This window comes from Triticum aestivum, chromosome 4A (assembly GCF_018294505.1).
Source record: "Triticum aestivum cultivar Chinese Spring chromosome 4A, IWGSC CS RefSeq v2.1, whole genome shotgun sequence".
Classification (NCBI taxonomy): domain Eukaryota; kingdom Viridiplantae; phylum Streptophyta; class Magnoliopsida; order Poales; family Poaceae; genus Triticum; species Triticum aestivum.
Genome location: NC_057803.1, coordinates 563610554 through 563682642, shown reverse-complemented (window position 1 = coordinate 563682642; position 72089 = coordinate 563610554). Strand labels below are relative to the sequence as shown.

Here is a 72089-nt window from a genome sequence, read left to right as displayed (position 1 = left end):
TTTGCATCTGCATCATCCATCATTAGCCATCATGGTAGTATGTTGTGTTGCCAGGATCCTTGACACGGATATTGGTAAAACCTTGATGATTGTGGAAATGCTCAAGTTCTTGAGAGCACGCACAAGCGCTACGTCTTATCATCGGCACTAACCGGGATTCCTCTCAGTTTCCTCGGCAATGCTATGATCTTTTAAACAGTGAATTCACTCTCTATTGTTGGGTTCTTCCCCAGTTACCAGAATCATTCCCAGCATTTGCATTTTGTTCCCAGCTTGCACCGCCAATGTGCCATTCTACCACGGGTCTCTTCCATTTCCGGTGATAAGCAAAAATCATCCATTACGTTGTCTTCAACAAGGTAATCCACATCATCCAAGTCCGAGTATGCCATTCTACCGACCCCCTCCAAACGATCGCTCGAGAATTGCCTTAGGCTGGTTTAAAGGGTTTCAATGATCTCTGAATCAAAGGTAATTCTTTTTGCCACTTAAGGGGATATTTCTACGAGTCACCTTCCCTAAGGTGCATCGTTATGGTATCATGGCAATTCAACTCCTCGCTACGTTGACAACCGGTCACCACATTCTTAAGTCTGAAATTGTTGTCTACCTAGTGAACCTTTGTCATCTGCTTCACTCCATTCCTATGGATGTGTGCTTCATCTCTCAGCTCGAGAGATGTTGCTATGTCTCATTCCGAGAGTTAATCCTGAGTTGTTCGACCTTCGGGAAGAACAATTCTTTTAGGGTCTTCCCTTTCCTCTCGCTGACATGATAGTTGGAGTTCTCAGAGGAAGACTTCGAGACAAAGATGGTGTTTGAATCAACGTTCATTTGAAGTGCAACCTGGATCGTGAAGATTGTGCTAGTTGCGTTCCCCCTTCACCTTACCCTACGCTTAAATCTCGGGACGAGATTTTTGTTTAGTGGGGGTGAGTTGTCACATCCCTGGTCCTGCTATGCTCTAGGCTAGACCTCATGTGAGCATCATGTTTTAATTCAAATGAAATTTGAATTGAGGAATTTTCAAAGCCTCAGAAACCTTCTAAAAATGATCAACATTTAAATCTTCTCAAATGAGTCCAAGAAAATGTTCCTGTTATTCCATAGAAATGTTGGTAAGAGGTAAAATGCAAACCAATATTTTTGGAGTGACTGAAACATTTATTTTGGGCCTTTGGATTAATTCAATAACTATTTGCATTGGATATATATTTGATATATAAATAATATATGTCCAATAATACTGGAACATTTTTATGTGGTTTGGTATATTTTAGTTCTAGCCACATAACTATTTTCAGGATTTTATAAAATGGTTTAGTATTTTACTAAACTAAAACAACACAGAACAAAATAGATAAATAAAAACAGAAATAGAAAGAGCAGAAGGACTACCTGGCGCTCACCTCAGCCCACTTACCTGGCCCAGCTCCTCCAGCGCGTCCCAGCCCACCCTTTTCCTGTCGTCTTCCTCCCCTCGCACCGAAGCAGCTCGGTGGCGAGCGCTGGCGATGCCCCGGCCACCTCCTGCTTGCCGCCTTCCCCTCGTCACCCTGGACTCCGTCCGCGACGCCACGCAGCCCCTGGCCCTTCTCACTCCCTCTGTACTCCTCCCCCCCTTCTCTGCTCTCTCCCGCAGCACCACCGACACACCACCATCACCGCCGACGCCGATTGCCGCAGCCACCGGCCACCCCTCGCCCTCCCGCTGAGCTCAGGAGCTCCGCCACTCCGTCCTCGACCCACCTCACCGAGCCACGCCCCTCCAGAAGCCCCCGAACAACCTCACCGGGCTCGTCTTCTACCTCGGACCCGCCGGCCATCACCGTCAAATTCGTCGGCTCCGGACCCTCCCCGACCTCGCCGAGCGTTCCGTCGTCATCGCGGTGAGCCCTGTCGTGTTTCCCCTCTCTCCATTCGCTCGCCCCTATGCTGCACCCGCCGTCTCACCGTAACCGAAGCTCGCTGCCGCCGGCCATGTTGCCGTCGCGGCCATGGCTTGTTTCGGTCGCGTCCGAGCATGGCTTTGAGCTCGTGGGGCTCACAGGAAGCCCATGCGCAGCTCAGCTTGTCCAAAACCCCACCAGGGCCTCGCGCCCGTTACCACCCGAACTCCGGCGCCGCCGCGAGCTCCGTTCCGACGAGCCCCGGCGTCCCGCAGCCTCCCACCTACCCCATCAGATGCGGGAGAGCCCGGGCTACGCCCCGGTGCCCTCAGCGCGCGAATCCGATGCCCCTAGCGCAAGTCCGGCGTGCCCCCGCCGTGCTCTGTGGTCACCGCCGGCCAAACTCTGGCGGGTCGATGTGGCCACTTAGTTAGGGGCTAATCACCCTATGAGCCACTGCCATGTGGGCCCCTGCGCCTAATTAGGATTAGTATATTTTTCTGTTTAGTTTAGTCTAATTGCAGTGGCCCCACGCGTCAGTTTTGACCGTGCTGACGTGGCCGTTGACTGGGCCCACCTGTCATTGGCACTAACCAGCCCCAGTCACTGACCAGTGGACCCCACTGGTCAGGTTTGACCAGCAGCAGCGTCTGTTGACCTGCTGACGTCATAGTGACGCAATGCTGACGCAATAAGTATTTTCTGGATTTATTATTATTCAGGAAATTTCAGAAAATAGCTAAAACTTCAATAAATCATAGAAAATTAACTGTAACTCCAAATGAAATAATTTATATCTGAAAAATGATCAGAAAAATCCAATCTATCCATCTGTACCATTTTCATGCATGTTAGAACAACTTATAGCTGCTGTTTAGCACAAATCAATTAAAATGGCATTCGAATAATCACATATGGAGTTTGAATTTGAATCTTGTATTCAAACCAACTTCATTTAATCTGTTGCTAGTTGTATTAGCTCAAAACACATTCATATTGCCATGTCATGAGCATGCATCATATTGTGCATTGCATTAATTGTGTTCTTTCTTGTTTGCCGGTATTTGTCCCCTCTCGATAGACGTGATACCGGCGATGCGATCGATGACACCGATGAAGAGCTATACTATCTTCAGAAGTGCCAGGCAAGCAAAACCCCCTTGTTCATTCCGATAAAATCCCACTCTCTCGCTCCTGCTCTCTTTTACTGCATTAGGACAACACCGATTCATCTGTTACTTGCTGCGGTAGCTGAACCCCTTTATCCTTTGCATGACCTGTCATTGCCACAGTAAATAGATGAAACCCACTAGCATGAGTAGGTGTTGTTTGAGCCCTGTTGTGCCTACTCATTCATGCTTGTTTGTCATGCCTGCTACTGCTTAGAGTTGTGTCAGGTCTGATTCATCGGGGATGAATCAGAGGTGTGTGAACATGTCCTACTGTTTGTGAGCTAAGTGTGTGAATACGATTTGGTAAAGGTAGCGGTGAGAGACCATGTAGGAGTACATGGTGGGTTGTCTCATTGCAGCCGTCCTCAGGAACTGAGTTCTGTGTTTGTGATCCATGATTCAGCTACTACCACGCATTGGGCCCGAAACCAATGGACCCTCTCGGCTTATTAATCACCCTTGTCCTCTGTCCAGGAGTTGCAAGTAGTTTCTGGTGTTTGTAGTATGCTGGAGGCCGTGGACAGCGCTGACCGTAGGGGTGGGCTGTGATGCAGTAGGCACGTGGCACGGTGTACCGGGCGCCCGTTTGGTGTCTCGGGAACCCTGTTCACATCGTTTGGGGCTGTGAGCGAAACTCCGGCCGGATCTCCTCATGGATGGAACCCGAATAGGCGATAAACCTGGACTAGAGACTCGAGTGTTTAGGCAGGCCGTGGCCGACACCCACGTTGGGCTTCCGCTTGAAGGTTGCCGAGTACATGTCGTGTAAACGGCGGTAAGTGGTGAGAGCGTGTGTGAAGAAGTACACCCCTGCAGGGTTAACATCATCTATTCGAATAGCCGTGTCCGCAGAAAAGGACTTCTGGGTTGCTTATATCAGTTCATAGACAAGTGAAAGTGGATACTCTAAAATACGCAAGATAAGCGTGAGTGCTATGGATGGCGTTCTCGTAGGGAGACGGGAGCAGATCCATAGTGGTGTATTGATATGGTGAATATGTGGACTCGTGTGCGCCACCTCAAAAGAGTTACTTGCAGTCGTAGTTTAGGTTAGCCACCGAGTCAAAGCTGGCTTGCTGCAGTTAAACCCCACCATCCCCTTGTTGATAATGGTGCATATGTAGTTAGTTCTGATGTAAGTCTTGCTGGGTACATTTGTACTCACATTTGCCTATTTTATGTTTTTGCAGAGAGACTTCAGTCTCACTAGTAGTTCTGCTTGGGCTTCGACGTTTAGCTTGTTACCTCAGCTACGATCTTGTGCCCTCGGCAGGATCTGGTAGATAGTCAGGCTTCTCAGCCTTTTCCAGTTATAGATGTCTGTACTCAGACATGATACCTTCCGCTTGTGCTTTGATTTGTATGCTCTGATTATTGGGTCATGAGACCCATGTTTCTAATATCTCGCTCCTCGGAGCCTATTGAATAAATTACTTGAGTTGTAGAGTCATGTTGTGATGCCATGTTGTATTTGCACATATCGAGCATATTGTGTGTATGTTATTGAAATGCTTGGTATGTGTGGGATCTGACTATCTAGTTGTTTATCTTTAGTAGCCTCTCTTACCGGGAAATGTCTCCTAGTGTTTCCACTGAGCCATGGTAGCTTGCTACTGCTCCGAAACACTTAGGCTGGCCAGCATGTGTCCTTCTTCGTTCCAGTGTCTGTCCCTTCGGGGAAATGTCACGCATTGAGTACCGGAGTCCTGTTAGCCCGCTACAGCCGGGTTTACCGGAGTCCTGCTAGCCCAGTGCTACAGCCCGGACCCACTTGCTGATGACCGACACGTTCGATGCTGGGTCATGGATGCCTGTCCCTGTAAGTCTGTGCCACTTTGGGTTCACGACTAGCCATGTCAGCCCGGGTTCTTTGTCATATGGATGCTAGCGACACTATCATATACGTGAGCCAAAAGGCTCAAACGGTCCCGGCCAGGTAAGGTGGCACCGTGGGAATACCGTGCGTAAAGCCGCAAAGTGATATGATGTGTTACATGCTAGATCGGTGTGACCTAGGATCGGGGTCCTGACACAACCGGGCCAGACCCACAGCAAGATCCCCTCCGTGTAGACCCGACGCGTTCGTTTCCCCCCTCCAGGTGCCGGCGGCGGCGCCGTCCGTGAGGGGGGGCACACCCCGGACACGCGTGCCGGGCGTTTGCAACCGCCACAACACTTCCAGACTTGTGAGAGGCCGCCTACGCAAGATTTGGCGGCATGCTAGCCCCCAGAGGCCGCCGGTCACAGCCGTACACGAGCGAAGGGCAATCCACGTAGAGGGAATTTTTTGGATACTTCTCCATCACCAAAAATTATGAAAAAATACCAGCGTTCCTATAGCACATGTGCCCACGTCGTGCAAAAAAACTCATGATTTTATCGCGCTTCGAGTATTTAATAATATTCACGCCGCATCGTTACCATAGAACATCTACTACCGTGTCATCGTCGTCCGTGAGGGGGGGGCACGCCCCGGAGACGCGTGCCGGCTCTTCGGACATGCCACCACACCACCCCGCATGTATGAGGGCCCGGTGCGACGCTCTGGTGGCATTTCTACCCCCTCCCCCCCACGGCCCCCGTCCCGCCTAACCCTGTAGCGTTTGACCACAAGATCTAGCCCTTTGACTTTGCACGGACGGGTTTTGACCAGCGGACCTCCCCACCCGGTTGAGTTAGGCCAGCCCATAGGAACACTTTGGAGCAACAACCGGGCCAGACCCACAGCAAGATCCCCTCCGTGTAGACCCGACGCGTCCGTTTCCCCCCTCCAGGTGCCGGCGGCGGCGCCGTCTGTGAGGGGGGCACACCCCGGACACGCGTGCCGGGCATTTGCAACCGCCACAACACTTCCAGACTTGTGAGAGGCCGCCTACGCAAGATTTGACGGCATGCTAGCCCCCGGAGGCCGCCGACCACAACCGTAGACGCGCGAAGGGCAACCGTGTAGAGGGAATTTTTCGGATACTTCTCCATCACCAAAAATTATGAAAAAATACCATCGTTCCTATAGCACATGTGCCCACGTCGTGCAAAAAAACTCATGATTTTATCGCGCTCCGAGTATTTAATAATATTCACACTGCATCATTACCGCAGAACGTCTACTACCGTGTCATCGCCGTCCGTGAGGGGGGGCACGCCCCGGAGACGCGTGTCGCCTCTTCGGACATGCCACCACACCACCCCGCATGTATGAGGGCCCGGTGCGACGCTCCGATGGCATTGCTACCCCCCCCCCCAGGGCCCCCGTCCCGCCTAACCCTGTAGCGTTTAACCACAGGATCTAGCCCTTTGACTTTGCACGGACGGGCTTTGACCAGCGGACCTCCCCACCCGGTTGTGTTAGATCAGCCCATAGGAACACTTTGGAGCAACAACCGGGCGAGACCCACAGCAAGATCCCCTCCGTGTAGACCCGACGCGTCCGTTTCCCCCCTCCAGGTGCCGGCGGCGGTGCCGTCCGTGAGGGGGGCACAACCCGGACACGCGTGCCGGGTGTTTGCAACCGCCACAACACTTCCAGACTTGTGAGAGGCCGCATACGCAAGATTTGGCGGCATGCTAGCCCCCGGAGGGCGCCGGCCAAAGTCGTAGACGCGCGAAGGGCAATCCGCGTAGAGGGAATTTTTCGGATACTTCTCCATCACCAAAAATTATGAAAAAATACCATCGTTCCTATAGCACATGTGCCCACGTCGTGCAAAAAAACTCATGATTTTATCGCGCTCCGAGTATTTAATAATATTCACGCCGCATCGTTACCGCAGAATGTCTACTACCGTGTCATCGTCGTCCGTGAGGGGGGGCCACGCCCCGGAGACGCGTGCCGCCTCTTCGGACATGCCACCACACCAGCCCGCATGTATGAGGGCCCGGTGCGACGCTCCGGTGGCATTGCTACCCCCAGGGCCCCCGTCCCGCCTAACCCTATAGCATTTGACCACGGGATCTACCTCTTTGACTTTGCATGGACAGGCTTTGACCAGCGGACCTCCCCGCCCGGTTGTGTTAGGTCAGCCCATAGGAACACTTTGGAGCAACAACCGGGCCAGACCCACAACAAGATCCCCTCCGTGTAGACCCGACGCGTTCGTTTCCTCCCTCCAGGTGCCGGCGGCGGCGCCGTCCGTGAGGGGAGGCACACCCCGGACACGCGTGCCGGGCGTTTGCAACCGCCACAACACTTCCAGACTTGTGAGAGGCCGCCTACGCAAGATTTGGGGCATGCTAACCCCCGGAGGCCGCCGGCCACAGCCGTACACGCGCGAAGGGCAATCCACGTAGAGGGAATTTTTCGGATACTTCTCCATCACCAAAAATTATGAAAAAATACCATCGTTCCTATAGCACATGTGCCCACGTCGTGCAAAAAAACTCATGATTTTATCGTGCTCTGAGTATTTAATAATATTCACGCCGCATCGTTACCGCAGAACGTCTACTACCGTGTCATCGCCGTTCGTGAGGGGGGGCCACGCCCCGGAGACGCGTGCCGCCTCTTCGGACATGCCGCCACACCACAACGCATGTATGAGGGCCCGGTGCGACGCTCCGGTGGCATTGCTACCCCCCCAGGGCCCCCGTCCCGCCTAACCCTGTAGCGTTTGACCACGGGATCTAACCCTTTAACTTTGCACGGACGGGCTTTGACCAGCGGACCTCCCCGCCCGGTTGTGTTATGTCAGCCCATAGGAACACTTTGGATCAACAACCGGGCCAGACCCACAGCAAGATCCCCTCCATGTAGACCCGACGCGTTCGTGTCCCCCCTCCAACTGCCGGCAGCGGCGCCGTCTGTGAGGGGGGGGGGCACACCCCGGACACGCGTGTCGGGCGTTTGCAACCGCCATAACACTTCCAGACTTGTGAGAGGCCGCCTACGCAAGATTTGGCGGCATGCTAGCCCCCGGAGGCCGCCGGCCACAGCCGTAGACGCGCGAAGGGCAATCCATGTAGAGGGAATTTTTCGGATACTTCTCCATCACCAAAAATTATGAAAAAAATACCATCGTTCCTATAGCACATGTGCCCACGTCGTGCAAAAAAACTCATGATTTTATCGTGCTCCGAGTATTTAATAATATTCACGCCGCATCGTTACCGCAGAACATCTACTACCGTGTCATCGTCGTCCGTGAGGGGGGGCACGCCCCGGAGACGCGTGCCGCCTCTTCGGACATGCCACCACACCACCCCGCATGTATGAGGGCCCGGTGCGATGCTCCGGTGGCATTGCTACCCCCCAGGGCCCCCGTCCCGCCTAACCCTATAGCGTTTGACCACAGGATCTACCTCTTTGACTTTGCACGGACGGGCTTTGACTAGCGGACCTCCCCACCCGGTTGTGTTAGGTCAGCCCATAGGAACACTTTGGAGCAACAACCGGGCTAGACCCACAGCAAGATCCCCTCCGTGTAGACCCGACACATTGGTTTCCCCCCTCCAGGTGCCGGCGGCGGCGCCGTCCGTGTGGGGGGGCACACCCCGGACACGCGTGCCGGGCGTTTGCAACCGCCACAACACTTCCAGACTTGTGAGAGGCCGCCTACGCAAGATTTGACGGCATGCTAGCCCCCAGAGGCCGCCGGTCACAGCCGTACACGCGCGAAGGGCAATCCACGTAGAGGGAATTTTTCGGATACTTCTCCATCACCAAAAATTATGAAAAAATACCAGCGTTCCTATAGCACATGTGCCCACGTCGTGCAAAAAAACTCATGATTTTATCGCGCTCCGAGTATTTAATAATATTCACGCTGCATCGTTACCACAGAACGTCTACTACCGTGTCATCGTCGTCCGTGAGGGGGGGGGCACGCTCCGGAGACGCGTGCCGGCTCTTCGGACATGCCACCACACCATCCCGCATGTATGAGGGCCCGGTGTGACGCTCTGTTGGCATTTCTACCCCCTCCCCACAGGGCCCCCGTCCCGCCTAACCCTGTAGCATTTGACCACAAGATCTAGCCCTTTGACTTTGCACGGACGGGTTTTGACCAGCGGACCTCCCCACCCGGTTGAGTTAGGCCAGCCCATAGGAACACTTTGGAGCAACAACCGGGCCAGACCCACAGCAAGATCCCCTCCGTGTAGACCCGACGCGTCCGTTTCCCCCTTCCAGGTGCCGGCGACGGCGCCGTCTGTGAGGGGGGCACACCCCGGACACGCGTGCCGGGCATTTGCAACCGCCACAACACTTCCAGACTTGTGAGAGGCCGCCTACGCAAGATTTGACGGCATGCTAGCCCCCGGAGGCCGCCGACCACAACCGTAGACGCGCGAAGGGCAATCCGCGTAGAGGGAATTTTTCGGATACTTCTCCATCACCAAAAATTATGAAAAAATACCATCGTTCCTGTAGCACATGTGCCCACGTCGTGCAAAAAAACATGATTTTATCGCGCTCCGAGTATTTAATAATATTCACACCGCATCGTTACCGCAGAACGTCTACTACCGTGTCATCGCCGTCCGTGAGGGGGGGCACGCCCCGGAGACGCGTGCCGGCTCTTCGGACATGCCACCACACCACCCCACATGTATGAGGTCCCAGTGCGACGCTCCGATGGCATTGCTACACCCCCCCAGGGCCCCCGTCCCCCCTAACCCTGTAGCGTTTGACCACGGGATCTAGCCCTTTGACTTTGCACGGACGGGCTTTGACCAGCGGACCTTCCCGCCCGGTTGTGTTAGGTCAGCCCATAGGAACACTTTGGAGCAACAACCGGGCAAGACCCACAGCAAGATCCCCTCCGTGTAGACCCGACGCGTCCGTTTCCCCCCTCCAGGTGCCGCCGGCGGCGCCGTCCGTGAGGGGGGCACACCCCGGACACGCGTGCCGGGTGTTTGCAACTGCCACAACACTTACAGACTTGTGAGAGGCCGCATACGCAAGATTTGGCGGCATGCTAGCCCCCGGAGGGCGCCGGCCACAGCCGTAGACGCGCGAAGGGCAATCCGCGTAGAGGGAATTTTTCGGATACTTCTCCATCACCAAAAATTATGAAAAAATACCATCGTTCCTATAGCACATGTGCCCACGTCGTGCCAAAAAACTCATGATTTTATCGCGCTCCGAGTATTTAATAATATTCACGCCGCATCGTTACCGCAGAACGTCTACTATCGTGTCATCGTCGTCCGTGAGGGGGGGCCACGCCCCGGAGACGCGTGCCGCCTCTTCGGACATGCCACCACACCACCCCGCATGTATGAGGGCCCGGTGCGACGCTCCGGTGGCATTGCTACCCCCCAGGGCCCCCGTCCCGCCTAACCCTATAGCGTTTGACCACGGGATCTACCTCTTTGACTTTGCACGGACGGGCTTTGACCAGCGAACCTCCCCGCCCGGTTGTGTTAGGTCAGCCCATAGGAACACTTTGGAGCAACAACCGGGCCAGACCCACAGCAAGATCCCCTCCGGGTAGACCCGAAGCGTTCATTTCCTCCCTCCAGGTGCCGGCGGCGGCGCCGTCCGTGAGGGGGGGCACACCCCGGACACGCGTGCCGGGCGTTTGCAACCGCCACAACACTTCTAGACTTGTGAGAGGCCGCCTACGCAAGATTTGGCGGCATGCTAACCCCCGGAGGCCGCCGGCCACAGCCGTACACGCGCGAAGGGCAATCCACGTAAAGGGAATTTTTCGGATACTTATCCATCACCAAAAATTATGAAAAAATACCATCGTTCCTATAGCACATGCGCCCATGTCGTGCGAAAAAACTCATGATTTTATCGCGCTCCGAGTATTTAATAATATTCACGCCGCATCGTTACCGCAGAACGTCTACTACCGTGTCATCGTCGTCCGTGAGGGGGGAGGGCATGCCTCGGAGATGCGTGCCGCCTCTTCGGACATGCCACCACACCACCCCGCATGTATGAGGGCCCGGTGCGACGCTCCGGTGGCATTGCTACCCCTCCAGGGCCCCCGTCCCGCCTAACCCTATAGCGTTTGACCACGGGATCTAACCCTATGACTTTGCACGGACGGGCTTTGACCAGCGCACCTCCCCGCCCGGTTGTGTTAGGACAGCCCATAGGAACACTTTGGAGCAACAACCGGGCCAGACCCACAGCAAGATCCCCTCCGTGTAGACCCGACGCGTCCGTTTCCCCCCTCCAGGTGCCGGTGGCGGCGCAGTCCGTGAGGGGGGGCACACCCCGGACACGCGTGCCGGGCGTTTGCAACCGCCACAACACTTCCAGACTTATGAGAGGCCACCTACGCAAGATTTGGCAGCATGCTAGCCCCCGGAGGCCGCCGGCCACAACCGTAGACGCGCGAAGGGCAATCCGCGCAGAGGGAATTTTTCGGATACTTCTCCATCACAAAAGATTGTGAAAAAATACCATCGTTCCTATAGCACATGTGCCCATGTCGTGCAAAAAAACTCATGATTTTATCGCGCTCCGAGTATTTAATAATATTCACGCCGCATCGTTACCGCAGAACATCTACTACCGTGTCATCGCCGTCCGTGAGGGGGGGGGGCACGCCCCGGAGACGCGTGCCACCTCTTCGAACATGCCGCCACACCACCCCGCATGTATGAGGGCCCGTTGCGACGCTCCGGTGGCATTGCTACCCTCCCAGGGCCCCCGTCCCGCCTAACCCTGTAGCGTTTGACCACGGGATATACCCCTTTGACTTTGCACGGACGGGCTTTGACCAGCGGACCTCCCCGCCCGGTTGTGTTATGTCAGCCCATAGGAACACTTTGGATCAACAACCGGGCCAGACCCACAGCAAGATCCCCTCCATGTAGACCCGACGCGTTCGTTTCCCCCCTTGAGCTGCCGGCAGCGGCGCCGTCCGTGAGGGGGGGGCACACCCCGGACACGTGTGTCGGGCGTTTGCAACCGCCATAACACTTCCAGACTTGTGAGAGGCCGCCTATGCAAGATTTGGCGGCATGCTACCCCCGGAGGCCGCCGGCCACAGCCGTACACGCGCGAAGGGCAATCCACGTAGAGGGAATTTTTCGGATACTTCTCCATCACCAAAACTTATGAAAAAATACCATCGTTCCTATAGCACATGTGCCCACCTCGTGCAAAAAAACTCATGATTTTATCGTGCTGTGAGTATTTAATAATATTCACGCCGCATCGTTACCGCAGAACATCTACTACCGTGTCATCGTCGTCCGTGAGGGGGGGCCACGCCCCGGAGACGCATGCCGCCTCTTCGGACATGCCACCACACCACCCCGCATGTATGAGGGACCGGTGCGACGCTCCGGTGGCATTGCTACCCCCCAGGGCCCCCGTCCCGCCTAACCCTATAGCGTTTGACCACGGGATCTACCTCTTTGACTTTGCACGGACGAGCTTTGACCAGCGGACCTTCCCGCCCGGTTGTGTTAGGTCAGCCCATAGGAACACTTCGGAGCAACAACCGGGCCAAACACACAGCAAGATCCCCTCCGTGTAGACACGACGCGTTCGTTTCCTCCCTCCAGGTGCCGGCGGCGGCGCCGTCCGTGAGGGGGGGCACACCCCGGACACGCGTGCCGGGCGTTTGCAACCGTCACAACACTTCCAGACTTGTGAGAGGCCGCCTACGCAAGATTTGGCGGCATGCTAACCCCCGGAGGCCGCCGGCCACAGCCGAACACGCGCGAAGGGCAATCCACGTAGAGGGAATTTTTCGGATACTTCTCCATCACCAAAAATTATGAAAAAATACCATCGTTCCTATAGTACATGTGCCCACGTCGTGTGAAAAAACTCATATTTTATCGCGCTCCAAGTATTTAATAATATTCACGCCGCATCGTTACCGCAGAACGTCTACTACCGTGTCATCGTCGTCCGTGAGGGGGGGGGCACGCCGCGGAGATGCGTGCCGGCTCTTCGGACATGCCACCACACCACCCCACATGTATGAGGGCCCGGTGCGACGCTCCGACGGCATTGCTACCCCCCTGGGCCCCCATCCCACCTAACCCTGTAGCGTTTGACCACGAGATCTAGCCCTTTGACTTTGCACGGACGGGCTTTGACGAGCGGACCTCCCCGCCTGGTTGTGTTAGGTCAGCCCATAGGAACAATTTGGAGCAACAACCGGGCCAGACCCACAGCAAGATCCCCTCCGTGTAGACCCGACGCGTCCGTTTCCCCCCTCCAGGTGCCGGCGGCGGCGCCGTCCGTGAGGGGGGGCACACCCCGGACAAGCATGCCGGGCGTTTGCAACCGCCACAACACTTCCAGACTTGTGAGAGGCCGCCTACGCAAGATTTGGCGGCATGCTATCCCCCGGAGGCCGCCGGCCACAACCGTAGACGCGCGAAGGGCAATCCGCGTAGAGGGAATTTTTCGGATACTTCTCCATCACCAAAAATTATGAAAAAATACCATCGTTCCTATAGCACATGTGCCCACGTCGTGCAAAAAAACTCATGATTTTATCGTGCTCCGAGTATTTAATAATATTCACGCCGCATCGTTACCGCAGAACGTCTACTACCGTGTCATCGTCGTCCGTGAGGGGGGGCCACGCCCCGAAGACGCATGCCGCCTCTTCGGACATGCCACCACACCACCCCGCATGTATGAGGGCCCGGTGCGATGCTCCGGTGGCATTGCTACTCCCCAGGGCCCCCGTCCCGCCTAACCCTATAGCGTTTGACCACGGGATCTACCTCTTTGACTTTGCACGGACGGGCTTTGACTAGCGGACCTCCCCGCTCGGTTGTGTTAGGTTAGCCCATAGGAACACTTTGGAGCAACAACCGGGCCAGACCCACAGCAAGATCCCCTCCGTGTAGACACGACACGTTCGTTTCCTCCCTCCAGGTGCCGGCGGCGGCGCCGTCCGTGAGGGGGGGCACACCCCGGACACGCGTGCCGGGCGTTTGCAACCGCCACAACACTTCCAGACTTGTGAGAGGCCGCCTACGCAAGATTTGACGGCATGCTAACCCCCGGAGGCCGCCGGCCACAGCCGTACACGCGCGAAGGGCAATCCACGTAGAGCGAATTTTTCGGATACTTCTCCATCACCAAAAATTATGAAAAAATACCATCGTTCCTATAGCACATGTGCCCACGTCGTGCGAAAAAACTCATGATTTTATCGCGCTCCAAGTCTTTAATAATATTCACGCCGCATCGTTACCGCAGAACGTCTACTACCGTGTCATCGTCGTCCGTGAGGGGGGGTGGGCACGCCCCGGAGATGCGTGCCGGCTCGTCGGACATGCCACCACACCAACCCACATGTATGAGGGCCCGATGCGACGCTCCGATGGCATTGCTACCCCAGGGCCCCCATCCCACCTAACCCTGTAGCGTTTGACCACGAGATCTAGCCCTTTGACTTTGCACGGACGGGCTTTGACCAGCGGACCTCCTCGCCTGGTTGTGTTATGTCAGCCCATAGGAACAATTTGGAGCAACAACCGGGCCAGACCCACAGCAAGATCCCCTCCGTGTAGACCCGACGCGTCCGTTTCCCCCCTCCAGGTGCCGGCAGCGGCGCCGTCCGTGAGGGGGGCACACCCCGGACACGCGTGCCGGGCGTTTGCAACCGCCACAACACTTCCAGACTTGTGAGAGGCCGCCTACGCAAGATTTGGCGGCATGCTATCCCCCGGAGGCTGCCGGCCACAGCCGTAGACGCGCGAAGGGCAATCTGCGTAGAGGGAATTTTTCGGATACTTCTCCATCACCAAAAATTATGAAAAAATACCATCGTTCCTATAGCACATGTGCCCACGCCGTGAAAAAAAACTCATGATTTTATCGCGCTCCGAGTATTTAATAATATTCACGCCACATCGTTACCGCAGAACGTCTACTACCGTGTCATCGCCATCCGTGAGGGGGGACCACGCCCCGGAGACGCGTGCCGCCTCTTCGGACATGCCACCACACCACCCCGCATGTATGAGGGCCCGGTGCGATGCTCCGGTGGCATTGCTACCCACCCAGGGCCCCCGTCCCGCCTAACCCTGTAGCGTTTGACCACGGGATCTAGCCCTTTGACTTTGCACGGACGGGCTTTGACCAGCGGACCTCCCCGCCCGGTTGTGTTAGGTCAGCCCATAGGAATACTTTGGAGCAACATCCGGGCCAGACCCACAGCAAGATCCCCTCCGTGTAGACCCGACGCGTCCGTTTCCCCACTCCAGGTGCCGGCGGTGGGCGCCGTCCGTGAGGGGGCCAAACCCCGGAGACGCGTGCCACCTCTTCGGACATGCCACCACACCACCCGCATGTATGAGGGGCCAGTGCGACGCTCCGGTGGCATTGCTACCCCCTCAGGGCCCCCGTCCCGCCTAACCCTGGAGCGGTTGACCACGAGATCTAGCCCTTTGACTTTTCACGGACGGGCTTTGAACAGTGGACCTCTCCACCCGGTTGTGTTAGGTCAGCTCAGAGGGACACCTGGGAGCAACATCCAGGCCAAACCGACAGCTACATCCCCTCCGTGTAGACCCGATGCGTCCGTTTCCCCCCTCCAGGTGCCGGCGGCGCCGTCCGTTAGGGGGGCCACGCCCCAGAGATGCGTGCCGCCTCTTCGAACATGCACAACATCACCCGGTTGTGGTAGGTCATCCCATAGAAACACTTGAGAGCAACGTCCCCTCCATATAGACCCGATGCGGCTGTTTTCGCCCTCCAGATGCTGGCGGCGGCGCCGTCCGTGAGGGGGTCACACTCCGGAGACGGGTGCCGGGCGTTTGCAACCGCCACTCAACTTCTATCGCATAGCTGTTTTTGATTTTAATAAAATTTAAGGACCTATATTCAAAAGAACATGACAACATATTATTAATGTGCTCGAAAAAATACAAACTATATATATATATGTTCATAATCTAAGGAAAAAATTACAAACTACATATATATTCATATAATACATAAAAAAACATGAACACATTTTTTAAAAAGCATAAAAACATATGCAAAAAAAACGTATGTAAAAAAAGCATTAAAACATATGCAAAAAAAAGTATGTAAAAAAAATAGCTATGCCGACGGCAAAGCCGTCGGCATAGATACGTCAGAGTTCTGGTGGGCGCCATGCCGCGGATCGGTGACGTGGCAGATATGCCGACGGCTGCCGTCGGCATACCTACGCTGTGGATCGGTGACGTGGCATGCGGAGATATGGCAACGGCCGCTCGTCCCGACCGTCGGCATAGGTTTAACGGCGTTAGCCGCTAGTCACGGGCGGGATCGCCGGGCCCATAGTTATACGGACGGCTGATTTATGCCGACGGCTGCTGCCGGCATGTCTGCGGCTAGGTCGACGGCCGTTCTGTGCCGACGGCGGCCGTCGGCATAGATCCACGTAACCCGACGGTCAGTGTAAGCCGACGGCCAGAACTGGGCTGTCGGCATATCTCAAACTAGGCCGACGGCAGCCGTAGGCATAGGTTTGGCCGTCAGTGTATGCCCGTTTTCCGGTAGTGGCCCCACCGAATCGAAGGGAATAGAACAACTCCACCGCGCGCCCACTTGACAAATTTCCTATCCGATTCGAATCGGCGCGGAGCTCGTGCTCGTGCTCCTGCTCGCGCTCGCCCTCGCCCCCGCCCCCGCCCCCGCCGCGCGCGCGCACAGGTCCAAACCCAGCCCTAGCCCCCCACCACCACCCCACCAGATCAGGAGATCCCGCGCGGACCCGGAGGCGAATCGGCGCCCACAATGGCGGGCCTAGTCGCGCCACCCTGATCCCCCGATCCGGCTCGCCGCTTTGCTCCCCCCGCGCCGCCGATGGACTCCGCCCGGAGCTGGCTCCAGAAGCTGCAGAAGGACAAGGCCAGGCCGGGCGCGTCGCCCCTCGGCGCCGGGATGGCCGGGGACGACGAGGACGAGCCGGTGCTGTCCAGCGCCACCAAGCAGAAGGTTGAGGCCGCCAAGCAGTGCATCGAGAACCACTACAAGGCGCAGATGAGGTCGCTCCAGGAGCGCAAGGAGAGGTCAGTCGCTCGCTCGCTCGCTCGCTGCCTTCCCTGTCCCCGCGGATCACGTGGTCTGGTCTGGTGGATCGCCTGCTCAAGCGGGCTAGCATTCTGGTGTGGAATTGGCAATGTGTGTGAGTTGGGCTTGATCCCTGGGGCTGGGTGTCCCGGTGAGGAGGTATCAGATCAGTAGCGGCCAATTGGCGCCCTCCCTTTGTTGGTGTGAACTGACGATCACTGTCCTGGTCTCTTCTAAGCTGGCTGCATCATGGTGGAATTATGCTGACTTCACAATGGCGGATGTGTGTGAGTTGGGTTGGGATCCGTGGGTCTGCTGCTGCACAAGTATCAGATCAGTAGCCACGAACTGGCGCCCTGTTTAGTCGATTTGTTGCGCGCTCCATTTATTTGTCGTGATCTGTGTCCAAGGCTCCTCTAAGCTGGCTGTGTCGTGGTGGTGTTGTGCTACTGACTTCGCAACTCGCAGACTAGCCGTTGCTGTTGACTATTGAATGCCGTGCCGGTGTTACCGTACTAGTGTATGCGCCTGGTGCTTATGATGCAGATGTCTAATTTTGGATGTGCTGCATGGCATGTCACCGCCGCCGCCTAATTTTGGACGATAGGTGTGCTCTTGCAATTCTATGGCTGTGCATTTAGTTTATGTGCTCCCTTGACTGTAGCATAACATTGCTAGGATTCTGGTGGGAAAATGATTGGAAATTTGGGTAACTAAAGATAACGCCGCACTGCATGGCATTGCAGAAGTTGACATGCATGGCTGTAGTTCTATGAAGTAAATTGGCGCGTCACTTGGAGCAAAATAGGGTGGGAGCGGTAATGGTGAAGCACTTTAATGTGCCGATTGACCTAATTGTTGCCTGTGTGCTCTACAACAGAGTTTACATAAGTGCTCTATAATAATGAGGTTACCATAAGTGATAAGTGCCGGAAAATCAGTGTCCATTTACTAGACTTAATTGGACCAGGAAGCATTCAGAATAAATATTGCTGTATGCCTGTGCCCGTGGATCACATGGTCTGGTGGATCGCTTGCTCAAGAGGGCTAGGATTCTGGTGTTGAATTGGCAGTTTGTGTGAGTTGGGCTTGAACTGTGGGTGTTCTGGTGCGGAGGTATTAATTAGTAGCCACGAATTGGCGCCCTGTTTGGTTGAGTAGTTGCACACTTGATCCGTTTGTCGTGATCTGTGCCCTCGATTTGTTTGTCGTGATCTGTGCCCTGGTCTCTTCCAAGCTGGCTGCGTCATGGTGGAATTGTGCTGCCGTGTCAGGTCTACAGCACCTGTAGTCTGTCTTTTCAGTTAACAAGATGAAGTTCAGCCAATGGACGGCTACGATGGATGATGCCAAGAAGGATCTAACGGCTCGCTCTGTGTACTTCCCTATTGTCGCGCTGTAGCTTTATTCCGTTTTCATAGCTGGCTATAAGATGCCATGCACAGGGCTGTAATGAACCATTCCTGAATGTGAGATCTCTCTGAACAAACACGTACAACATATATATATATATCATATAGAGATGGATATTCCTCCACGTTTACTGTTTATCTCCTGTGATCCATCTTAGAACCCTAATTCCTAGTTCAACCCCTCTGATCCACAAATGGGCATGACATGCCGACCTTACAACTCGCAGAGTAGTAGCTACTGCTGACTATTGCGTGTGGTCCTCCCATTGCTGTACTATCATGTACCTGGTGCTTTAGGATGCAGATGTCTAATTTTGGATGTGTTGAATGGCATGTGACAGCTGCCGCCTAATTTTGGACGGGGAGGTGAATTCCTGCATTTAATTAGTTTTAGTGTCACCAAACTTGATATATATGTGTTTTTTTATGTCAGCATAATATTGCTAGGATTTTGGAGGGAAAATGATTATAATTTTGGGATAAGCCAAGATAAAGCTGCACTGCATAGCAATGCAGAAGTTGGTGTGCATAGCTGTAGTGCTGTGGAGTAAAAATAGGGTTGAAGTAGGTAAGGTAGGTGTGCCACTTAGACCAAAATAGGGTGGAAGTTGGTAAATGGTTTATCATCTTCTGTTTTGGACCAAAATCTGATACGCTGATTGACCTAATTGTCGTTGGTATGTTCTACAACAAAGTTTACACACGTGTTCTATAATAATTGCATGTATTAATTGAACCATGAAGCATTCAATATAAATGTTGCTGTATATATGCCTTAATTGTTCTTTCACACAATGCCTGTACAAGCTATTGTAGTTGATGAAAGCAATGCGTTATGATGCTGTCAATTTTGGGAACTAGGCTCGAAGTTGGTAAAGGAAGATGGCATGCAAGAAAAATTCTCCAGCGTAAAGCGTATGGCGGCTGTTCACAGAGGCCTTATTGCCATAGTTTGTGCTTGTATGCATTTATTCTCTTGTGACCTGCTGGCGAAACCGCTTTATGTTGGTTTTGTGTCTAAGCTTGGTTTGCATGTCATTGAGTGTGTGTTCTTGATTTCTTGTTTGGTGCCATCCATCACTGCATCTTAATATATAGTTTTGTTGTAGGCGTTATGTTGTAGGCGTTGGATGCTGGAGAAGAAGCTTGCTGATGCTGATGTATCTGAAGAGGAGCAAAACCATATCCTGAAGGATTTAGAAAAAAAAGAAGACAGAATACATGCGCCTAAGGAGGCACAAAATGGGTGTTGATGATTTTGAATTGCTGACCATTATTGGGAGAGGTGCTTTTGGGGAGGTGATAAAGGCTCTTTTTCATTTCTCGAGGAAATCTTTATTCACTGTACTTTGCTAGTACTGCTTACCTCTGCTTTCTACTGATATTCTCAGGTGAGACTTTGTAGAGAAAAAGCTACATCCAATGTATATGCAATGAAAAAGCTCAAGAAGTCTGAAATGTTACGAAGAGGCCAGGTACTTACGTTTGCTTGAGTATTAAATCAGGGTGTGTAGCAAAATGTTCTATTTTCTAATGTGTTCTTTCTAGGTTGAGCATGTGAGAGCTGAAAGGAACCTCCTTGCAGAAGTTGATAGTGCTTATATAGTTATGCTCTACTGCTCATTCCAAGATGACGAGTTTCTTTACCTCGTTATGGAGTACCTTCCTGGTGGTGACATGATGACTCTGCTCATGCGCAAGGATACACTTACAGAGGACGAGTCTTCATTTTATGTTGCAGAGACAATACTAGCAATTGAATCCATTCACAAGCATAACTATATTCATAGGTAATAGATTAACACCATTTAACTGTATAGTAACTGCAACTTGCAGCTAACTCTTTAGTACATCTTTTCAGGGACATCAAGCCTGACAATTTCAGTAACAGTCGACACCGATCTCTCACGGCCATTCCAGAGAAATGTGGCCAAGGGTAAGCTCTTCACGAGGGAGTTCTCCGTACAGAAGCTCCTGTCCATCATCGACAATGCCAAGAAGACCGACAATGGGAAGTTCTTCACTTGGGATGGCCAAGAAATTCCTTGGTGACCATTGTTTTCCCGTCAGTGACATTTCTACCCCAATTTTCTTCTTCAGAACCACGTGTGTGTCTTTTTAGCCTTAAATTCAAATGCCTGAACCCAGCTCTAGTAAGATCATTGATATGAAAAAGGATGTGAAGTATATTTCCCTTTCCTCTTTATTTTTAACTACTTGAAAATTATGCATATATGATGTTTAGCGCTGAGTACAACTTTACAAGTCAAGCTTGTTTCCTTGTATATGTATAAGCACTGGTGCCTACAGTCTAGTAAATAAAGTACACACACTTGCAGTGGGAGCTTTCTTGTCTCCCAGTACATGTCAATTGCACAAAGCAAATTCTGGTGAGAAGTAACCTCTTCATAGCTGTGACTCTCTTTATCCCGTTAAGTCATACACAACTTGTAGTTAGATCCCAGCTTAATCTCTGTACCAGCATCAACGTTCAAATCGTCCCAATTCGTGCTATCCCTGTGAGTGAAGAGTAAGGCTGCGAGTTCGTTTGGCACTTGGCCGATTTAGTATGAATCCTGATGGGCATGGGGATAATTTGCACAAATCATCGTCAGTTTGATGGAATCTGAATATTATAAAGGCTGGCTGTCTTGTGGGAAAGAACCATCAAACTGTAATGGATTTAGGCAAATCCATGTTTTTTCAGTGTCCTGTGGCAAAAGCCAAGTTTTAATGGTGTCTAGGGGCCAATTCTGCCAATTTGTTATGGCATGAGATCCTTGTGTTTTGCCTGTCTTAGGAACATGGTAAAGCGGCAACTCATAAATATTTTGCATCCCAAGTAGCTATGTCTCTTTTGTTTTACCTCAACTGTCGGCTGTCGAAAATGATATCTTGCTAGCCCCATTTACGGAGAAGGAAGTGTTTGATGCGATTGCACAAATGGAAAACAACAAGGCTCCCGGTCCGGATGGGTTTCCGGCGGAGTTTTATAAAAGGTGTTGGCAGATTATTAAGGGGGATCTGTTACCTATGTTTCATGATCTTTTCTCTGGACAGCTTCAATTATTTCAGTTGAATTTTGGAACTATCACATTGCTTCCTAAGAAAACGGAGGCTGTGCGAATTGAGCAATTCAGGCCAATTTGCCTTCTCAATGTTAGTTTCAAAATCTTCACCAAGGTCGGGACAAACAGGCTCTCACAGATTGCGCTTTCTGTGGTACAGCAATCCCAAACTGCTTTCATGCCGGACAGAAACATCCTCGAAGGAGTAGTTGTCCTTCATGAAACGCTCCATGAAATTCACTCTAAAAAATTAGATGGGGTAATTTTTAAGGTGGATTTTGAGAAGGCGTATGATAAGGTCAAGTGGCCGTTCCTTCAACAGGCATTGCGTATGAAAGGTTTTGATGAGGCTTGGCGCCATCAGGTTGAATCTTTTACACAAAAAGGGAGTGTGGGTATTAAAGTCAATGACGATATCGGTCATTACTTCCAGACTCATAAGGGCCTCAGGCAAGGCGACCCAATGTCCCCCGTTTTGTTTAACATCGTGGTGGATATGTTAGCAATATTGATCGGAAGGGCTAAAGATCATGGTCAAGTGGGTGGTTTAGTACCTCATCTGGTGGATGGAGGTGTATCCATTCTTCAATACGCTGATGATACAATCATCTTCATGGAGCATGATTTGGCCAAGGCGAGAAATATGAAGTTGTTGTTATGCCTCTTTGAACAATTATCGGGGTTAAAGATTAATTTTCATAAGAGCGAATTGTTCTGCTTTGGTAGGGCTCAAGACGAACAGGACTCTTATAGGCAACTGTTTGGGTGCGAGTTGGGAAGTCTGCCCTTTTCCTACCTTGGCATTCCGATTCATCATCGTAGGCTAACAAACAGAGAGTGGAAGTGTATCGAGGATCGATTTGAAAAGAAACTGAGCTGCTGGAAGGGTAAGCTCATGTCATATGGAGGCCGGTTAGTTTTGATAAACTCGGTACTCACGAGTATGCCTATGTTCCTCTTATCGTTCTTTGAGGTTCCAGTGGGAGTGAGGAAAAGACTGGACTTCTATCGATCACGCTTCTTTTGGCAGGGTGATGAGCTTAAAAGAAAATACCGGCTTGCTAAGTGGGATATCATCTGTCGACCCAAAGACCAAGGCGGGCTTGGCATTGAGAATCTTGAGGTTAAGAACAGATGCCTTCTTAGTAAGTGGTTGTGGAAGCTCGCTAGCGGTTCGGAAGCTATGTGGGCGCAAATCATTCGCAGCAAGTATCTCCAGACTAGGACTTTGTCCCAAGTAACAGTTAGGCCGATGGATTCGCCTTTCTGGAAAGGGCTCATGAAAGTCAAGCAATTAATGTTCAATAGGACAAAAGTTGTCATTGACAATGGGGCCACTACACGTTTCTGGGAGGACGCTTGGCTGGGCGACTCACCCCTGACCATTCAGTATCCGTCTTTATATCGTATTGCTCAACGACCTGAGGTGCTCGTGGCAACGGTATTTCAATCTATCCCCCTTAATATTCAGTTTAGACGGTCATTAGCGGGCAATCGTTGGGAGGTTTGGCTCCAGTTAGTTAGGAGACTAATGGAGGTTCAACTTTCTAACCAACCGGATAAATTACGCTGGAAGTTGACTACGTCTGGGGTATTTACAGTCAGGTCAATGTATACTGATGTTATTAATACAAGCTCCATTCCAACTTCCAAGAGTGTCTGGGATGTCAAAGTACCTTTGAAAATAAAAGTGTTTATGTGGTTTGTTCATAAACAAGTTATTCTAACAAAGGACAACTTAATAAAGCGTAATTGGACAGGACCTACTAGGTGTAGTTTCTGTGATCGAGATGAGACAATTAAACATCTCTTTTTTGATTGCCCGCTGGCCAAGGTTCTTTGGCAGACGGTCCACATTGCTTTTAATATAACTCCACCGAATATTGTTAATGCTTTATTTGGGAATTGGCTATATGGGTTTGACTCTACAATAGCAAGACATATTCGGGTTGGAGTCTGCGCTTTAATATGGACCATCTGGCTGTGCAGAAATGATTTGGTTTTTAACAGATCATCACGAATTCATTTTTTGCAGGTTATCTTCCGAGCTACGGCGCTGATCCGTTCATGGTCATTACTCACTCCGATGGAGGCCAGGGAGCATTTGGTTATTGGGTCTACCCAGTGAGAGATGGTTGCTCGGGATATCTTCAACCGGTTTGGATGGCGGTCATGTAATAGGATAGGCAATTAGTTTCCCTATCTATATAGCCAGCCGGTTGTGGCTCCTTTATTGGCTAGTTAGTGTTTCTAGCCTTCTGCGCTCTGTGTGGGCTGCTTTTTATTGTTTTCAGTTAGAGACTATGGAACTTTGTACGCACTTTTTGTTGCTTCATTAATAAGATGGCTGTATGCATCACTCCTGATGCAGAGGCCGGGGAGTCCCCCTTTTAAAAAAAAAAGCTATGTCTCTCCATGATCAAGGAGGAAAAAGGGCGTAGCATTATAGTTTGGGCTAATCTAATATTTTATAACACCAGAGACAAACATATAAGGCTATAGATTATGACATTACATAATACCAAGAGCAAGCACCAAACTTGTGACAGAAACCACCTTCATGCCATGTTCTTTACATAACTGTCAAACGTACATGTTGTATCAATCTAAAAAATATCACACATCACCACAATACCTTGCAGATCCTATTAGAACACCTTATGTGCCGCAAATATTCCCGACAAAAGAACATTAACATGATTAATCAGTTGTACATATAACATTAAAGTACACCAATGGTTGTTATCGAATGTCTATGCATGTATCTGAAAAGAGGTTGTAAATGGCCTTATGGACAACCTCTGTCTGGATCCACAGAAAAACAATACTATGTCAGTAACCTTCTATATGCCTTAGTATTTGTGTGCATTAGTTTTGGGCTAGCAAGTTAAAGCTTTCTTTTTCCGTTACCAAGCTGGTTCTTAGGTATAGAATATAAACAGATATAGTTTCCAATCATTATCAAGGTTCTGATACTTGAGATATTACAAACTCAAAAGGCACTTTGGAGAATTTCTCATTCGATCGAACAACTAGATACAAATAAAAGGACAGACCCAGTGCATAGAAGCTCCCACACAAGGTGGGGTCTGGGGAGGGATTATAGGAACCTAGTCTTACCCCTGCAAAGTGCAATGCAGAGAGGCTGGTTCGAACCCAGGACCTCTTGGCACAAGTGGGGAGGACTTCACCACTGCGCCAGGCCTGCCCTCGAACAACTAGATACAAATGATCTAATAAATCCTCTTATATAGTTCAATTGAAATGGCTATTTGAATTCATCCATTTGAGAACCATGGTACCATAAGAAAGGTGATGAAAAATACTTACTAAATAAGAAGAATATGTATGGGTATTACGGATCTTGATCGGCTGCCAATCTTGATACATGGGAGCTGGACATTAAAGAAGAGTAGAAATGGTTAAGCAGAGTAGGAAAAGATGACCAAAGATAGCACTGCACAATATTTAAAAGCTGAAGCTTTGCACTAATACTTAACCTCAGGATTTTCTATGTTGTGACCAATCAAAATTGTTCTACAAAGCCTGTTAGTGCTATTGTGTGTTAACTCCATCACTGTAATACCTCTAGTACTAGTGTACTACCGTTTGATACAAAAGGGTATGCCCCATTAACTTAACTGCGTGTTTCCCCTGTTCTTTTCTATAAAAGGAACTATGGACAGGAAGATGGGCAGATTGTCTAGGTACCTATGTTTGCCACAGAGAAATGAGTATCTTCTGCACATTACTTCAAAAGAACAAACAAAAGCTATCAAAAGATAAATATAGAAAATTATTAGTGTACCTTCGCAGTCGTTGTAACCATCACCAATGTACTTCACACCTTGCAAAACTGGACATTCACAAACTGTTCCAGTGGAGGTGTCCTACATGTGCACAAAACAACATACATGAAGCTACACAGAACAAATATTTAGCACATGAAGTAACGTAATCTGGAGAAAATAGAACAGTAGAACATGTACCTTGCACGCAGTCACGTTAGCAGCCGTATCTTGCCAACAACCGCCATTGTTGTCCAAGCATTGATTGGTTTGTATGTCTTCTTCTTGATCGTTAGACAATTTACAATAAGCTTACATCAGTAGTTTATAAGAGGCGTCATATAGAATTTTGGATGATATGGTGTAGGTTAGAAATATATTACCTACTATTCTACGTCTATAAGCTTGTTGCCTTCTATACCATTGTACATATATTTGTGTAGTGTCTACAACATTATAGTAGTCCATCGTAGGCTGCTATCGTACACAATGCATTGTAGGAGTTTTTTCACAACCCTGGTCTCTACTAGTCCCTCTGTTCTCTAATATAAGACCTTTTAGATTTTTCTTGATTCATATGTATCTAGGCACATTTTAGTATATGTTCACTCATTTTAGTATGTATGTAGTCAATATTTTGAAATAGCTAAAAGGTCTTATATTAGGGAACGAAGGAGGTACTATTCATGCCATAATGCATGGAGTTAGTAGGGTACGATTTGGGAACTTAGCAGAAAAGAGACATATGTGTGTGATGACTGATGACCATCCTAGCCCCATGGGCTGCTGGTCCATAACACTACTGCTTACATACTGCCCCTTTTAGTTAATGTTTTATATTTCTCCATTATTCATGGTAAATATAGACAACTATGAAAAGTCATGGGAACCAACAAATCAAACCTTCATTTGAGCAAACAGATGGTTTATTATTTTCTTGGAAGCTGGTGCAGGGAGCTCTAAGAACTGTTCCTTTTTCAAGTTTCCCTAGGAAATAAAGATTCAGTAAGCAGTTAAGGCTCACCAGTCACCACACCTCATGTAGCTATTCCATTTTTTAAATTGGAGGGACAAACACCGACTTCTGTATTGTCTATTGTTGATTACAAGTGTTGGTAACATAGTAATATCACTATGAGAACCCTTGCCAATCTGTGCAAAATATAAGATGCTTCTGCATTTCAGAGGACTAACTTGCTAAAGGCAAAAACTAAGATAGTGCTCAACTAGTAACCTGTGTGTCTTGTTCAGCTTTTAGTGCAGGATTTTCCTCGTCCGCGGAAGGATCACCAACACATATGTCAACCTCTTTTTGATTAAGGCCTGCAAAATACATACACATTCACCACCACTTCAGTTTCAAACATAGAGCAGCTGGTGCAACATTACCATACCAAGTGATTCGATTACTCTGTCAGCACATCTTCTACTGTAGTTCATTTCCTTCACTGAGCACCTAATAGCAAAATGAGTCACATAGTCCCACCATAACCAAGGCTTCCCAGTCCTCTTTGCAACTTTGAACACACAAAGTTGATGTAATTTCTGAACCACTACATCGCTCCCATCATACCTATCTTGTTCCGGGTCTGGTGCACAATATCTCCCATAGTTGATACATTGGGACCTGCACCTTATGCTATTTTGGTAACTCTCTGGGCAATGCCAAGTAATGTAATGAGGAGTGAACTGTGTGTAGCCCTTTTCTCAAGTGTCTGGGCTACACCTTTAAATCTCTTCAGGAAATCAACCTGGCTATCATATTTTGGACCACATTCATCATTACTGTTTGTCCAGAGTTCATACTCAGCACGCTCATCAGGGTACAATCGGGACTTCCCCCAGTTGAAGTTTACATTAACCAAATCGCCATTATCAATTGCTTTCTTGAGATTGTTCCCAAGGCTTCTGGTTATAAGTGCTGAAGGAATGGTGATATCCTGTAAATCATTTGTTGCCTGTCTGCTTTCTGATTTGTCTGTTGTAAATAATGTTTGAATTATTTGATCAACAAGAAGAACTGCTGCTGCTCCTGCTTTCTGCCCATTCCTCACCTTGGTTGTGAAGTAACATTCTATTTAAAGCAACCATATTGTATTACTCCATCAGGTCATAAGTACATGTGGTATTATAAATAGATGTAGAAGTACTTTAAAAAGTATGCATATAGTTTTAAATACTTCAGTTTACATAGTTGAATCTAAAAATGTACATTAATAAAAGTATAAGTTTACTCTATTGAAACAGTACAATGCATTGAGACATTCTAGTTAGGATTATAGTTGCAATGTCCAAAACTATTACTTTTTCTTAAATGCAAAACTATTACCTGGTAACCATACACACTAATTATGGCAACGGTTTACGGATAACATGGCAACCATGATGACATAACCTAGCAACTAGCGACGGAGAATAAAATTTGTTGAAACATGACAACATGAGATCTTATTTGAAGCCCATGTCGAGTCGAACTCACCGGTGAAGACTAATCAGATTAACAGTTTGTGAGATAAATCATCTTGAAAATTCAGATTTAGCAATTATTGCAATGAAGTCAGCATGTGTCTGTAGATTTTTCCACTTAGTTAATAGAGGTGTACGTAGATATGTACATTGAGTCAAGAAAAAAATCAAGACCACATCAGCCCTCCTTCATCTTTTTCTTTGTTATACCTTGCAGCATAGTCCCTTCGTTTTAAAATAAGTGTCTCAACCTTAGTACAACTTTGTACTAGAGTTAATATGGACGCGAATTTTTGGGACATGCGGCCATGCGATGCCGTAATCCTATGCGTCCGCGCGCACATCGCAATTGCTACTTATTATAGCCCCATTCATAATACCTGACACGTTAATCACCATTGCTCGTGAATACATCATGCTATACGCCCCGCTAGTGAGCCAGAAGGCATTTATGTTCGTAGGAATACATGCTTGTTTATGAGCAGCCCACGTCATAGTGGAGGCGATGGCATAACTGCTCTTGACGTTGGGTAGACATCATTAAGCACACACGCTCGCTGGTGGCTCGTACTGTAGATCTTCTCCAAGCCCTGTCATGTGGAGAAACAAAGGAAGAAGAGATGCTTCTACAGAAACGGAGTTCAACGGGTCTTTGCCTATGAGAGAATGTGCCCACCATCAACAAATTTGCAGATTTGTTGGATTAGGTTGATGTTGGCCAAGGAACAGACCTTGTGGATTCAGACGAGAAAAGCATGAGTGGATAGAAAATAGATACGTAGCCATTGATGATAAAGTTGGATGGGTTGGGAGCTAAGATTTGGTTGTCGTATCCCTTTTTTTTCTTTGCACAACTAGTTGGATTTTAGAAGTTTTCATTGCTTGCTGATTTCATGGAAAAGGAGAGCAGCGACGCCAGACGAGAGAACAAGTTGAAAGGGTAATCACACTAGAAACAACACTAGTAGTAGTACTAGTAATAGGATTTGCTGAGAGCCATGATGGGCTGCAGGGGAGCTGGGTGGAATTGATGGGTCTCTTAATTTGCCTCGCTATGGAGTTAAATGCATGTCGGCTGTCCAGTCCTGAGGCTAGTCAGGCTGGTTATAATGGGGAGTAACTTAAACTAGTGTCATATGCATGACACTAGCCTAAGTTACTATCTTCATAGTGCAAAGTAACATAGTACTAGTGTCATATATGGCCTCATTTAATAGCTTGTAGACTCATATTGTCTTGAAAAGCGCTATGTTACAGTAACATATTATGTTACTACTTCTCATTAACTACTTGCCACATAAGCAAAAAATTCTCGAGATGCGCTATGTTACTACCTAAGTTACTCCCACTATGACTAGCCTCATAGTGGGAGTACCTTAGGTAGTAACATAGCGCACTTCAAGAATTTTTTGCTTATGTGGCATATATTTAATAAGGAGAGAGATGTTTAGAGTAACATAATATGTTACTGTAACATAGCGCTTTCCGAGAAAGAATGAGTCTATAAACTAATAAATGAAGTCATCTATGACACTATTACCATGTTACTTTGCACTATGGAGATAGTAACTTAGACTAGTGTCATATGCATGACACTAGTATAAGTTACTCCCCACTATGACCAGCCTGATTGATTGACGTTGGGTGGGTGTGGTGCACACGTAGTAGCGCGTTATATTAATGCCGGCCCTGCTCCTTGGTGTGCTTTCATTTGTTTTGTAGGGTATCTCATGATTAAAGTTCGGGTAATCTTCATTACGACTTGCCATAATGCTGCATGCAGATATAATTATTGATAGGCTAGCCTGCTATCCCGGGTGAGCATGTAGCACGTTCTAGCAGCTACATGCAGTGCAAAGCACACCAAAAAAATGGAATATATATGAAACTAGAGCAGCCCCTTCGCAGAGCGGAGATAAGCTTTTCAGAGTTTGTGCATGAAGATCATGGCCATGCATGGCCAGCAGGTTCACGAACCCCAGGATGAAAATGTGCTTCAGCCAACAGCCATGTTTGATTCTCTTCAAGAAGTGAGGCGTGGCGATGGACCGATGCGTGGGAAGTACTGTATGTACTTGTTCTCCCATATTTAGAAACAACATCCTCCGTGCTGCAATCTGCAAACAAAAAGAAAATATTAGCTAGAAGATGGATGGAAAAGATATTGGAAAAGTTTACTCCATGCCAATCGCACTCTTAGAAATGCCTCCCTGGGACAGACTAGATCACGTGGCCTATGTTGCATTCGAGGCAATGAATGAGAAGGAGCGGAGGCAACAGGTTTGAGGTGTGTGTGTGATGCAGGTGGTGTAGAGCTACGCTGGAACGTGGATGAACACAAGCTTGTGAATTACAGCGAGACTGAGAAGAATGGAGAAGGAGCACATAAAAGAATGGCAGGAGTAACAAGCAAGCCAGAAGTTTAGCGAAACCGTGGGTATGTGGTGCAGCTAGACGTTGGGACTGACAAGTCATGAATGCGCGCCTCACTTCAATGCTTGAGCCTGCCTTGTGGGCAGAGCTGTCAGACGTAATACACGGGACATACCACTTGATATACGGGAGATGGAAAACGTTATACCGGCTCCATCGCATGAATCACGTGGGAACAAGCGGTGTGGATACCGACCTCGCGTGGCTGCATGTCCACTCATGATTTATCGAGTTAATATAAAGCTGAGACTTATTTTGGGACGTAGGGAGTATATTAGTTTTTTAACCGCAAAAAACATATATTTTGGGGCTGTTTGGTTTGAAACTAAGTTTGCCTAAGGTTGCTACACCTAAGGTTAGGCAAGTTTGATCAACTTAGATGGGTGTTTAGTTCAAGCCACACTAAGATCCCACATCACATACACTTAAAAAATGTGGCAAGGTTCTCTTAGGCTTGTCAACTTGTAGCTCTCATTTTGAAGAACTGCAAGTTTGACAACATTATATGACAAAGTGTGGCATTGCTAGGCCTAGAACCAAACATCCCCTAGTTTTCATTCGTAAAAAAGAAAACATATTTTATATAATTTTTCACTCCTAATTTAGGAACAGACAAACATAGTGCATATTTCTAGTGGTGAATAGTCTTTCAGAACCTTTGAACTGTCGACGACATAAGACGCTTCATTTTAAAGAAAATGTAAAGCAATTAGCAGGTGTTTTTTGGGACGGAGGGAGTATTTCGTAAGTACGGATATATTCCTGCAATTTTCTGGATACCATACAACATTATATAGCAAGTGCCAGTGCAGACGTGGATTTTTGAGACATGGTGCTACACGAGGATGAAATCTGGGTAGTCCATGCATGCTGCGAGATTAGCACTTAATATAGCGAATTAATAAATACCGAAATGATACAATGAGTTAATTTGATGAATACGCGTATGTGATAGGCATCTTAAATGGACTGGTGGTCTAGGCACTGGTTGGCATTTAAACATGTCTGACTCACCTGTTGTACGTCTTGAATGGCACTTAATAAGTGTGAGCCTGTCATTTTTGCTGTTGTTTGTTTTGCCTAAGCTCATTTTGTGTCCGTATAACAAGAGGAGATAGCTCCAGCGGAAACAGATGTTAACAGGTTAGCCTATCGAGACTCTACCTGATCCTTCTTTTGTTTATTTGATCAAGCTGTGCCCTATTCTGCTTCTTTTGTTTATTTGGTTACCGCTTGATCCTTCTTCATCTTGTGCTTCCTGGAACATTATGAGTAGTGAGTACTGTGTGGCTTATGCGTTTGCTTAGCTACCCTGCGCAAGTCTCATTGACGCTTATGTTTTGTTTCGATTATAAACTTGTTTTCTCCACACAAATGCAGCAATTAATACTTCCTGGGTGTCCTGATGGGCTGCAGGACAGTCATGGGTGGATTGATGGGGGTGCAGGCCGTTATTAATTTTCCTTTGTGATCAATTAAATGGCTGTTGGTAGTAGGATATTTATTCCCGTTTAAAAAAATCCATTTGGAGAATAATAATAAAGGAAACCATGGCACTTTCTGGAAATCCTGATCCTTGTTAGCTGCACATCGTTATCTTCTGCATGACAAGTGCATGCAAGAATTTGTCACTACGTGCAATTTCTGCTCGTTAGTTGGTATCTCGCTCCTCACATGCAAGACTGCAGTGTAGACCCACGGTCAACCTACCACCTGGAAGAACCAACAGGACAAGCTAGGTCGCAATGGCATCAAGCTTTCCCGACAGCCATTCACAATATTGGTGTTGGAGGGATCAATGAACTATTCTATCTCTATGTTTTTTTTCAAAAGAAGCTACATATCTTCATGGTTGGGTTCAGCTAGCTATGCAGACGAACAAAGTCGCGAGAATTAGAGTTGCGGGGTGGATAAAGAATGGTCTGCATGTTGCATTTGAAAGATGATGGGTGCCTTCACGTCGTGTCAGCCATTTACAATAAACGAATGGAGCCAGGCTGAAAAAGTTTCTGCTAGTCCCATCGTTTAAAAACTGACATGCTGTCATGCCAGAACCCAGTCCACATTGTGTGCTACCTCGCGGGTGGCCGTTGGGGCTAAGATGCTGGCCACGAGCAGAGTTCAATGCGTGTGTTGCGTCGCGGGGCACGGCTGCATGTGTCAGCTGGGAATACGCATCTATACCGTTTGCTATACGCAAATGGGATATCATTATACAACGAAAGTGTATTTAATTAGCACGAATCGTGCGGCAGCGTGCGGCGTGGATACCGACCGCGCGTGATGGCATGTCCACTCGCGATTATTCGGTGCCAGTGCTAGGTTTTAGAATTCTTGATGGGACAAATAGTATCACCTTGTCTAGGCCTAAGACATCTCCAAGGGCAATCCATAAATTTTTTCCAACATCTGTCCGTGGACATGGATACGGAAGGCCGCTATTCAACCGTAGCCGCATACATTTCATACTCTTTTTCAAGAAACCGGATGAACTTCATGTAAACACGACCGGATTTCATATAAACATGCATGATTTCATACAAACCGGACAAAAATGTTTATATTTCCGATATATTTTAACTAAAAAGATAAAACTATGTGCACATACGGTCGCACGGAGCTCCACTCACACGACACTAGTCTACAGCCGGCCACGATAGATCTCTTTGTCTTCCCGATGTCCGGAAGCCCGCTCATCGGACTGCCGGGAGCCCCAGAGGTATATGTTTAAGCGCAGAGGATGGCTTGCTTCCCCACCACTCATCAAAGTGGAACTGCCGGCTAATACTTCAACCAGAGGGGGGGGGGCTCCGTTTCAGTGGAGCCCAAGCGGGGGTCTATGATGGTCTACGCTGAAGAACCGAGCAAGTCACTAGCTGTGCAAGTCGGCAACACGCCGGCTGTGGCCTTCCCAAGACCCAAGCGGCGACGACCTCCAGTGTTCTACTTTCCCTCGATATTGACGGGCGCGGATGCACTGGCCACCGACTCATCGATCTTCGCGCAGCCGACTTCTTTCTCTGTTGGCAGGGCGTGGTTACGCAAGCGTTGACAACGGATGGCGCAGTCACATGCACAGGAGGCGCGGTACGACACGACGATGCCCGTGCCGCCGTGCTCCCCGTTGTGTCGGCCTGGAGCAACTCGCCACTCCTCTGCGAGCTGGCTTGGAGTGGCAAGGTGTTGAACTACGCGCCGGCTTAGGGCGGCAACTTGCTCCGTCGGGCTAGGCGAGGGAGGTGGAGCAGCAAGCTGCCTTGCTCATATCCGGCTAGCTCGGTTGGCCATCCAGCCGGCTTTTATGTAGGAGAACTGCTCTTCCAGCTCGCTGGATGCCATCGAAAGGGGGAGAAAATGGTGGAAGGAGGAGATGGGGAGCAACGGAATGATGCGATTCTTACCCGGCGTCTGGCCTCGTTTAAAGAGAGGGTGGACGGGAGGAGTTTACCCGACGTTGTGTTTAATGCCAGTCCACTCGTGAATGACGTGTGGCCGGAGTAGGTTTCCACGCGGGTTTATTGAAGGCGTTTGAATGTGGCGAGGAGGCGTGTTCAGCCGGGCGTGTGACGGACGACGCCCACGGCTGGCATGCCGCTTCAATGGTGGAGGGAGTGAGATGCCACGTTCGCCCTAAGCCGTCTTCAATGTGAAGCCGCATGCTCTACAGCGGCATGAATGCGAGCAGCCGGCGCCGGGCGGTAAGCACGCATGGGAGAGAGGAGGGGTTATGGGTGGACCAGGACGGTCAGAAACGGGGATGGCAGCGGTCCGGACTCCCACAAAGCCCCTCACATTTGTCTCCGCTTTGCGGGAACATCTGGACCGCATCACGGATCATGATAGTACGGTCTGAACGGATGCGGGAGGTTTGAAGGTCGGCGTTGGAGATGCCTTTAATATAAAAAATAGTATCACTTCGTCTGGGTTTATAATTTGGATACACATTTGTAGGTATTTAATTCTACTAATAAACCATGTGTAGTATGCCGCAAAAATCTAATGATATTTGTAGGCACAAATGCTCGCTAGTCAAATTGAAGACCTAAAAAACCCATGCCTAACATATAAATCCGGATAAAGGCAGTACCGTGAAATTAAGGATATCGGCGGTAGAGAATACGAAATTTATCATCAGATATAGGAGTATGAAAAGGAGGACAAATTCATTTCTTATGTACCTCCGGTGTCGACGAGCAAGATAACAGGAAGCGCGCCGGCTGGGCGAGAACGGAGAGAGATGCCAAAGTCATCGAAGTTCATGCAGGCCATCCTGTTGCGCCTTGGGTAGACGACCATGCCGGTCATGGAGCCAGCGTGCTGCGGGAAACCGAAGTCGGTACTGGCACAGCCGTATGTGCCCTCGAGCTCCGGCGGTGACATCACCCTCAGACGGCTGTTCCTCCGGGACACTTCGGACTGCCCATGGCAGGAGCCCAAGATCGCTGCCCAAATGACCAGTAGCCTCAGCATGTCGGCTGTGTTACTCAGATCACAGAGCTAGCGATGCAAGCTGCTTGCTCTTGTAACTAGGTTCAGGGGAGGGAGGGAGGGAGGAAGAAGAGGACAAGAGACACGGCGGGGGAAACAGAGGAAGAGAGCGGCCGGCCGGCAGTGAAATGTCGGGGATGACAGCGACGTACGTCTTGGGAATTTCCGGGCGTTTCTTCTTGCGGGGTGTGTTCATTAGCACAAGAATTTGGAGGAATGAGAGTGTTTGTGCGATAAGTAAATTGATTCCCAAATTCTAAAAAGTGCTGTCAAAAACACTAGCCCAATCCCGTTTTCCCCGTCGAGCAGAGGTGGCGAAGAAGCAGAGGAGCGCCGGCGACGATGCCCGAAAGGTCGAGGGGGAGGTGGCAGACCAGAGGAGCCTGGCAAGCCAGTCGGCGGTGGATATAGAGCAGCCGAGCTGCCGTCTCCTCTCTTCCCCCCTCTTTTTAGGATCTGGAGCTTGGATCAGCCAACCGCCCCGGTCCATCGGTGAAGGCCACCATGGAGCCCATGCTGGAGGGCGACCTATGTTGGAAATATGCCCTAGAGGCAATAATAAATTAGTTATTATTATATTATATTTCATTGTTCATGATAATCGTTTATTATCCATGCTAGAATTGTATTGATAGGAAACTCAGATACATGTGTGGATACATAGACAACACCATGTCCCTAGTAAGCCTCTAGTTGACTAGCTCGTTGATCAATAGATGGTTACGGTTTCTTGACCATGGACATTGGATGTCGTTGATAATGGGATCACATCATTAGGAGAATGATGTGATGGACAAGACCCAATCCTAAGCCTAGCACAACGATCGTGTAGTTCGTATGCTAAAGCTTTTCTAATGTCAAGTATCATTTCCTTAGACCATGAGATTGTGCAACTCCCGGATACCGTAGGAATGCTTTGGGTGTACCAAACATCACAACATAACTGGGTGGCTATAAAGGTTCACTACAGGTATCTCCGAAAGTGTCTGTTGGGTTGGCACAAATCGAGACTGGGATTTGTCACTCCGTGTAAACGGAGAGGTATCTCTGGGCCCACTCGGTAGGACATCATCATAATGTGCATAATGTGATCAAGGAGTTGATCACGGGATGATGTGTTACGGAACGAGTAAAGAGACTTGCCGATAACGAGATTGAACAAGGTATCGGGGTACCGACGATCGAATCTCGGGCAAGTATCATACCCATGGACAAAGGGAATTGTATACGGGATTGATTGAATCCTTGACATCGTGGTTCATCCAATGAGATCATCGTGAAGCATGTGGGAGCCAACATGGGTATCCAGATCCCGCTATTGGTTATTTACCGGAGAGTTGTCTCGGGCATGTCTGCATGACTCCCGAGCCCGTAGGGTCTACACACTTAAGGTTCGATGACGCTAGGGTTATAGGGAATATATGTACGTGGTTACCGAATGTTGTTCGGAGTTCCGGATGAGATCCCGGACGTCACGAGGAGTTCCGGAATGGTCCGGAGGTAAAGATTTATATATGGGAAGTCATCATACGGTCACTGGGATAATTCGGGGGTTACCGGTATTGTATCGGGACCATCGGAGGGGTTCTGGGGGTCCACCGGGAGGGTCCACCTGCCCCGGAGGGCCCTATGGGCTGTATGTGGAGAGGGACCAGCCCCTTAGTGGGCTGGGCACCTCCCCCCTAGGGCCCATGCGCCCAGGGTTTGGGGGAACCATAAAGGGGGGGCGCCCCCCTTGCCTTGGGGGGGCAAGGCAACCCCCCTTGGCCGCCGCCCACTTCTCAGATTGGATCTGAGGGGGCCGGCCCCCCTCTCCCTTGCCCCTATATATATGTGGGGGTTGGAAGGGCAGCCACACCCAAGTTCTGGCGCAGCCCTCCCTCTCTCCCAAGTCCTCCTCTTCTCCTACGGTGCTTGGCGAGCCCTGCAGGATTACCACGCTCCTCCTTCACCACCATGCCGTCGTGCTGCTGCTGGATGGAGTCTTCCCCAACCTCTCCTTCTCCCCTTGCTGGATCAAGGCATAGGAGACGTCACCGGGCTGTACGTGTGTTGAACGCGGAGGTGCCGTCCGTTCGGCACTAGGATCATCGGTGATTTGGATCACGACGAGTACAATTCCATCAACCCCGTTCACTTGAACGCTTCCGCTTAGCGATCTACAAGGGTATGTAGACGCACTCCCCTTCCCCTTGTTGCTAGATTACTCCATAGATTTATCTTGGTGATGCGTAGAAAATTTTAAATTTCTGCTACGTTCCCCAACAACCTGGTGCTCAGGTCAGCCCGCGGCGGCTCGTCCGTGTTGTCCGCCGACACCAAGGGCTGATCCGTCGCCTCCTCTCACAACGTCCGCGCTGCGAGCGGTGTTCCAATAGTGTGGTCTCGGATATGGCGCGGCGGTAACCCCGAAGGACTCGTGCGGGAAGCAGGACTGGTTCGGGTCCTTGGCGCAGATGGCGTCCAGCAGCTACACCTGCGACGGCTTGCTCGAGTGCCGCATCACGCACCTGTGCGTGTGCTGTGTTCCTGGCTCACTCCAAAGCAAGCACATGAGAACAACAGTATAGCGTCCACATTCTACAATCTTTGCATCCTTTGCACTCCTTTGACATCTTTTTCTGAAGCACGGAAGCGATTGATCAACCTCTATATCCTTTACATGTTCTTTTTCAATGTTAGATGGTTTACATCATTTTCACATCATTACAAGGCTTAGAAAACACCACGACAACCCTTCCCCATGGCGGCGCTAAGAAAACATGAGTTGGATACAGTCAAGGACCGAACTGACGAGACGATACCGGCCGAAGCTCACCAACAATACTACGTGCGCTACATGGTCATGGAAAATCAAGGAAACACTACAGTCGAATCCAAAGTAACTTTTCTGCGATGGAAGGCAGCTTTGATGGTGCACAGAAGCAAGCTTCATTGCATTACAACATGTACAAGTAATTTTGTCTAAAAATCTCCTCATTTTTCCTACCGCAATGAGGTAAGCTGTCTACCAGTTGATGCTTAGTTACCTACCATTGTCTCTAAGTAGCCTACAATACTGCAAAGTTTCCTATTTTTCAGCCCCGTGTGGTTCTTCTCCACCGACACACAGTCGTGCCATCAGATGCCGCTCTTACGTGTCTAGTGTGCGTACAAGAGACGCTAAGGTACCCACCACAGATCGTGCCATAAGCTCACCTCCTTCCCCATGGTGGCGCCACATGAGAGGAGCCAATCCCTGTCCGAGTGTTCTCTGGCGACAAAAGCGGTCGTGCAATCCTACGCCGCTCTTCCATGTTCGCTGTCATGCAAGAGACACTAAACTACCTCGTCGTCCATTCCTACATGGCCACTAAGGTGACCAACATCGAGAAACCCCATAGTTGCCAGAGACGCGTGCGCGAAAGCTCGCCCAATGCATGATAGGTAGGTGCTAGAGATGCTGGCGTGAGTTACCTAGAGATCCGCTCCTGTGAGCCGAGCGAAGCAGGAGCGCCACCCGTGTGTAAAGTCATGGGTTGGACCGGTGTTTGGCCCGCCAACCGTGTGTGAGATCCAGGGGGTTGGGACATATTGCTTGTTTTGTGGATCGGGGGTTGGGCCTTCGTGGCTTTGGGGGAGTCGATGAATGCGACATGCAAAGAGACGAGGTGGACTGAGGTTCCATGGGGAGGTCAAATAGGAGTTTATGGAGGAAAGTGCCCAAAACATGCCCAACACACGATAGTTAGTTGCGGGAGATAGTGACGTGAGTTGCCTAAAGATCTACTCCCGTGAGTGATGTGATTTCACCAAAAACTTGCCCAACATGTGATAAGTAGTTGCTAGAGATGCTGGCGCAAGTTTCCTAGAGATCCACCCCCAAGAGCATTGTGTTTTTTCACACAAAAACTAGCTCAACACATGGTAGGTAGATGATAGAGATGCTCGCGTGACTTGCCTAGAGATCCACTCTCGAGACCTGACAAGAGAGGGAGGCGGGTTGGGTCGAATCGCCTATGGATTGGAGGAGGCGAATTGACGATTTGGCTGATGGTGGGATTTCGAGGTTGGGGATGGTGGGTGGTGACGTCAGGGCATGGGCACACGCGAGAGAAGCACATATTGGGAGATAGGTTGAGTGTGGCAACCAACCCGACACAAAAAACACGAAAATATGGTCAAGGGCCACTTGCCAGAGAGGCAGGCGCGAGTTTCCAAAGACATGGACAAGCGCTAAGTTGCTCGGGCGGTTGACAACTTCGCACCACTTCTATCCAGGGAAAGAGGCCAAGTTATGCGGGGTGATAAATTTTGCACCACTTTCAAAGCAACTTTCTTGTTTATGGAAGATAGCTTTAGTGCCGCACAGAAGCAACTATATTGTATAATGTGTTCTACTAGTTAATTAGTCAAAAGTGATGGTACGAAGCTTGGTAGGCAACTATAGGTGATGGTAGGTAACTTGGTAGTCATCGTAGCCAACTCAAAAGAACATTGAGATGATAGATGACCATGATACACAACTTAAGTGAAAGTTCCTTATTGTAATAAAGTTACCTCTCCATGGCACGAAAGTTGATTGAGATTTTTTCATCAAAAGCAATTTCATTGGTGACGCTAAGCAAATTGACGGCCATGATAACCAACTTTATAAGAGCATTGAGTTTATAGGTAGTTATGCTAGGCAATCTAACAACAAGGTGCATCATGTAACACCAAAGTTGGTAGGTAGTCATGGTAGACAATTTACAAGTGATCTTAGGCAATTTGATAGTCAATGTAGATGACCATGATACACAACCTAACCAAAAGTTACCTACCGTAGTACAAAATTTGCCTCTCCGTGGCACCAAAGTTTCTTGAGAGAAAAAGTTCGTTGAAAACAACTTCATAGTTGACGCTAGGCAACTTATAGGTGATGCTAGGCAATTTGATAGTCCTCATAGCCAACTCAAAAGAACAACGAGATGATAGATGACCATGATATACAAACTAACAGAAAATTGCCTACTATAGTACGAAAGTTGCCTAATGTAGTACGAAAGTTGTCTATCCGTGGCACCAAAGTTGCTCGAAAAAAAAGTTCGTCGAAAGCAACTTCATAGTTGATGCTAGGAAAATTATAGGTGATGTTAGGCAATTTTATAGTCATCATAGCCAACTCAAAAAAACATCAAGATGATAGGTGATCATGATACACAACCTAACCGAAAGTTGCCTATTGTAGTACAAACGTTGCCCCTTTGTGACAGCAAAGTTTCTTGAGAAAAAAAACTTCATCAAAACCAACTTCGTAGGTGACATTAGGCAACTTGACGGTCATGATTGATACGTCTCCAACGTATATATAATTTTTTATTGTTCCATGCTATATTATATTCTGTTTTGGACATTATTGGGCTTTATTATACACTTTTATATTATTTTTGGGACTAACCTATTAACCGGAGGCCCAGCCCAGAATTGCCGTTTTTTTGCCTATTTCAGAGTGTCGCGGAAAAAGAATATCAAACGGAGTCCAAACGGAATGAAACCTTCGGGAACATGATTTTCGGAACGAATGTGATCCATAGGACTTAGACCCTACGTCAAGACATCAACCAGGAGGGCACGAGGTAGGGGGGCGCGCCTACCCCCCAGGCGCGCCCTCCATCCTCGTGGGCCCCATGTTGCTCCACCGACGTACTCCTTCCTCCTATATATACCTACTGTAACGCCCCGAGACCGATGTGCCAGGTGTCCTCCAGTTATTCGCTGTTGTTGCATTGTCATTCGCTTGCGTGTTGCATCTTGTCATGTCATCATGTGCATGCATAATTACAGGAGGATGCCATTATTTTAATTTGCTCACAAGTAAATAACCGTGCATCGGATTAAAACAAACTTAATATGAAACTTGCTTAGATTTTCATATAGTTTAATAATATGCAACTTTCATCTATGTTTAAAATGTTTAAAATGTTGTTTGTTTAAATTTGCTCCTATGCCATGCTAAAATGATTTATTTCATAGCTAAATAACCGTAACTCAGAATTTAATAAACTTTATATGTAAATGGGGTAGAAAAATGCCTAGTTTAACATGGTGTACTTGTTTTGCATGTTTAACAACCCCAAAATATGGTTTAGGGCAGAACAGGACCTAACCTAATATATGCATATGGGGATTTACCGGATTCTTTATTTGTTATATCCGGCCCCACTTAAATTGTTTAGATGGTGTAGTTTTGTTATGCCTCATCTCTTGCCATGTTAATCAACATTTAATATTGTTGGGTACCTAAATGAGAGAGAACTAAATAATTATCATGGTGTTTCGTCAATATGCAACTCGTTGCATATTGAGCTCCACTTAATTTGTAGGGTTGTTTGTGCACTTTGCCATGCCATGCCTCATTAAACTAGACATGCATCATACTTGTTTGCGCATCGTTCCATGCTTATGTGGTGGTTGTTTACTATGTTGTGTGCTTCTTTCCAGTGTTGCTTCGTCTCGGTAATCCGGTAACGTCGTGTTGTGAGGATTCGTTCGACAACGTCCGTTTATCTTCTTCATGGACTCGTTCTTCTTCCTTGCGGGATTTCAGGCAAGATGACCATACCCTCGAAATCACTTCTATATTTGCTTGCTTAGTTGCTCGCTCTTTTGCTATGCCTATGCTGCGATACCTACCACTTGCTTATCATGCCACCCATATTGTTGAACCAAGCCTCTAACCCACCTTGTCCTAGCAAACCGTTGTTTGGCTATGTTACCGCTTTGCTCAGCCCCTCTTATAGCGTTGTTAGTTGTAGGTGAAGATTGAAGTTTGTTCCTTGTTGGAACATGGAGATGTTGTTCCTTGTTGGAACATGTTTACTTGTTGGGATATCACAATATCTCTTATTTAATTAATGCATCTATATACTTGGTAAAGGGTGGAAGGCTCGGCCTTATGCCTGGTGTTTTGTTCCACTCTTGCCGCCCTAGTTTCCATCATATCGGTGTTATGTTCCCGGATTTTGCGTTCCTTACGCGGTTGGGTTATAATGGGAACCCCTTGACAGTTCGCCTTGAATAAAACTCCTCCAGCAAGGCCCAACCTTGGTTTTACCATTTGCACTAACAACCTATAACCTTCCCTTGGGTTTTCGCGAGCCCGAGGGTCATCTTTATTTTAAACCCTCCCGGGCTAGTGCTCCTCTGAGTGTTGGTCCGAAACGGGTAGCCTGCGGGGCCACCTCGGGGCAACTCGAGGGTTGGTTTTACTTGTAGCTTGACCTATCCGGTGTGCCCTGAGAATGAGATATGTGCAGCTCCCATCGGGATTTGTCGGCGCATCGGGCGGCTTTGCTCGTCTTGTTTTACCATTGTCAAAATGTCTTGTAACCAGGATTCCGAGTTTGATCGGGTCTTCCCGCTAGAAGGAATATCCTTCGTTGACCGTGAGAGCTTGTGATGGGCTAAGTTGGGACACCCCTGCAGGGATTTGAACTTTCGAAAGCCGTGCCCGCGGTTATGGGCAGATGGGAATTTGTTAATGTCCGGTTGTAGAAAACCTGAAGTTTACCTTAATTAAAATGCACCAACCACGTGTGTTACCATGATGGTCTCTTCTCGGCGGGGTCTGGGAAGTGAACACGGTGTTGGAGTAATGCTTGACATAGGTTGTTCTAGGATCACTTCTTGATCATAGTTGTTCGACCGTGCTTTTGCCTTCTCTTCTCGCTCTCATTTGCGTATGTTAGCCACCATATATGCTAGTCGCTTGCTGCAGCCCCACATCATACCTTTTCCCCTTCCTATAAGCTTAAATAGTCTTGATCGTGAGGGTGTGAGATTACTGAGTCCCCGTGACTCACAGATACTTCCAAAACCAGCTTGCAGGTGCCGAGGATACCGTGCAGATGACGCAACCAAGCTCAAGGAGGAGCTCGATGAAGATCTTGTCCTTTGTCTTGTTTCGATCTAGTTGATCAGTAGTGGAGCCCAGTTGGGACGATCGGGGATCTGTGTAGCATTTGGGGTAGTCTTCTTTTATTTTGGTTCCGTAGTCGGACCTTGATTGTATCTGGTTGATGTAATGCTTTATTCATGTATTTGTGTGAAGTGGCGATTGTAAGCCAACTATGTATCTCTTTCCCTTATGTATTACATGGGTTGTGTGAAGTTTACCTCACTTGCGACATTGCTTTCAATGCGGTTATGCCTCTAAGTCGTGCTTCGACACGTGGGCGATATAGCCGCATCGAGGGCATTACAAGTTGGTATCAGAGCCTTCCCCGACCTTAGGAGCCCCCTGCTTGATCAAATAGCTGGCGGTGTTGAGAGTAGAAAAATGTTTTGAGTCATTTAGGATTATGTATATCGGAGAGTTAGGAATTCTTTTTACTCCTCAGTCCCTTCGTCGCTCTGGTGAGGCCTCCTGACGTAGAGTTTTGACTCTTCTCTTCTCAAATTTCACTAAAAAAAAATTTAGGATCACGCGGGTATCTTGGAATAATTCCGATGGTTTTGTGACGAGAACATTGTTCTTGGTGCCTCCTGTCATTTAGGGGTTGTGGCAGTGTCCCGGGGAGTTGAGCTCCGAGGTGTTGTCGTCAGAATTTTATCGTTGCAGTTCTGGAATACCTGAGTTTAGTTTCGCCGACATCGAAAATCTCTTTTATGCAGTTGTTGGTGAGATAACCTCGACACCACCCACTACTGGGGCAGGAGTTCGGGAGTATTGCCATAACTCGTATAACGGATGCTTTTCGAAGGTTGAGGTAAACGATTTCCGAAGGTTTCTTGGTTATGTGTTGAAGGATGGATACAGCTGGATGTAGGATTTGCTAGTTTTGGGTGAGATATTATGCTTCCCCTGTATCCCCAACACCTGATTGCATAACCGGAAAATTTCGGGAGTTTATAAGTGGGAATTCAAGTAGCTCTTAGGATATCTTTCCGACGGATATAGGATATGAAATTGGGGTTCGATGTTTAGTGGTCCGCCTATTCACGGTTGGTTTTACAGTGGTCTCGTTGTGTCTTAAAGAGTCCTTGGCTATGCCGACTCAGGGACGCTTCGTATGTCATGTGCACTGCCTTGTACATGATGGTGCTGTACGATCGAGCCCGTGTAGGCCCCACCACGAAAACTTCTGACGAAATCTCTATCATATGTTTGTTCCGGCTTATTCTGCAAGCCAATCCTTTGTTTTTGTTTGGAGTTGTGGTATTCGAGTTGCTTCAATGTCAAGTGTTGATTCCATACCTTCCCCAAATGGTGTTCTCATACTCCGATGTGAATACTAATCCTTCTCGATAATCGAGATTGTTATGCCAATATTGTTCTACCGGTGTGTCTATCTTCAAGTGGATCCGATCACTTCAACATTCGCAAGATCAATTATCAGTTCTTCTCAATGTTGTTTGTTTCATCCATCTCCAAGTTGCCTTTGTTTTTCCCGCCCTCCCTCCCTTGTTTTTCTTCAAGGATTCAGATTTCTTAATAGAGTATCCATCTTATTGATGTGAAGCCTCTCCATTCTTTTCCTTCAATGTTCTTATCCAGTGGTTCTCATGAAGATACTAACGGAGCTTCTAGTTCATCATTCTTCGTTTCTTTTATCTTCTCCGGTGGTTTCAAGTCAAGCTTTGTTGATCTTACCCTTTCCTCATTTCAATGCCTTCTCATATCGGTGCACCTCATAATAATTCACTTCTCGCTATTCATTTGTTCTGGTGTGCTCAAGCTTTCTCAAAAGTCTCATCTTGTCATTCAAGATCCGTTCAACCTATTTCGAGGTTGTTATCTCATTCTAGCCATTTAATTCAACCGGTGCATTCTCTCTTTTAAATTGTTCTACAGTGTATCTTTTGAGTGGGCCCTAACCCACAGGTCTTTCCCAGGATCTTACCTGACTCTTCTATTTTTCCCGGAGCTATCCTAAATTCTTTTGAAGTTTGATGTAAGTATGAATTATCATCAGTCAAATGCCTTTCTCCAAGATCTTTAAAAATCTTTTCATCGTTGGTCCAACTTTTCCATTCTTCTTTATTCCGGAGTATCTCGATAATTCTTGGTGGTGTTTCTCATCGTCATTCTCTACATTTGAAGACCGAAGAAGATTTTTCCTCTTAATCTTGCTCCATTCTATTCAAGATTCATGGTTTTAGTTTGTTGCCATCCTCTCATAATTGGTTTTGATTGTGAGATTTCTTTTCACCCATCCGGAGCAATTCAAGAGTCTTCTCAGTTTGAGTAGCCGGAGTCCATCATTTCAGGTTTTTTTTCCTTTCTCAGCTTTCAGTTATCATCCTCCAATCTTACCGGTGCATCATTCAAATATTCTCTAATCAGTCGTGATCCTTTCGTTCTCATGTATCAAATTCCCTCAAGTATCCTGATTCGTTCTCTAATTCTTCCCGTTGTTTATTTAACTTTTCTTCGTTCTTTTTCAATTCTTACGGTGGTTTGCTCAAGTTTCTCTTCCATGGTTATCATATCAATTCTTTCGTTCTTTTCAATCCTACTGGTGTTTCGTTGAAGACCTTATCAAGTTATCGGTATCTCTCTTAATCCTTTTCAACGAGAATAAGTAGTATGCCAAATCCGTTTGCTCGTCATCAATTTAAATTGATGAAGGATAAGCATGACGTAATTCTTATTCTTGTTTCTTCCTAGTGATTAATTCCTTATTCCGGAGGTCCATCAAATTCTTGAATTCAATTGTTTCATCTTCTCTTTTTCCCGGAGTTCCAAGTTCTCTCAATTATTTCACCACGGAGATTCATCTAAATCGGTACAAGGATTCACCTTGTGTTTTCAACTTCTCTTTCCTTCCGTTTGATCATTCTTTTGCTTAACGGAGTTCTTCATGAAGGTTCTGCATGATGGTTCATCAAGGATTTAATTCCTTCTCGAAGTGTTCATCAAGATTCTTTTCAGAGGAGCTCAAGTTTTTCTTCATCTTGCAATCCGGAGTGCAATTCTTTCTTCCATATCATTGGAGGTGGTATTATGTCATTCTTGATAACTTGAGTTCATGTTTCATGATTCACTTGTTGTTAAGAATGAAATATCTTAAATCCACCAATCTATTCGTTGGAGTTATCTTGCGTCATGTTGCACCTAAAGCCTTCCCTAAGAATTGTTGCTATTTGTGGTGCTTATAAATGATCCAAGTTCTTCATTTATCCTTCCGGTGAAATAGTTTCTCGTCTCCGTGACATACAAATCCAATCAAATCTTATCCGTGAGTGGCAGAATTTCACCTCATAGTTTTGAGATATTCTCCATAAGCCCACTACAAGCTTATCTTTTCATTGTTGGTTTTCCTACAACTCCGTTCGACCATTCTCCTAAGGATGCCTTTTCAAGCTCAATTGTGGCACAACTTGGCATTTTCTTCCCCATTATTTTATTTCAATTATCTATCTTCTATTTCTTCCTTCCGGAGGCATTGCGATGTTGCTCTTTTCAACCCATCATCTTGTTTTGTCAAGTTCATGCTTCTTTCTTTGCTTACCCATTTAACCGGAGTGTTCTGTCTTTTTTTTTTCTCAAGTTCTTTTCATCTTATCAAGCTTCATATCACTTTTCAACCGGAGTTCTGCCCATGTTTATTCTTCTTGATCTTTGTTTACCTCATTTCAACCAGAGTGGTTTCGATTCCTTCTTGTCCTTTGCGCTCGTCATTCTTAGCTCTGCAATCTCAAGTTTTCCGTAATGTTCATTGTTCCTCTTTTCCAATGGAGTGTTTTCAATTTTGTTCATCTTCGGGGCATTCCTCTTTTCCTTTTTGTTCAGCCTCGCATGGTTCTTTGGTTTCACTCGTTTGTCAAAGAAGCAACTTAGTTTTACCTCCTCTCTTCCTCTTCCTTTTCCCTCCGGTGCCATTCTAGATCTCGGGACGAGATCCTCTCATAGTGGTGGAGTGTTGCAACGCCCCGAGACCGATGTGCCAGGTGTCCTCCAGTTATTCGCTGTTGTTGCATTGTCATTCGCTTGCATGTTGCATCTTGTCATGTCATCATGTGCATGCATAATTACAGGAGGATGGCATTATTTTAATTTGCTCACATGTAAATAACCGTGCCTCGGATTAAAACAAACTTAATATGAAACTTGCTTAGATTTTCATCTAGTTTAATAATATGCAACTTTCATCTATGTTTAAAATGTTTAAAATGTTGTTTGTTTAAATTTGCTCCTATGCCATGCTAAAATGATTTATTTCATAGCTAAATAACCGTAACTCGGAATTTAATAAACTTTATATGTAAATGGGGTAGAAAAATGCCTAGTTTAACATGGTGTACTTGTTTTGCATGTTTAACAACCCTAAAATATGGTTTAGGGCAGAACAGGACCTAACCTAATATATGCATATGGGGATTTACCGGATTCGTTATTTGTTATATCCGGCCCCATTTAAATTGTTTAGATGGTGTAGTTTTGTTATGCCTTGCCTCTTGCCATGTTAATCAACATTTAATATTGTTGGGTACCTAAACGAGAGAGAACTAAATAATTGTCGTGGTGTTTCATCAATATGCAACTCGTTGCATATTGAGCTCCACTTAATTTGTAGGGTTGTTTGTGCACTTTGCCATGCCATGCCTCATTAAACTGGACATGCATCATACTTGTTTGCGCATCGTGCCATGCTTATGTGGTGGTTGTTTACTATGTTGTGTGCTTCTTTCTGGTGTTGCTTCGTCTCGGTAATCCGGTAACATCGTGTGGTGAGGATTCGTTCGACAACGTCCGTTTATCTTCTTCATGGACTCGTTCTTCTTCCTTGCGGGATTTCAGGCAAGATGACCATACCCTCGAAATCACTTCTATATTTGCTTGCTTAGTTGCTCGCTCTTTTGCTATGCCTATGCTGCGATACCTACCACTTGCTTATCATGCCACCCATATTGTTGAACCAATCCTCTAACCCACCTTGTCCTAGCAAACCGTTGTTTGGCTATGTTACCGCTTTGCTCAGCCCCTCTTATAGCGTTGTTAGTTGAAGGTGAAGATTGAAGTTTATTCCTTGTTGGAATATGGAGATGTTGTTCCTTGTTGGAACATGTTTACTTGTTGGGATATCACAATATCTCTTATTTAATTAATGCATCTATATACTTGGTAAAGGGTGGAAGGCTCGGCCTTATGCCTGGTGTTTTGTTCCACTCTTGCCGCCCTAGTTTCTGTCATATCGGTGTTATGTTCCCGGATTTTGCGTTCCTTACGCGGTTGGGTTATAATGGGAACCCCTTGACAGTTCACCTTGAATAAAACTCCTCCAGGAAGGCCCAACCTTGGTTTTACCATTTGCACTAACAACCTATAACCTTCCCTTGGGTTTTCGCGAGCCCGAGGGTCATCTTTATTTTAAACCCCCCAGGCCAGTGCTCCTCTGAGTGTTGGTCCGAAACGGGCAGCCTGCGGGGCCACCTCGGGGCAACTCGAGGGTTGGTTTTACTCGTAGCTTGACTTATCCGGTGTGCCCTGAGAACGAGATATGTGCAGCTCCTATCAGGATTTGTCGGTGCATCAGGCGGCTTTGCTGGTCTTGTTTTACCATTGTCGAAATGTCTTGTAACCGGGATTCCGAGTCTGATCGGGTCTTCCCGCTAGAAGGAATATCCTTCATTGACCGTAAGAGCTTGTGATGGGATAAATTGGGACACCCCTGCAGGGATTTGAACTTCCGAAAGCCATGCCCACGGTTATGGGTAGATGGGAATTTGTTAATGTCCGGTTGTAGAAAACCTGTAGTTTACCTTAATTAAAATGCACCAACCGCGTGTGTTACCGTGATGGTCTCTTCTCGGCGGGGTCCGGGAAGTGAACACGGTGTTGGAGTAATGCTTGACGTAGGTTGTTCTAGGATCACTTCTTGATCATAGTTGTTCGACCGTGCTTTTGCCTTCTCTTCTCGCTCTCATTTGCGTATGTTAGCCACCATATATGCTAGTCGCTTGCTGCAGCCCCCCATCATACCTTTTACCCTTCCTATAAGCTTAAATAGTCTTGATCGCGAGGGTGTGAGATTGCTGAGTCCCCGTGACTCACAGATACTTCCAAAACCAGCTTGCAGGTGCCGAGGATACCATGGAGATGACGCAACCAAGCTCAAGGAGGAGCTCGATGAAGATCTTGTCCTTTGTCTTGTTTCGATCTACTTGATCAGTAGTGGAGCCCAGTCGGGACGATCGGGGATCTGTGTAGCATTTGGGGTAGTCTTCTTTTATTTTGGTTCCGTAGTCGGACCTTGATTGTATCTGGTTGATGTAATGCTTTATTCATGTATTTGTGTGAAGTGGCGATTGTAAGCCAACTATGTATATCTTTCCCTTATGTATTACATGGGTTGTGTGAAGGTTACCTCACTTGCGACATTGCTTTAAATGCGTTTATGCCTCTAAGTCGTGCTTCGACACGTGGGAGATATAGCCGCATCGAGGGCGTTACACCTACGCACCCCAAAACTACCAGATACGGAGCCAAAACCCTAATTCCACCCCCGTAACTTTCTATATCCATGAGATCCCATCTTGGGGCCTTTTTCGGAGCTCCGCCAGAGGGGGCATCGTTCACGGAGGGCTTCTACATCAACACCATAGCCCCTCCGATGAAGTGTGAGTAGTTTACTTCATACCTATGGGTCCATAGTTATTAGCTAGATGGCTTCTTCTCTCTTTTTGGATGTCAATACAATGTTCTCCCCCCCTCTCGTGGAGATCTGTTTGATGTAACCTTCTTTTGCGGTGTGTTTGTTGAGACCGATGAATGTGGGTTTATGATCAAGTTTATCTATGAACAATATTTGAATATTCTCTGAATTCTTTTATGTATGATTTGTTATCTTTGCAAGTCTCTTCGAATTATCAGTTTGGTTGGGCCTACTAGATTGATCTTTCTTGCAATGGGAGAAGTGCTTAGCTTTGGGTTCAATCTTGCGGTGTCCTTTCCCAGTGACAGTAGGGGCAGCAAGGCACGTATTGTATTGTTGCCATCTAGGATAACAGGATGGGGTTTATATCATATTGCATGAGTTTATCCCTCTACATCATGTCATCTTGCTTAAAGTGTTACTCTGTTCGTATGAACTTAATACTCTAGATGCATGTTGGATAGCGGTCAATGTGTGGAGTAATAGTAGTAGATGCAGGCAGGAGTCGGTCTACTTGTCTTGGACGTGATGCCTATATACATGATCATATATAGATATCCTCATAACTATGCTCAATTCTGTCAATTGCTCAACACTAATTTGTTCACCCACCGTAATACTTATGCTCTTGAGAGAAGCCACTAGTGAAACCTATGGCCACCGGGTCTATTTTCCATCATATTAATCTTCCAACACTCAGCTATTTTCATTGCCTTTTATTTTACTTTGCATCTTTATCATAAAAATACCAAAAATATTATCTTATCATATGTATCAGATCGCACTCTCGTAAGTGACTGTGTAGGGATTGACAACCCCTTATCGCGTTGGTTGTGAGGATTTATTTGTTTGTGTAGGTGCGAGGGACGCATGCGTGGCCTCCTACTGGATTGATACCTTGGTTCTCAAAAACTTAGGGAAATACTTACGTTGCTTTACTGCATCACCCTTTCCTCGTCAAGGGAAAACCAACGCAGTGCTCAAGAGATAGTGAGGGAGTCCTGGATTAGGGGGTCTCCGGACAGCCAGACTATATCCTTTGGCCGGACTGTTGGACTATGAAGATACAAGATTGAAGACTTCGCCCCATGTCCGGATGAGACTCTCCTTGGCGTGGAAGGCAAGCTAGGCAATACAGATATGTAGATCTCCTCCCTTGTAACCGACCTTGTGTAACCGTAGCCCCCTCCGGTGTCTATATAAACTGGAGGGTTTAGTCCGTAGGACAATATACAATCATACCATAGGCTAGATTCTAGGGTTTAGCCTCTACGATCTCGTGGTAGATCAACTCTTGTAATACTCATATCATCAAGAACAATCAAGCAGGACGTAGGGTATTACCTCCATCAAGAGGGACCGAACCTAGGTAAACATCGTGTCCCCTGCCTCCTATTACCATCTGCCTTAGACGCACAGTTTGGGACCCCCTACCCGAGATCCGCCGGTTTTGACACCGACATTGGTGCTTTCATTGAGAGTTCCACTGTGTCGTCACCGTAAGGCTTGATGGCTCTTTCAATCATCGATAGCAATGCGGTCCAGGGTGAGGTTTTTCTCCCCGGACAGATCTTTGTATTCGGCGGCTTCGCACTGCGGGCCACTTCGCTTGGCCATCTAGAGCAGATCGAGAGCTACGCCCCTAGCCATCAGGCCAGATTCGGAAACTTAAACTACACTACCGACATCCGCAGAGACTTGATCTTCGACGGATTCGAGCCTATGTCACTGGATTCGTCTCCGGCCACGGACTCCAAGCCGCCTGCATCCGCGCCCATCAAATCCGACTGGGCACCGATCATGGAGTTCACCTCCGCGGATATCTTTCAGCACTCACCTTTCGGCGATGTGCTAAATTCATTAAGGTCTCTCTCCTTGTCAGGAGAACCTTAGCCAAACTATGTCCGGCTAGAATGGGATGCAGACGACGAAGAAATTCGCTGCCCACCCACCACCCACTTAGTAGCCACTGTCGATGATTTAACCGACATGCTCGACTTTGACTCCAAAGACATCGAAAGTATGGACGACGATGCAGGAGACGAACAGGAACCACCGCCCACAGGGCGCTGGACCGCCATGTAACGCCTCGGACACACCCGCCGGTGGTCGTTACTCCTGGCGGGATCTAGACTGGCCCCACAGATCAACACTACTCTTTTCTGCGCACTTTGTCCTCACTCGTGCGCACCCAGGAGCAACTTCTCGGTTAGTCATCCATCCTGACACTACTCCAAGCTGAGCACACTTAACTTTGGAGTTCTGTCTAAATGGGCTCCCGGAAAAGAAGGAATTCCTTATTGATATGAGTAGTCTATCGTCCCTAATAAGCCAGGCTATCACATACACCCCCACTCAGAGGAATCGACGTCCTCGTCGGGCCACAGGAACGTTCCCTCTTGGCACATACGTCTGTGCTTCCAGTCCGGCACATGTGCCATGCCGTGTGCCACGACAGGTCACAAACGTCATGCACAACATGACCGCGCACCTGTTCGCAAACATCTGTGTAACCACGAGGGTCGGCTCTGATACCAACTTGTAACGCCCCGGACACACCCGCCGATGGTTGTTACTCCTGGCGGTCCGGCACATGTGCCATGCCGTGTGCCATGACAGGTCACATACGTCATGCACAACATGACCGCGCACCTGTCCGCAAACATCCATGTAACCGCGAGGGTTGGCTCTGATACCAACTTGTAACGCCCCGGACACACCCATCGGTGGTCGTTACTCCTGGCGGGATCTAGACTGGCCCCATAGATCAACACTACTCTTTTTTGTGCACTTTGTCCTCACTCGTGCGCACCCAGAAGCAACTTCCCGGTCGGTCACCCATCCTGACACTACTCCAAGCTGAGCACACTTAACTTTGGAGTTCTGTCTAAATGGGCTCCCGGAAAAGAAGGAATTCCTTATTGATATGATTAGTCTATCATCCCTAATAAGCCAGGCTATCACACGCCACCTCATCATATGATATATACATGGTGGACACCCCCAAAGAAGGTAATGGCGAGGAGACAACAGAAGATAACCCCTCCAAGAAGCAACCCAAGCATCGACGTCAGTGGTGCCGCTCTAAGTCCCGCCACAGCAAAAGGAGTGATACCGACACAGGAGATAATAACACTCCAGATAGTGCCGAAGACAACCACAATCCCCTCCAGCACGATGTAGAGTGGGAAGATGAACAAGCTAGCCCTCCAGAGCAGGCGGCAGATGGAGAACCAGAAGAGGACAATTACATGCCCCTCTCCGAAGACGAGGTGAGCCTCGGCGAAGAAGAATTTATCGTACCTGAGGATCCTGTCGAACAGGAGCGCTTCAAGCGCCGGCTTATGGCCACAACAAATAGCCTGAAGAAAAAGCAACAACAGCTTCAAGCTGATCAAGACTTGCTAGCAGACAGATGTACCGAAGTCCTTGCGACCGAGGAATACAAACTCGAGCGCCCCTCCAAGAGTTACCCAAAATGCAGGTTGCTACCTCACCTCGAGGAGGAAGCATCGAAACCTCCATCACCAGTGTACGATGCGGCTGACCGGCCACCGCGTGGCCGAGCCAGAGATGCATTTCAGCCTAAAGTTCAGCCTGCACCCCGCCGCCACTCAATCAAAAATACCAAGGCCCGGGGGAACACACGGGACCTGCGAGATGTATTGGACAGTAGGGCAAAACTTGCAAGGTCAATATACGGGTCACGGGCATGCGCACCAACACGGCACAATGATCGTCGCGCCGGATACACCAAAGGTAAATCCGGCCGGGCCGAATACAGCAGACAAGACTCATATGAACTGTGTCGTGATATAGCCCGGCATAGAGGCACCGCACACCCCCTATGCTTCACTGATGAAGTTATGGATCACGAATTCCCGGAGGGTTTTAAACCCGTAAATATCGAATCGTATGATGGTACAACAGATCCCGCTGTATGGATTGAGGATTTCCTCCTTCACATCCACATGGCTCGCGGTGACGATCTACATGCCATCAGGTACCTCCCACTCAAACTCAAAGGACCAGCTCGGCATTGGCTGAATAGCTTGCGAGCAGACTCCTTTGACAGTTGGGAGGATTTGGAAGACGCATTCCTTGACAACTTCCAGGGCACTTATGTGCGACCACCGGATGCTGATGACTTGAGCCATATAACTCAGCAGCCAGGGGAATCGGCTAGGCAATTCTGGACACGGTTCCTGACCAAGAAAAACCAAATTGTCGACTGTCCGGATGCAGAGGCCCTAACGTCATTCAAGCATAACATCCGCGATGAGTGGCTTGCCTGCCACCTCGGCCAGGAGAAGCCGAAGTCTATGGCAGCCCTCACGACACTCATGACCCGCTTTTGCGCGGGCGAGGATAGCTGGCTGGCTCGCAGCAACAACACATCAAGGAATCCGGGCACTTCAGATACCAAAGATGCCAACGGCAGACCATGTCGTAACAGACCAAAGCGCCGCAACAACGGCGATAACAACGATGATACGGCAGTCAATGCCAGATTCAGAGGCTCTAAATCTGGCCAGCAGAAAAATCCATTTAAAAGAAGTACTCCGGCTCCGTCCAGTTTGGATCGCATACTGGATCGCTCGTGTCAAATCCACGACACCCTCGACAAGCCAGCCAATCACACCAACAAAGAATGCTGGGTGTTCAAGCAGGCTGGCAAGTTAAATGCCGAAAACAAGGACACAGGGCTGCATAGTGATGACGAGGAGGAGCCCCGGCCGCCGAACACGGGAGGACAGAAGGGGTTCCCCCCACAAGTGAAGACGGTGAACATGATATACGTAACCCACATTCCCAAGAGGGAGCGGAAGCATGCACTAAGGGACGTCTATGCGATGGAGCCCGTCGCCCCAAAGTTCAACCCATGGTCCGCTTGTCCGATCAACTTTGATCATAGGGACCACCCCACTAGTATCCGTCATGGCGGATCTGCCGCACTGGTCCTAGACCCCATCATCGATGGATTTCACCTCACTCGAGTCCTTATGGACGGCGGCAGCAGCCTTAACCTGCTCTATTAGGATACAATGCGAAAAATGGGTATCGATCCCTCGAGGATCAAACCCACCAAAACCACCTTTAAGGGCATAATCCCAGGTGTAGAGCCCCATTGCACAGGCTCAATCACACTGGAAGTGGTCTTCGGATCACCAGACAACTTCTGAAGCGAGGAGTTAATCTTCGATATCGTCCCGTTTCGCATTGGCTATCACACACTACTCGGACGAACATCATTTGCAAAATTTAATGCAGTACCGCATTACGCATACCTCAAGCTCAAGATGCCAGGACCTAGGGGGGTCATAACAGTAAATGGAAACACAGAACGCTCGCTCCGCACGGAAGAGCACACTGTAGCCCTCGCAGCAGAAGCACAAAGCAGCCTTTTAAGGCAAACCACTAATTCGGCGTTACAACCCCCGGACATCTTCAAGCGAGTCCGGAGTAAACTGCAACAGGATCGCCTGGCACATTCAGAGCTCGCCTAGCAATTCGGCCCCCGTCCCAGTCCCAGTCAAGCGACGAAATCCGTGCCACGCGTACATAATTACGCACTAAAAATACCATGGACATAGGTGGGGGCATGATCAGGGCATGTCCCCCAATGTGGCTTAACTGCCCTAGGGGCTGTATACCTTTATCATTTCTTTTCTCTTTCAGGGCCTAACTCTCTGGAAGCCCTTTTCCTGCAGTACGATTGCCAGACACATTACGGGAAGGAACAACCAAGGCAGCAAGAAGCTAAGATGTACACGGGAACCACCAGGTGGTCTCTAATAATAATTGATATACCCGCTTTCTACTATCCATACGCAGCTTGCCCTTGGATAGGACATTTCGAATAGTCCTACTTTCTGCTTATTGCACTACTTGTACCAATACGCTTCGTCGTATTATTTAAATAACAATGCATAGCATTAGTCTATTATTGCATTATTTATCTTTTTTTTCTTATATGTCCATTTACGACAATCCGCACCCGTACATTCGAGTACAGTCAGTACGCCAGGGGCTTTCATTTACCCCATAATACGGCGCGAGAAGTCCGAACACTTCCGGCAGTGCGGCACCCCGAACTTATAGCACTATATGCATCAGCTCCGAATCATGTCTTGGGTCAATAGTTGGGTTTGCCCGGCTCCCATGCTTTGGTACCTTACGTTCTGCTATATCGGCTAAGGTAGCGGTGGGAGAACTACTGCGATTGTGTCCCGATTCTTCTGGACGAGCACCTCAGTAGAGAAAGCCGAAAACTGACTGTCATGATAAGGCGAGAGACTGGTCGCTGTTCGAGAGGTCTCAAGTCCTTAAAGACTTTTTCCGCTTAGGGCGAGGAGTCGGCCTTGCCCGACTTAGGCGTGTATAGCGCCCCAAATTCGGCCTTCCGAATACTAGGGGCTTCGCCAAGATTTGAAATTGTGGACTTCTATGGCTAAGTGAGAGTGATAAAGTCTTATAGTCTGATTGCATGGTGCGTTGCGCTGAACACCTCCCTTGAAGGACCCAAAATTGGGGTAAAGAGTGCTCAGGTTTATCCCGAACACCCCAGTACTAGTTACATGGGGGCAGAAGCCGACGACTGGCCAACTCTCAAATTTTATAAACGGCCGCACAGAAGGTAATATTTGAAATTAACAAAAAGCGTTGCATAGCGCACATGAACTTGTTTCACATTACAGGATCACATGAGCATGTTCATTCAAAAATTACATCCCTGGCACATTCATCCGCCACAAGGCGTGAACCCTTCAGGACACTCTCATAATACATCTTGGGGCAGCAATGCTCCTTGCCCTCCGGCGGCCCCTCCTTCACCAGCTTCACGGCGTCCAGCAAAGCCCCGTGCGCACCGTCGATGCAGACGGACTGCTTTATGACTTCAAGCCGTGGGCAGGCATCCAGAAGCCGCCTTGATGACCCACAAGTATAGGGGATCTATCGTAGTCCTTTCGATAAGTAAGAGTGTCGAACCCAACGAGGAGCAGAAGGAAATGATAAACGGTTTTCAACAAGGTATTCTCTGCAAGTACTGAAATAAGTGGTAACAGATAGTTTTGTGATGAGATAATTTGTAACAAGCAACAAGTAACAAAAGTAAATAAAGTGCAACAAGGTGGCCCAATCCTTTTTGTAGCAAAGGACAAGCCTGGACAAACTCTTATATAAGGAAAAGCGCTCTCGAGGACACATGGGAATATCGTCAACCTAGTTTTCATCACGTTCGTATGATTCGCGTTCGGTACTTTGATAATTTGATATGTGGGTGGACCGGTGCTTGGGTGCTGTTCTTACTTGAACAAGCATCCCACTTATGATTAACCTCTATTGCAAGCATCCGCAACTACACCAGAACTATTAAGGTAAACCTAACCATAGCATGGAACATATGGATCCAAATCAGCCCCTTACGAAGCAACACATAAACTAGGGTTTAAGCTTCTGTCACTCTAGCAACCGATCATCTACTTATTACTTCCCAATGCCTTTCTCTAGGCCCAAATAATGGTGAAGTGTTATGTAGTCGATGTTCACATAACACCACTAGAGGCTAGACAACATACATCTCATCAAAATATCGAACGAATACCAAGTTCACATGACTACTAATAGCAAGACTTCTCCCTTGTCCTCGGGAACAAACATAACTACTCACAAAGCATATTCATGTTCATAATCATAGGGGTATTAATATGCATATAGGATCTGAACATATGATCTTCCACCAATTAAACCAACTAACATCAACTACAAGGAGTAATTAACACTACTAGCAACCTACTAGCACCAATCCCGGACTTGAAGACAAGAATTGGATACAAGAGATGAACTAGGGTTTTGAGATGAGATGGTGCTGATGAAGATGTTGATGGAGATTGACCTCTCCCGATGAGAGGAGCGTTGGTGATGACGATGGCGATGATTTCCCCCTCCGGGAGGGAAGTTTCCCCGGCAGAACAGCTCTGCCGGAGCTCTAGATTGGATCCGCCAAGGTTCCGCGTCGTGGAAGCGGAGTTTCGTCCCGAAAGGTTGCTTCTTATTTTTTTCTCGACAAAAGACTTCATATAGGAGAAGATGGTCATCGGAGAGCCACCAGGGGGCCCACGAGGCAGGGGGCGCGCCCTAGGGGGGGGGCGCCCCCACCCTCGTGAGCAGGGTGTGGCCCCCCTGGTCTTCATCTTTGGCGAGGATTTTTCATTATTTATTATAAGGTGTTCCATGGAGTTTCAGGACTTTTGGAGTTGTGTAGAATAGGTCTCTAATATTTGCTCCTTTTCCAGCCCAGAATTCCAGCTACCGGCATTCTCCCTCCTTATGTAAACCTTGTAAAATAAGAGAGAATAGCCATAAGTATTGTGACATAATGTGAAATAACAGCCCATAATGCAATAAATATCGATATAAAAGTATGATGCAAAATGGACGTATCAACTCCCCCGAGCTTAGACCTCGCTTATCCTCAAGCGAAAAGCCGAAATCGAAAAATATGTCCACATTTTTAGAGACGAAGGTGTCGATAAAAGTAAAATACGGACATGAGGGCATCATGATCATTCTTAGAACAACAACTTATATAATTCTTGTCATATGATCTCTAATGCTAGAGTAGTAATTCAATCACAATATCAAGTATGAATCATAAACTTCGTTGAGAACTAACAAACTACAATCTCGGTCATTGAAGCAATTGCAATTTATCATAACATAGGAAAGAGTCAATGTATAAGAGCTTTTCAGCAAGTCCACATAGTAAACTATCATATAATCTTTCACAATTACTGACACTCACGCAATACTTATGGGTATGGAGTTTTAATCGGACACAGAGAAAGATAGGGGCTTATAGTCTTGCCTCCCAACGTTTTACCTCAAGGGTAATGTCAACAGTAATAGTTCATGTAAACTCACATCCAATTAGCCATATATACCAGGATCTTTCAAACATATTGTGCTTGCCAAAGGATAAAGTGTAAAAAGGTAGGGTGAAAATCACCATGACTCTTGCATAAGGTAGAAGACAATGATAAAAAATAGGCCCTTCGCAGAGGGAAGCAGAGGTTGCCATGCTCTTTTATGGTTGGATGCACAAAATCTTAATGCGAAAGAACGTCACTTTATATTTCCCCTTGTGATATGAACCTTTATTATGAAGTCCGTCGCTTTTATTACTTCCACATCACAAGATCGTATAAAGTTTATTTCTCCCACACTAATCAATCATACATATTTAGAGAGCAATTTTTATTGCTTTTCACCGATGACAACTTACTTGAAGGATCTTATTCAATCCATAGGTAGATATGGTGGACTCTCTTGGCAAAGCTGGTTTAAGGGTATTTGCAAGCACACGTAGTATCTCTACTTGGTGCAATGAATTTGGCTAGCATGAGGGGGAAAGGCAAGCTCAACATGTTGGAGGATCCAAGACAATATAATTTATCTCAGATGTAAGAAAACATAACCCATTACGTTGTCTTCCTTGTCCAATGTCAACTCTTTAGCATGTCATATTTTAATGAGTGCTCACAATCATAAAAGATGTCCAAGATAGTATATCTATATGTGAAGACCTCTCTTTCTTTATTACTTCCCATTAATTTCAACGATGACCAAAGCTATGCTTGTCAACTCTCAACAAATTTTATTCATCATACTTTTTCTATGTGAGCTCATTACTCTCCATGGGATCCATATGATCTCTTTGTTTCTTTTTATTTCTTTCTCTTTTCTTTTATTCACTTAGGATCATGGTAAAATAATCAAGCCCTTGACTCATCACTAATCTTTATTATATAGCTCACGGACTCGATTACATAGAAGGATAATAAAGCAAAACTCACAACTAGATCATGCCATAAACTTTATTCCACTAGATCAAAATACTACTAATATGATCGAACTAAGGAAAACGGTAAAGATAAAAGTGATGGTGATACGATACCGGGGCACCTCCCCCAAGCTTGGCAGTTGCCAAGGGGAGTGCCCATACCCATGTGATTATGTCTCTCTTTTAGGGGACGGTGATGTGATGTTTTTGGCGATGATGCCCTTCAAAATACGATTCTCTTCCTCAAGCTTGTTGACTTGCTGCTTGAGCTCCATTATTTCCTTTCAGAGTTTTCCTGTAACAGCCAAAGCTCCCTGCACCCAAGGGTGCTGCATAGCTGCGGGAGAACCAGTGACACTCTTTTTCATATTCTCATAAGAAAGAAATCTAACATTGGAAGGGATAACCGAGTTTGGAATAGCTGAGCTCTACAGTTCTCCCATTGTGAATCCAACTCGGAAGCGAGAGGTGACTTCTTGATCCTCCATGGCATCTAGCCTCATTAGGTCAGCCTCCATCTCTTCCTCCGTTGCTGGCCCAAAGTGGTCAGGGTCGCTGTTTGCCCTTGGTTCCGGTGCCGGATTAGATACTCGGCTCTCCCCGACTGACTCTTGAGAAGACATCTTGCTCTAATCTGCAACAACAACAACTCAAAACAAAAACAGAGGATTTTTGCGTGATACAGGAGTCAAAACCTTTGGGAGAATTCCTAATGAATTTTTACCGACCAAAATACGTATCGTGCAAGAAAACGGAGTTCGGAAGGCACACGAGGTGCTCACGAGGTAGGGGGCGTGCCCAGGGGGGTAGGGCGCGCCCTCCACCCTCGTGGGGCCCTCGTGTCCTTCCCGGACTGCTACTTAATTTTCTATTTTTCTAAATATTCCAAAACGGAGAAATGTTGCCTTAAAAATTGTTTTGGAGTCGGTTTACATACCGTACCACGTACCTATTCCTTTTCGGAGTGTGAAACATTTTGGAAAGTGTCCCTTATGTATTCTTCTGGGGTTACGGTTTCAATAATATTGGTTTCAACATTTATGGGATTACCTGAGATATGATGTTTGATTTTTTGACCATTTACCACCTTCGGATTTGTGCCTTCGAAGTTTTTGATTTTTATGGCACCGGAACGATATACCTCCTCGATAACATAGGGGCCTTCCCATTTAGAGAGAAGTTTTCCTGCAAAAAAAATCTTAAAAGAGAGTTGTATAGCAATACATAATCACCTACATTAAACTCACGCTTTTGTATCCTTTTGTCATGCCATCTTTTAACCTTTTCTTTAAACAACTTGGCATTTTCGTAAGCTTGGGTTCTCCATTCATCAAGTGAGCTAATATCAAATAACCTCTTTTCACCGGCAAGTTTGAAATCATAGTTGAGCTCTTTAATAGCCCAATATGCCTTATGTTCTAGTTCGAGAGGTAAGTGACATGCTTTTCCATATACCATTTTATACGGAGACATAACCATAGGATTTTTATATGCAGTTCTATAGGCCCATAATGCATCATCAAGTTTCTTGGACCAATTCTTTCTATACCTATTGACAGTCTTTTGCAAAATTAATTTGAGTTCTCTATTACTCAATTCTAGTTGACTGCTAGACTGTGGCTGATACGGAGATGCAATTCTATGATTGACATCATATTTAGCAAGCATTTTACAGAAAGCACCATGAATAAAATGTGAACCACCATCAGTCATTAAATATCTAGGGACTCCAAACCTTGGAAAAATAACTTCTTTAAGCATTTTAATAGAAGTGTTATGATCAGCACTACTAGTTGGAATAGCTTCTACCCACTTAGTAACATAATCAACAACACTAAAATATGTGTATATCCATTAGAGGCAGGAAAAGGTCCCATATAATCAAAGCCCCAAACATCAAACGGTTCAATAACATGTGAATAATTCATAGGCATTTCTTGACGTCTACTAATATTACCAATTCTTTGACATTCATCACAAGATAGGACAAACTTACGGGCATCCTTGAAGAGAGTAGGCCAATAAAAACCGGATTGCAATACCTTATGTGCAGTTCTATCTCCCGCGTGGTGTCCTCCATAAGTTTCGGAGTGGCACTTGCGTAGGATCTGTTCCTGTTCATGCTCAGGTACACAACGTCTAATAACACCATCTACGCCTTCCTTATAAAGATGTGGGTCATCCCAAAAGTAATGTCTCAAATCATAGAAGAACTTTTTATTTTGTTGGTATGTGAAGCTAGGTGGTATAAATTTAGCAACTATGTAATTAGCATAATCAACATACCAAGGGGTACTACGAGAAGTACTTATGACATTTAATTGTTCATCAGGAAAAGTATCATCAATAGGTAGTGGGTCATCAAGAACATTCTCTAACCTAGATAAGTTGTCTGCAACGGGGTTCTTAGCTCCTTTCCTATCAACAATATGCAAATCAAATTCTTGTAGCAAGAGAACCCATCTAATAAGTCTAGGTTTAGCATCTTTCTTCTCCATAAGATATTTAATAGCAGCATGATCAGTGTGGATAGTTACTTTAGAATCAACAATATAAGGTCTGAACTTATCACAAGCAAATACAACTGCTAAAAGTTCTTTTTCAGTAGTAGAATAATTTCTTTGAGCATTGTCTAGAGTCTTACTGGCATAATGGGTAACTTTTAATTTCTTATCAACTCTTTGTCCTAGACCAACACCTACAACATAATCACTAGCATCACACATAATTTCAAAGGGTAAATTCCAATGAGGTGGCTGAACAATAGGTGCAGAGACTAATGCTTTCTTAAGTATTTCAAATGCTTCTACACAATCATCATCAATGACAAATGGTATATCTTTTTGTAATAAATTGGTCAGAGGCCAAGAATTTTTTGAGAAGTCCTTAATGAACCTCCTATAAAATCCGGCGTGACTAAGGAAACTTCTTATACCTTTGATGTCCTTGGGACATGGCATCTTTTCAATAGCATCAACCTTGGCTTTATCAACTTCAATACCTCTTTCAGAAACTTTATTCCCCAAGACAATACCTTCATTAACCATAAAGTGGCACTTTTCCCAATTCAAGACAAGATTAGTTTCTTCACATCTCTGCAAAACTCGATCAAGATTGTTCAAGCAATCATCAACAGAAGATCCATAGACGGAAAATTCGTCCATGAAAACCTCACAAATCTTTTCACAAAAGTCAGACAATATAGCCATCATGCATCTTTGAAAGGTAGCAGGTGCATTACATAAACCAAAAGGCATACGTCTATAAGCAAAAGTACCAAAAGGGTATGTAAAAGTAGTCTTTGATTGATCTTTAGCCGACACAGGTATTTGAGAGAAACCAGAATAACCATCTAGAAAGCAGTAATGTGTATGTTTGCATAATCTTTCTAGCATTTGATCAATAAAAGGTAAGGGGTAATGATCTTTCTTAGTAGCCTTATTTAATTTGCGGAAATCAATTACCATCCTATAACCTATAATAGTTCTTTGTGGAATCAATTCATCTTTATCATTAGGAACAACAGTAATACCTCCCTTCTTAGGGACACAATGAACATGACTTACCCACTGACTATCAACAACGGGATAAATTATACCTGCCTCCAGAAGCTTTAGTATTTCTTTTCTTACCACTTCTTTCATCTTAGGATTTAGACGTCGTTGAGGATCACGAACTGGTTTGGCATCTGCTTCCAAATTTATTTTATGTTGACATAGAGTGGGACTAATGCCCTTAGATCATCAAGAGTATATCCAATAGCGGCACAATGCTTCTTCAGAGTTTTCAATAATCTTTCTTCTTCATGCTCTGAAAGGTTAACACTAATAATAACAGGATATATCTTCTTTTCATCAAGATAAGCATATTTAAGATTATCAGGCAACGGTTTAAGCTCAAACACAGGATCACCCATAGGTGGAGGAGGATCCCCTAGGATTTCAACAGGCAAATTGTGTTTCAGCATAGGTTCTTGTTTAAAGAATACTTCATCTATTTCCCTTCTTTCATTCATAAACATATCATTTTCATGGTCTAGCAAATATTGTTCTAAAGGATCACTAGGAGGTACGGCAATAGAAGCAAGACCAATAATTTCATCCTTACTAGGCAATTCTTCTTCACGATGTTGTTTACCAAATTTAGAGAAATTAAACTCATGAGTCATATCATCCAAGCCAATAGTAACAACATTCTTTTCGCAGTCTATCCTAGCATTAACTGTATTCAAGAAGGGTCTACCAAATATAATGGGACAAAAGCTATCTTGTGGGGAACTAAGAACAAGAAAATCAGCAGGATATTTAGTTTTCCCGCACAAGACTTCAACATCTCTAACAATTCCCATTGCTGAAATAGTATCTCTATTAGCAAGTTTAATTGTGACATCAATATCTTCTAACTCAGCAGGTGCAATTTCATGCTTGATTTCTTTATACAAGTCATAAGGTATAACACTAGCACTAGCACCCATATCACATAAGCCATGATAACAATGATCTCCTATTTTAACAGAAATAACAGTCATGCCTACCACATGTCTATGTTTATCTTTAGCACAAGGTTTAGCAATTCTAGCAGTTTCACCGCAGAACTGAATAACATGCCCATCAATATTATCAGACAAGAGCTCTTTAACAATAGCAATATTAGGTTCAACTTTAACTTGCTCAGGAGGTGTATATGTTTTAATATTGCTTTTACCAACCACAGTTGAAGCTTTAGCATGATCCTTTATTCTAACAGGGAAAGGTGGTTTCTCAACATAAGAAGTAGGAACAATAGGATCATTATAAGTGATAGTCTTTTCTTCAACTTTAATAGGTGCAGCTACTTTTACTTCTATGGGAGGATGATATTTAAACCACTTCTCTTTAGGGAGATCAACATGAGTAGCAAAAGATTCACAAAAAGAAGCTACTATCTCATAATCAAGTCCATATTTAGTGCTAAACTTACGGAAAATATTGGTATCCATAAAAGATTTAACACAATCAAACTTAGGTGTCATACCTGACTCCTTACCATTGTCGAGGTCCCAATCTTCAGAGTTGCGTTTAATTCTATCCAATAAATCCCATTTGAATTCAATAGTCTTCATCATAAAAGAGACAACACAATAAGTATCGAGCATGGTGCAATTATTTTCAGAAAGCCGAGCATAAATTTTTGAAGAATTGTTTCTCTTGGAAGCTTATGATTGGGGCATGAATATAACATTGATTTAAGCCTCCCCCAAGCTTGAGTGATGCTTTCTCCTTCGCGAGGCCAAAAATTATATATATAATTGCGATCACAATGAACAAGATGCATAGGGTAATACTTTTGATGAAATTACAATTTCAATCCTCTATAAATCCATGATCTCGTATCATCACATAGACTATACCATACCAATGCGTCTCCCTTCAAAGATAAAGGGAAGACATTCTTCTTAGCAACATCATCGGGTATACCTGCAAGCTTAAATAATCCACAAACTTCATCCACATATATTAGGTGTTCATCAGGATGCTTTGTTCCATCTCCTGTAAAAGGATTAGCTACCAGTTTTTCTATTATACTCGAAGGATACTCATAAGGAATTTCATTTTCAATAGATTCAGTAGGTTGAGGAGCAATTCTTTGCTCTACTGGTTGGGGTGAAGACACCCCGAACAAGCCCCTCAGAGGATTACTTTCCATAGTAACAAGTGATAGTAAATTTCAGCACACTATGTAAATTTTTCCTTACCAAATTCCACCTACCAAAGGCGCTTCACTCCCCGGAAACGGCGCCAGAAAAGAGTCTTGATGACCCACAAGCATAGGGGATCTATCGTAGTCCTTTCAATAAGTAAGAGTGTCGAACCCAACGAGGAGCAGAAGGAAATGATAAACGGTTTTCAGCAAGGTATTCTCTGCAAGTACTGAAATAAGTGGTAACAGGTAGTTTTGTGATGAGATAATTTGTAACATGCAACAAGTAACAAAAGTAAATAAAGTGCAGCAAGGTGGCCCAATCCTTTTTGTAGCAAAGGACAAGCCTGGACAAACTCTTATATAAGGAAAAGCGCTCCCGAGGACACATGGGAATATCGTCAAGCTAGTTTTCATCACGTTCGTATGATTCACGTTCGGTACTTTGATAATTTGATATGTGGGTGGACCGGTGCTTGGGTTTTGTTCTTACTTGAACAAGCATCCCACTTATGATTAACCTCTATTGCAAGCATCCGCAACTACAGCAAAACTATTAAGGTAAACCTAACCATAGCATGAAACATATGGATCCAAATCAGCCCCTTATGAAGCAACACATAAACTAGGGTTTAAGCTTCTGTCACTCTAGCAACCCATCATCTACTTATTACTTCCCAATGCCTTCCTCTAGGCCCAAATAATGGTGAAGTGTTATGTAGTCGATGTTCACATAATACCACTAGAGGCTAGACAACATACATCTCATCAAAATATCTAACGAATACCTAATTCACATGACTACTAATAGCAAGACTTCTCCCTTGTCCTCAGGAACAAATGTAACTACTCACAAAGCATATTCATGTTCATAATCAGAGGGGTATTAATATGCATATAGGATCTGAACATACGATATTCCACCAATTAAACCAACTAGCATCAACTACAAGGAGTAATTAACACTACTAGCAACCTACTAGCACCAATCCCGGACTTGAAGACAAGAATCGGATACAAGAGATGAACTAGGGTTTTGAGATGAGATGGTGCTGATGAAGATGTTGATGGAGATTGCCCTCTCCCGATGAGAGGAGCGTTGTTGATGATGATGGCGATGATTTCCCCCTCCGGGAGGGAAGTTTCCCCTGCAGAACAGCTCTGCCAGAGCTCTAGATTGGATCCTCCAAGGTTCCGCCTCATGGTGGCGGAGTTTTGTCCCGAAAGGTTGCTTCTTATTTTTTTCTCGAGGAAATACTTCATGTAGGAGAAGATGGTCATCGGAGAGCCACCAGGGGGCCCACGAGGCAGGGGACACGCTCTAGGGGGGGCCCTCACCCTCGTGAGCAGGGCATGGGCCCCCTGGTATTCATCTTTGGTGAGGATTTTTCATTATTTATTATAAGGTGTTCCGTGGAGTTTCAGGACTTTTGGAGTTGTGTAGAATAGGTCTCTAATATTTGCTCCTTTTCCAGCCCAGAATTCCAGCTGCCGGCATTCTCCCTCCTTATGTAAACCTTGTAAAATAAGAGAGAATAGCCATAAGTATTGTGACATAATGTGAAATAACATCCCATAATGCAATAAATATCAATATAAAAGCATGATGCAAAATGGACGTATCACGCCTCACCAGGCCGAAGTAGCTGCCGGACAGGGGCTCGCCGGGCCACATCCGGACTATAAGGCCCCTCATGGCCTGTTCAGCCGCCTTGTGAAGCTCGACTAGTTGCTTCAGCTGGTCGCTCAAGGGCATTGGGTGCTCGGTCCCAGTATACTGAGACCAGAACAACTTTTCCGTCGAGCTCCCCTCCTCAGCTCGGTAAAACTCCGCGGCATCCAGTACACTGCGGGGAAGATCTGCGAACGCTCCTGGAGAGCTCCGAACTCGGGTAAGAAAAAGCAAAGTTTTCTTCACATGCTTGCTTTGCATAATGAATGCCTTACCCACTGCTATCATCTTCACCACATCAATATCCTGGAGGGCCTTGTGGGCTTCAGCCTTGGTGCTCCGGGCGCTTTCAAGTGCCTGCGCGAGCTCGAACTCTCGCGTCTTAGAGTCAAGCTCTAAGGACTCATGTTTTTGGCGAGAGCCTCGAGCTCTTGCTACACATCGACCACTCGGGCTTCTTGCTTCTCCCGCTCAATGCGCTCCTTGGCTGCTTTGTCTTCGGCCTCGGACATCGCCTTCTTCAGGGTCGCCACTTCGGTCGTGGCCCCTGGAAAATTCATGATGATCCTATTATTTTACAACTGAACTTCTTTTCAAAGCGTAGACAAGGTATTGCCTACCTTTGCTCTCCTCGAGCTACCTCTTGGTAAGGACGAGCTCGTTCTTGGAACGCTCCAGGTCCTGCTTCAGTGCAGAGACCTCCACAGTACGTGCGGTAGTGGCCAGCAGTGAAGCCTGCACATACACATAGACATATTCTGATTAGACTCCTGAGTCATCATTTGATCCTCTATTCGGCCTTTCTTCTCGAACGCCGAACAGAGCATCAGGGGCTACTATCTATGCGGCAATATTTTCTTATATTTTGATTTCTTGCGTCAAAGCCTATTAGGAGGCTGGCGCAAGCTTCGGTCAATCCATTTTTGGCGGACTGAACTTTCTCGATCACCGCACTCATGATAGTGCGGTGCTCTTCGTTGATGGAGGTGCTGCGAAGCGCTTCCAGCAAGTTGTCCGGTGCCTCTGGATGGACAAAGGACACCGGCACAGGCGGCTGCCCCCGCTTAACAGGGGATCGCCTGCCGGAGTCCGGAACCATCGAAGGTTCCGGCGCAGTGTTCGGCTGGGGGCCGAACTCGGAGCCCGTGGGAGTTTTGCTCCCTTTGTACCCAGGGTCCGGGAGGTCACCTTGAGGCGCCCCCAAGACCACCTCCCCTCGGCTCGGTGCCTTTTGAGACAATACCTCGACGTTGTCCGTAGGGCGAGGGGTGGAGGCGGTCGGAAGATAACCACTGTTCATATCCGACGAGTCCAATGAACTGCTCGATGAGGATACGTCGAGATGAGCTCGGGACGGACTGCATAATCATGTTCGGCATGAGGAGAAGCAATGCAATAAAACATACCATGAATTACTATGGTGTCCGGATACTTACGACTTCGCCAGGGGCTTGACCCTGGGTAGCCACTCGTCGCCACTGTAGGCGGCCGTCATGGAGCAGTCCGGAGGGAGGGTCCTTCCCTTCTTGGATTCTTCGGCCTCCCCGGTTATGTCGGCCTTCCTTTTCTTGTCTCCCCCGGCTAGGGGGAGAGAATTTTCCGCCTCCTCCTCCTCGTTTTCGTGGGAGGAGTGCGCGTTGGAGTCATCGGACGATGAGTCCGATACAACCTTGCACCGGAGACCCTTTTGGGTCCCCGTGGCCTTATTCTTGGTCTTCTTCGTCAGCACCTCGTAAGGTGCTGGAGCCAGCATCTCCGTTAGGAGAGCATCTGCGGGATCTTCAGGCAGGGGGGCTGGGCAATCGAGCTGCTCTGCTGTCTTTATCCAGTCCCTGTTAATGGCATGGGAGCTTAGATCCCGCAGATCATTTAACTAGGGCAAATAAATACCCTGTGAGATACAAAAACTTATCGGATTGGCATGGCGCTTTGCGCTGAGTCCGCGATCCTCAGTGAGGGAAGGAGGTACCTCGGCGCCCTTGAACAGCACCCTCCAGACATCCTTATGCGTCCTGTCGTAGATCTCTCGCAGCGTCTGGTGTTGGGCCGGGTCGAACTCCCACAAGTTGAATGCCCGTCGTTGACACGGGAGAATCCGGCGGAAGAGCATGACCTAGACCACGTTGACGAGCTTAATTTTCTTGCTCATCATGTTCCTGATGCAGGTCTGGAGTCTGGTCAGCTCCACCGAAGAACCCCAGGACAGGCCCTTCTCTTTCCAGGAAGTGAGCCGCGTGGGGATTCCAGATCGAAATTTGGGGGCCGCCACCCAGTTGGTGTCGCACGGCTCAATGATGTAGAACCACCCCGATTGCCACCCCTTTATGGTCTCCACATAGGATCCTTCGAGCCAGGTGACGTTAGGCATTTTGCCCACCATGGTGCCTCCGCACTCTGCTTGCTGGCCGACCACCACCTTCGGTTTAACATTGAAGGTATTCAACCACAGGCCGAAGTGGGGCCTGATGCGGAGGAAGACCTCGCACACGACGATAAACACCGAGATATTGAGGATGAAATTGGGGGCCAGATCATGAAAATCCAGCTCGTAGTAGAACATGAGCCCGCGGACAAACGGGTGGAGGGGAAATCCCAGTCCGCGGACGAAGTGGGTAAGAAAAACTACCCTCTCATGGGGTTCGGGCGTAGGGATGAGCTGCCCTGCATCTGGCAGCCGGTGCGCGATATCCGCGGCTAGATATCCAGCTTCCTGTAACTTTGTGATGTTCTCTTCCGTGACGGAGGAGACCATCCACTTGCCTCCTGCTCCGGACATGCTTGGAGTGGTTTGAGAAGAAAGACGCAAACTTGGGCGCTGGAGCTCGATTGTGCGAGAATGGGTAAGCAAGGAGGAATAAGGCGTGGGTAAAAAAGGGTAAATCCTTGTCCCTTTATAGGGGCGGAAGAGGCGATGCGCCTCCCCACTTGCCTGGTAAAATCGCTTATTCCCCAAACGCCGTAATTGATGGCACGGTTGGGTTACCCACGTCTGTATTGATGAGAATCCTGTAATAAGGGGGACACGATCTCTGCTTTGACAAGACATGTCAAGAAAACTGCCTCGCGATATGTGCAGTGCTGGTTGAGAAAAACGGTTCGAATAATGACCGGGCCATGACATGATGTCGCGCTGTCAAAACGTGTCAACGGATTAGATTTGTGGAAATATTATTCTCTCTACGGTGGTGTGTGGAACTTGTTTTGCAGAGCCGGACACTATCCTTGGGTTCAAAATCTTCTATGGAGTATTCAGAGGAGGAACCCGCCTTGCAATGCCGAAGACAAATCTGCGCGCCGGACTCATCGTCATTGAAGCCTGGTTCAGGGGCTACTGAGGGAGTCCTGGATTAGGGGGTCTCCGGACAGCCGGACTATATCCTTTGGCCGGACTGTTGGACTATGAAGATACAAGATTGAAGACTTCGTCCCGTGTCCGGATGGGACTCTCCTTGGCGTGGAAGGCAAGCTAGGCAATACGGATATGTAGATCTCCTCCCTTGTAACCGACCTTGTGTAACCCTAGCCCCCTCCGGTGTCTATATAAATCGGAGGGTTTAGTCCGTAGGACAATATACAATCATACCATAGGCTAGCTTCTAGGGTTTAGCCTCTACGATCTCGTGGTAGATCAACTCTTGTAATACTCATATCATCAAGAACAATCAAGCAGGACATAGGGTATTACCTCCATCAAGAGGGCCCGAACCTGGGTAAACATTGTGTCCCCTGCCTCCTGTTACCATCCGCCTTAGACGCATAGTTCGGGACCCCCTACCCGAGATCCGCTGGTTTTGACACCGATAGGTAGCAAGAAGGATTTCTGGCGCCGTTGTCGGGGAGGCCTATGCAAAGTCAAGTCAAGATTCGACTCCCGACAACAAGCCATTTCTGGCGCTGTTGCCGGGGAGCCTATGCAAAAGTCAACACACCAAGTACTCATCACAAACCCTTATCTCCTGCAATACATTATTTGTCATTTGCCTCTCATTTTCCTCTTGCCCACTTCACCCTTGCCGTTTTATTTGCCTCTTCTTTTATTTGCCTTCTTCCCGTATGTATCCTTGTTTGTGTTTCCATGTGCCTTCTATTTTCTTGCATCTTTGCTTGCTAAAAATCTATTGATATGGATCCACTTAAAGTGTTCTACTTAGATCATCTTCGATCCTTATGCGCTCGTGCTGATACCCCAACTAGCCTAGTTGATGGGAAATCTTTAGATGAGCATGCTTATTTTGTGCTTCACCGTTTGTCTGAAAAAGGGAGACTCTTATGTAATCAAATAAACAGATTGCTATGTTATGCTTGGAATCTTTGTGAAATTTGTGATTTTACTTGTTGCTCTAAGAACCCTAAAAAACACCTCCCCTACCTATGTGAGTTTAATGATATTGAAATCTTATCTTCTTATGCAAAGGGTGTTTATAGTTACTATGATATCGAACGAATTGAAGAATTTGTTGCTTTTAAGGGTTCTTATGAAGTTGCTTCTTTGATTGAAAAGTATGGTATTACTCTCTACGAATCTGAAAATTTTGACATACTTAAATATTGCTATGAAAACTATGCTCATAATGTCTATGTCAAAGAATTTATTGAAAGAATGACCGTTGCTTCAGAAGAAAATAATGATATGCATGAATCTATAGATAATTATGATTCCGACGATTTGATTGAAATATCCCTTGATGAACATGATGCTTGCTATTCTTGTGGCCATGATGCCAATATTTATGAAGATGAGTTTTCTATAGTTCCTTATGTTAAACATGAGATCGTTTCTATTGCACCCATACTTGATAGTTCCTTTGATGAAAAGCATGATTGCAATGATGTTATTATAGATTCTCTTAATGTCAATTGTGTTAATGATATGCACAACCCTAAGCTTGGGGATGCTAGTTTTTCTATGTCCACCACTTATTGCAGTGATCATGATTGGGGTGATTCTTCTTATGATCTTGAAAATTTATTTACTCTCCATGATGAATATGAGACTAATAATAGTGTTTGCAATATTATTGAAAGTGGGTTTGGAGAGGTCATGACTTTAGTTAATGTTAATCCCACTATTTTGGATGAGTGTCAACTTTGCATGCATGTGGATCATGTTGATATTTTATGTGATAGCTATTTTGTTGAATTTTCTTATGATCCTACATGTAATTATTATGAGAGAGGAAAATATGGTGGTAGAAATTTTCATGTTACTAAATTACCTCTCGTTATGTTGAGATTGCTATTGTTTCTTTCCGCTTCCTTGCATATGCTAGTTTTTGCTTGCCTTGATAATTTGTTTGCCTATAAGATGCCTATGCATAGGTAGTATGTTATACTTAGATGTGTTTGTCACGTATTTTATGATGCTCTCTTTGTGCTTCAATTCTTGTCTTTCATGTGAGCATCATTGAAATATTATGCCTAGCTATAAGGCTTTAACGATAGCGCTTGTTAGGAGGAAACCCAATTTTATTTTTATTCCTTGATTTTTGCTCCTGTTTAGTAATAAGTAATTTATATAGCCTCTGTTTTGGTTGTGCCTTTTGTGTTTAATTAGTGTTTGTGCCAAGTTTAACCTATAGGATCTTCTTGGATGATAGTTATTTGATCTTGCTGAAATTTCC

At 47.0% G+C, this 72089-nt stretch overlaps 2 pseudogenes; one reads left to right on the top strand and one right to left on the bottom strand.

The window, feature by feature from the left end:
* Positions 1-16793: 16793 nt before the first annotated feature.
* LOC123083916 (probable serine/threonine-protein kinase ndrA) lies at positions 16794-20352 on the top strand (annotated as a pseudogene).
* Positions 20353-25183: 4831 nt separating this feature from the next.
* Positions 25184-34562, bottom strand: LOC123083915 (vacuolar-sorting receptor 1-like; annotated as a pseudogene).
* Positions 34563-72089: the final 37527 nt, after the last annotated feature.